This window comes from Colossoma macropomum, unplaced genomic scaffold (genome assembly GCF_904425465.1).
Source record: "Colossoma macropomum unplaced genomic scaffold, Colossoma_macropomum, whole genome shotgun sequence".
Classification (NCBI taxonomy): domain Eukaryota; kingdom Metazoa; phylum Chordata; class Actinopteri; order Characiformes; family Serrasalmidae; genus Colossoma; species Colossoma macropomum.
This window is the reverse complement of record NW_023494787.1, coordinates 32,066,879-32,138,967: the sequence shown is the minus strand read 5'-3', so window position 1 is coordinate 32,138,967 and position 72,089 is coordinate 32,066,879. Positions and strand designations below refer to the sequence as shown.

Below are 72,089 nucleotides of genomic sequence, written 5' to 3'. Positions count from 1 at the left end.
ATTTAAATGTTATAACATGTAGAAAGGTCTAATGACAATATATGAGACACCCTGCACTCTGTCATCAGTAACATCATTTTTTAACATGTTTGTCTTATCATGTTTGTCGTATTCATTTATTGTATTAACAGGATAAATTACCCCTTTAAGGAAGAAAATGTTGTCAGATATTTGCTGTCTATTAACAGTCCATCTTTTACTGAACTAAACCTTGATTAGCATCTGTGTAGCATTTTCATTTGTTAACCTACATGGCTGTAATCAAACTTTCACAATCTTATGAGCTGATGATCTGGAGGATGCGTGTTCAGGGAGTCCCTGAAAGTCCAGCTATATTATTAGCCACTGTAGTGGTAGCCATGCAACAGTCCAGATGACGGTGCTGTAGCTTGTGTTGCTCAATTAAAAATAATAATAATTCAAAAGAGAAGATGGAATGCTATATTGTTTATTCATAACATCAGTCACAAGCAGCTTTTTTGTTTGATAAGGACAATATGATCTTCTCAGCAGTGTGCTTGGGCTTGTTTTCTTCCTGTAGAATGAATTTCTTATCAAACATTTTCCGTAGAAGATTGCAGGATGTATTAAAATTTGTTTATACAGCATTCACGATACCTTCAATAAAAACGCATCACCAGCTCCAGATGCTGTTATACACTCCTAAACTTGTGCTGATTATCTATCATGCTAGACTGATGGTCGTAGAAATGCCTTGAAGGGTCTTTCATTCAATAACGAATATACTGCGTTTTGTTACTTCCAAATATGTCAAATGTAGACAGATCAGTTCATAAAACCTTTCTCCACATCTCAGAGGTCTAGGTTCTGTGTTCCAGTGCAATTTTTGTCTATGTTTCTTAGTAAGGGCTTCTTGACAGCTACACATCCTTTCAGCCCCATAGCGCTGAGTTGTGTTCTCACAGTGGATGAACAGAAAAACCTGTGATCTGAAGCAAAGAGTGGAGATTTTCTTCTCGACTCCGCTTAATTTTAACCAAGAAAGCGCCAGAACCGGTAATAAAGGGATACAGTAGAGATTAAACCATCATAAACATATTTGAGTAGCTAATAAAGTAGCTTAAAGTGATATAATAAAAAATATTTCATTACATAATAAGGGGCGAGGGGAAACTCAGGGTGATGTGCAGAGGAAATCGTTTCTGTAGTCAGAAGGCTTTAAAAAAGAACCAGCCGGATTTTATATTGTTCCTCTTTTCACGAGGCTAAAGTTGGCTTCGTATATTTTCCGGTCCACCTTAAATGGTGCGCCCGGCGCCAGTATGTAACAGCGCCATTTAAGGTGGAACGGAAATTTGAATAAGAAGGTGTTAAATATAAGCAAATACCAGCTTCATCTTCTTTTCCACAACGTTCTGTGAAAAATGTTTGGTTTTGGTTTTCGTTTCCGTTCCGTGTACCGATTCTGATCAGTGTTTATTTAACCCTAATCGTGAAGAAAAGGAAGAGTTGCCGCGCAGGACGAATCGAAAACGTTTTTGAACGCTGTAAGCACAACAACGACTTATTCAACGCTGGTAATTAAGCAAACTCATGCTACTTAAACCCTGACTCTTTCTTGCATCACACATCAAAATTTCCCTCGGGCCGAAAAAGACAGAGTCGAAGAGTCGACTCCAAGCATTTCGACTCTTAGAGTCACTGGCCAAGAGTCGACCCCGACTCCCAGACATGTTGAAGTCGAAGAATTGATTCTTGTGGAATCGACTCCCCATCATTATCATGGAGAGCGTTTTGCGATGGAAGTTTGAAAAGTCAGATGTCCTCCGGGTGCATTTTTACCTCTGTGTTTTTTACAGTTCAACGACATCTTAGACAGTTAATGGTAAATACTAACCTTAACTGAATTGTAATACATTTCAGACTGTTCTGTAACGTCAGCTTGTTAGGTTATATAGCGTTAGGTAGCCTCACTGAAAGTAGACGGGCTAATTTGTTTACCTGGTTGGGTTTAATGTTAGACTAGCTAATGTTAGCCTTTGTTTAACGTATTCTAGAAAAGCCCAAAAGACTTTAACGTGATTATTAATGATTTTACCCATAACGTGCCTACACACTGACGTTAATGTAGCTACCGTTGTAACACAAGCTCATTAATTCTGTACACTAGATGGTCATGTTAGCTAGATTAACCTATTGGCTGAAGTATTTTTAATCACAGGGTAATTACGCATACAGTTAATTATTTGTTAGATTACGCTATTGCCATTTTTCTTAGTTTGAACTAGCAAATCATTTTTTATAGTCTATTATGAAGATGCTTTGGAATCTTGAGAACAGGCTGTGTAACCATGTGACCATGTAAAATGGGCCATAGGTTTAGTCCCTGATGTTGGTATAGTCTAGTCACTCCCCATATCATGTTACAACGCATTGTCTTTTGGGTGAGCTGATATTGTAGCCAGGTTAGTGGCTCTGAATAGTTGAACGAGTCTTCATTTCCTGCTTACCGGCTTTCCTTGATTTTGGCTGATCCTGAAGCCCATGGACACACTGAATACATTTGCAGAGCTATCTAGCATATGAATACATGACTGTCAGATCAAAGATCAAAACAAATTCAAGGAAAGCTGATAGAAAAGGAATTTTGATTCACCTATGGTGGACACAGCTCTAAACAGCACATAGGAAACATTGCATTGGGATAAATCATTTTATACTCTAATCACATAGATTTAATGGAATGAAACTTGCAGTACCATGCAGTGTTTTTGTTATTGTTTGGAATTAGTTAACTTGCTCTTCACAAACGCCTCACGGGTGCCGGAATGTAAGTGCTATATCATTTACGGTGGACTGGAAAGCTGGAATAAGAAGCAAATCTCAGTGAAGCTGAGTAAAGCTGTTAGTGTTTGCTGATGTCATGAATGCACATAATGATACTCTCAGGTGGCCTCAGGCACCACATGAATGCCCTCCGAAGTCGGATGGTGAAGTCGGGTATATCAAAATTTTTGATACAGCACAAATTGGCTGAGTTGTGACCTTTTATCATGGTGAAAGACAGAAGAGAACAGTCAAACAACAGAAAGCAGCTGGATAAACTGTACAAATATAATAAATGGTAAATTATAAATAAACTACAATATTTTACAATAAAGTGTAAAGTAAATTTTAAACATGTACAATTAACCCATTTCTTTTTCTTATGAGTTAAAAACACCATAAGAAAAGGCCAAAACCAAAAATGCTAGCTAGCTTATAAACTACAAAATGCATTTCATAACTTAACAGTGTTCTGTTTATCTTTAAACCACATAAACACTTGTTGGGTGAACGAGTTCCTCCTCTGAGAAAGATACCACCCCACTTGTACTTGGAAGCATGGCAAGACGCTGTTAAAAAGTCCTAGCACTACAAAAAAGTATAAAAAGATTAAACAGTTACATATTGGGCATCTATCGAAGCTCTCTTACTGTTTGTGTGTATTTTTAACATGTAAACAAAGAAGAAACCCCGCCAGAATGGCAAAATACATTGGTGTGGAATAATGACTTATTTCGGTTTTGGTCAAAGTTGTTATTAAAGGAAGAGGAACCTCATGGTAGGCTAAATTCTCTAGGACAACAAAATCTGTTTTTCGACAAATAGTTGTTTGAAGACATTACTGTTTTGAGCTATCATGCAAATCCCTATGTTATATTTGGTAGCACTATTAAAGGCTAGAGAACAGAAAAGGTAATACAGTACAAGTAATCCAATAGAAATGACTAATTAATTGTCTCAAACTGTAATGAGATTGCTTATTACTTCTTGACTACTCATTACTTTTGCACAGTTCTGTAAAGTTACTCTCTAAAACCCATATAAAACTAACAACGTTCTGCTCTGAACAAGACATACCCAGCTACAGTTTTTTTGTGAAAATTTGGATGATCCTGGTCAAATTACACATTTTGTTGATTGTCTGAGTGAAAAGAACACCACCTCCATATATATCAAACTTTAATATACTTCAATAAACTTTAATAACAACTATAACCTGTTTCTGCAAATTTTATGCATTTTTCTTGGGGTTGTGTGGAAACCAGTGGCCAGGTTATGTTGTGGAGACAGAGAACAGATCTCAAAGATGTGACAAAAATAGAAATGTGTAACTGGGGTAACACAATTCTTATTAGTAACTGTAATATTACACCACTTTGTTATAGGAAAAATATTTACAATAACGTAATGCATTGTGTATGGTTTATGCACTGTAAAAATGGCTCGTCAGTTCAACCTAAAAATAAAATTACTTAATGTGGTGACAAGTAAATTAACTAATTGTATACAACCCCAATAAATTCTTTAAATGAACGATTCTTTCAATCAAAGTAATTGTTTGAGTTGAATAAAACTAGTTAAGTTGTTGTTGTTACTACATGAAGTAATGAAAATAATTCAGTTCTGTATTTGTTGTTTACTCCAGCATCATTTGGAGTCTCTTTCAGCCTGTGCTCAAGTGTGCTCTCAATCTCATAAGTGTGAGTGTTTGGCGATATGACTGGTGCGGAATTGTGTACAATTATGGTGTAACCACTGTTCAATAGATTGTTGCTGGAGGAGCATGGTGGGAGCACACATTACGTTGGAGTGCATGCTAGGGATTTCAGTGCAACGCATTGTGAAATGGGCTGATATTAATATAAAATCATAATAATTCCGTGGGCTGGATAGGTTTGTGCTCCAGGCTTGATCTGGCCCATGGGCCTTGTGTTTGACATATGGGGATTAAATTAAAAAAAAAAAAAAGAAAAACTAGTTGTTACGCCATCCAGTTTTTGATTTCAGCAATGAAATGGGTTTGGAATGGAAGATACGTGGATTTTAACGGCTGCTTTGATTGGAAATTTTAAAAAACGATGGGTGATCTCTGGCATTTGCTAGAGTTCCTCCAGTCTTGAGAACTTATCTTTAGTTTGCTGATCACAAGCCAAAGGAATGGTATTTTCACTGTGGTGTTGCTTTATTTATTCTCTCGAAAGAAATGTTCTGCTTTCCATCTCTATTTAACTGCACCAAGAGTTACCATCATTTACAGGTTTACGTCATATACAGTGCTTGAAAGTAGTCTAAACAAACTCTATCTGTTTAAAGTCAGCTGTTTCTTAACAGTGTCAGGGTTTGGATTTTTATCAGAGTTAACAACAGGCACAGGGTGAGGGTTAGGTTTAGGTTTATTTATTTATTTATTTTTTCAACTTAATTTTTATTTACCAGTGTGATTCTTATTTTGAATGCACATTTAATGCACATTAAAAGAAAATAAAAAGAAAAAAAAAAAGAGAGGAAAAAATACACATTATGAACAATAACAAGAACAAAATAACAATAATTACGATAGAAAATAATAAAAAATAATAAAAATGCTTAAATAAAGTAAAATCGTAACAGAATTAACATGGGCTGAAGATTTCATTGTGTTATTGAATTTGTACCAGTACAATCTTTTAGTGGGTTAAATTTAAGGTTAGGATTAGGGTAAACTCCAGGTTTATGGTTAGGGTAAGTGAAGGTGAATTTAGTACATATGATGGCTCAACAATATTCAAGTTTTCTAGAGCAATATATTTCAGAATGTTGAAAATTTGATTGATGTGTATTAGATGGTGGCTTTCCAGGAGTAGCTCTGGAGATCTCTTAACATGTACATCTCGATTCATGTCCCAGCATTTGTTTCAAAGGAACGTAGGTACAAGTTGAATGTTTTCTAGTTTGCTATTGTACCCAAAGTATTGATTATTAAGTTTTAATATAGTTGAAATTATGTACTTTTGAATACAGTAAATCACAACGTCCATAGTACATTAACAAATTAAATCATTCAAAAAAAAAACTATATGAAAAAATACTGAAAGAGGTATGCCAAGACTTTATTTCAACACTGTATATTCTGTTTAAACTAGGTCAGCTTTGAGAAAACAAACTGTGTTGTGTATTTAGATATACACAACACAATTTTTTTCTCAAAGCTGACCTAGTTTACACAGAACATTTGTAAACATTTTAGTACTGAAAGTCCAATATAGTTAAAATCAGACTTCAGTTGATATTCCTGTCACTTCAGTACAAATGAAAGATTCTACATTTGCTTCTTTTTGTCCTAACATCTGAACTTATAATGATAAGTTAATGCCTCCTGCTGGTGGAAAAATGCTTCATACAATGTTGTCATAGACATTGTCCACTATGGAGAATTGAGGGACAATGTGTAACATGATGACAGTAGGGCAGTAGGACAGTAGGAAAAATGAGAAAACAATTCTATCTTTAGTGGTTGGTGTAGTGTAGTGGGTAACATCTCTGTCTTCTGTGCAGTAGACTGGGATTAAATCCCCTGCCTGGGCAAACACCCTACACTATACCAATAAGAGTTCTTGGGCAAGACTCCTAACACTACCTTGGCTTGCCTGTGTAAAATGATCAAAAATTGTAAGCCACTCTGGATAAAAGCGTCTGCCGTAAATGTTTAGTTTTGTGCTTTCAGTGCACAAATGAAGACATAAAATCAGATGTTTTTAAATTACGGATGTGCCCTAAATCTACATTTTAAGGGATAGTGGAAAAACCTAAAAAATTGCTTGTTGTTTGTTTATACCAAAGACAACAGAAATAAGACTTTAGCCTGAATTCTCCTTGTCTCCTTCATGTCTACAAAACTAATATATGATTGATTCTTTTGATTGGTAAGTGTGGATAGGGCTGAAGCGCTAACTGCACACCTTTGTTCAAGATGTGTGATCATGTGTTTTACTGCAAACCTGTTCAGTTAAAATAAGAGTCCCCCACTATTAAACATGCTCGAGCTGCCTTTCTTTGGCAGGCAGGTTAACATTGCCTGGCAACAACAGAAGAATTTGTCCAAGGAATGAAGATTGATAATAAAACAACTAGGCTATAATATATGTAGTGATGGTTGTGATCATGTGAAGTTATTGATGGGCATAAGTAGGCTAAATAAAAGAAGTAATCAAGAATGGTATTTTATTAGCCTAAATTGGTCCTTGAATCTTCTGACTCTGAGTCTTGTTAAGGGTATCTGAACACACCTGATTTAGCTAAATCAAAGGCTAAGATAACGATGTAATGAGTTTAAACTGGTGTGATAAGGAAGGGTGAGCATGAGAGACGATGTTGACTCTGTATATGAAAGAAAGAAATGTTTCGTCAAGTTCTTGTTTCATATTATGACTGAACCCTTTTGTGAAACCTAGTTTTAATGGCATGTTCAGAAGCTTGGGCCACACATTATCACTGGTTTAGATCAGATTCCTGTCGTAGAGGGCCATACACAGCCCTGCAGAATTTATCACACCAACTCATTTAACACACCTGATTCAGTTCATGTGATTCTGCATTTCCTAAAAGCCTCCTAACACTAAGAATGTTTGTTAATTAGCAAGTGTTTCCCAGAGTAATAAGCTAAATACATACAAAATCATTGTTTATCAGGCACATTGTGTTGGGAAGTGACTGTCCCAAAAACATAACCCTTAAATTTACACTTATGAAATAATACTTACATTTTTACATTTCTTTTGAGTTTGAGAGAAAGATGTAGATTTATTTATCTTTATAAAACTATCCTAACCTAAACACTCACTATTGAAAGGTTTAGTGAAGTTTGGGTAGTGTTCTGATTATTCAGTCATTTATTTTAATGAAATAAACATAATTAAAGTATAGGTTCATTCAGAACAAAATATTTTAGTCTAAAGTCCAGGCCAGTTAAAGACTGAAATGTGTTTTCAACTCTGACTTTGAACCAATTCAGTAGAATGATCCATATAACCTGCATTAAATCCCTCAGGAAGTTTTCACAATACACAATATGTCACAAAATTAATGTTTTTCTCAAGTGATATGTTGGAACAGACAAAGATGTGCCACATTTTAAAAAAACTATCAATCCAATGATTTGTATGCAACATTTCACATACTGTGCTGCACTAAATCTAATTAAACAGAACTAATTATACTCTCTTTGTTGTCCAACATAGTTGAGAATTAAAAAAAAACTGACAATATTTACGAAAGCAAATGTAGATATACTGTTGCGTAATGTATCACGATAATGATAGATATTGCCATATGTACTAGCCCTACTTTGTGTCTATACAGGGTAATGGGTGATGGCACTGCCTTCAGTGTGGCAGGCTTATAGGAGTAAGAGTCCTTGGACAAGAGTCCTAACCCTACATTCACCTCTTGTAACTCACCAATTGTAAGTTGCTCTTGAAAAGACAATCTGCAAAATGCCATGAATTTAAAAAAGGAAGATTGTTACAGATGAAAGAATTTTGACTAGTTGTGCTCCTTACAAAAATTCTTATATTCAATTAAATATTTTCAATAAATATTTTACTGTTATTATTTCATAACTATTTACGGTTGAGTAGACAGGAAAAAGGTAGTGGATGCTTGTACTAAGATATTTGTTTTGTTGTGCAAGCTCACAATTTGTTACAGTGTACATCTTATATGTCCACTATACCAACGATATAGGTGCACAAATACAGACTGTAGCCTGTCTGTCATACTATAGTATAGATCATTCCTCACTTGTCAAAGGAGGTTGTATTGACCTTTTGGTCATATTGTTCTTGCAGATTTTCTGCAGATTTTCTAGTGTATTACCAGTGAATAAGCTTGAAACCCCAGAAAGGAAGCCTTGACATCTGACACTTCCTCTTAAACAGAAAAATCTTGCTGACAACAACATATACTACAGACAGAGAAGTTTCACATTTTTGTTTGAAAGAAATGCGCTGCTATGTTGTCAAATAACATATTGCAATAACAATGTTTCACTGATTTGCTAATGAGATGCTGTCATGATCAAGTATCAGTTCTCTTTAGGGATAATCTGTTTTTTCCCCCCACCACATTGACATCAGAAACAACGTCATGTTGGATTTGTTCATTCCAAACAGAGACTAACATGACCTTTTTTTTCTAGAGTTCACAAGTTGATTTCCTTTTTTGGTTTTGGAAGTCACTTTGTTTTATGTTTGTGTTATAAATAAAACTCATAATTCATAGCTGATAAAACAACCCAAAATCTCCAAAACGATAAAGTTATAGGAGAAGGAAAAAGACTTTCTTAACTTGTCATGGAAGTTGATTTAACAAGACTTTTTAAAAGTATTTTAGATAATTTTAGTTGGTTTGTTCATCATAAAATTTTAGCACAATGTAAAAGCTAACAGGATTTTTCAAATTATGCAAAAAAAGCAAAAAGCTAAACTGTATGTCAGACACAGACAAATGGAAGTACTACAGAACAAACATGCAATGTCAACAACAAGGACAAATTCACTTAAAACATCAGTCTTTAAACAGCCCATATTGTGGAAACTGATTTTTTCTCATTTTTTAAATATAGTATGTACACTCTAAAAAAGTTTCAAAACATACCATTCATGCCCCAGTCCATACAGTCCATATAAAGAACTAAGCTGCAAAAACAGCCTCTTTTTGACTCAAAAGGTTCAACCTGTTTGAACCTGTTTTTATGATGTCACAAAAACCAACACATTTACATATATCCAGCTATTCAGCTTACAGCCCCACTCAATTCACAAATTATAAAGAGTGTTTCAGCCCATATACCAGTCTTGAAGAAAGATTTGGGCCCTGTAAAAGCAAGTTTAGTTTGCTTACGGTGAAGTTATTACATATAACAACAGTAATAAGTTGCTGTAATCTGTATTATAAGACCAGGTTTTATAGGTTTTATATAAGGTACAGTTTTATAGCAAGCTGTAAGTAGCAGTTAAAGGGGAATTTCACCAATTTTACATCTTATTTGCATAATTAAAACTCATTTAGAGTGGTTTGATGTGAAATAATCACATTATAAAGTATTCCATAATAGAAAAAAAATAGTGTCGGAATTATTCACAGTGGTGGTGAAAGGAAACCAGACATCTGAATGCCCCTAAAAACTCCTTCACAGACAGTTATTACATGAAATGGTTATATGTTGCCAGATGCTTGAGATATTCTTTTATGATTTTTTGAGGTGAGCTTTTGGTCTAAAATGTATTTTTAAAACTCATTCATGGTGGGAAGGCACATTCAGGGAATTGTAAGGCAAAGATAATAATTTTTTATTAACATTACATGGAAAAAGTCAGAAGACGTGTAGGTTGACTGGTCATTTTGGAAAGTATCGGAAATGGCAATATTTGTGCTGTAGGTATTGTGAGCTCTGGTTCCTGACACCACTACTGTAAATAAATCTGAGTTGGTACATTTCTCTACAATACACCATTTCACACAAAGCCACTGTGTCTTTCTTTAACATCTAAGAAGAGTCATTGCTACAGCTGAACAGTGCCTAATGAAACCTCACGTAACATCTCCATCTGCTGGTTGTACCAAAATATTGCAGGGATGGTTATTTCAGGCATCTGTGAACTGGCTGCTTCTCAAATTTCCAGTTGAATGGGTGATAAAGCAAAAATATAACATCATGATATTTTAAGACATTTTCACAAAACAAAGTTTCAAAGTGTTTAATTTTATTTTGTTTTTTAGTTTCGTATTTCATTTCAGTTTAGTTTCAGGTAGTTTTAAGAGTGCATTAACAGTTTAGTTTTGTCAGGTTCATTTTTAGTTTTTAGTATAATGGTAGTTTTTGTTTATATTGAAATGGATTTTTTCACTTTTATTGAATTACTGAAGTTAATGAGCACATTTTTTTGCTGGACTACCCAGTGGGCCAGCATGTTGAGAAACGTGTGTTCAGGTGTTACCTGAGACAAATAGTTGGTAATGGTATGCACCTAGATGAACTAGATGAAATGACTTTGCTGCCTGCATACTTAGGACTCAAAGGTAGAGCTAACATACAAATAATGAAAGAAAGCAGAGACATTCATTGAAACAAATCATAGGGCTAACAGAAACAACATAAACTAATCTATCTAATAATGGGTTCAGTAACACGTTGGTGAGTACTGTGTGTTTGTGTGAGCTTGGGCTGTGTCTGACTTCAATTGAAAATTCTCACCTTGCAGTAAATGCAGTTTTATTTAGCAGTGTTTCACTCTATTAGGTGAGGATAAAGTCATCAAACTCTAGTATATGATCAGTAATTTCACCAAAATTTGAACTGGAAAAGTATTTTAGTATGTCGATTGCTATTACAATTTAAATCCAACACACATTTTGTCAAATTGAGCGAATATCTCCTCACGGTACACTGACTGTCCGTTTTGTTGCATGCTGGACTGTGACTGTGTGTTCGTAGACAGCCTGGGCTCTGTAAAAGGGAAACCAACACAGTGGTTCAGGCCGAGTTACACAACTCTATTCCAGTCAATCGGCAACAAGGACCATTCGGCTTGTCCACAGGATGTGGGGGAAGGGAAGGGGCTGTGTGCTAAACACTGTCAAGAAGAAGAGATGGCAGAGAAACAGCCAAAGAGGAGAAGATCTGAAGAACAAATAATGAGAAAGAAGTTTTTAGCTTCACAGCAGCAATTGTAGCAAAAGTTTGCTAACCCACAACCGAGCTAACATTAGTTACATTCCTTGCTGTGTCGCTGTTCGCTCTAATGTAATGTTATGTTATTTGTCTATACAACGTTTGCAAAAGGGTTTTAGATCTGCCATGAAGATCTGCAAAACAAGTTTGCTAGCCCAGTGACTTCTGCTTTGGCAATGGGCTTTCCTGGATTTGGGGGGCGGAGCTTCTGAAGGAGCACTGAAGGGAGGGGTGTATTTAATTTGCTTTTGAGTTCAAATATCAACAATCTTTCTCCAGAATCGTATCCTCCACATTTGTTTCCTATAGAAGATGTGTTAACTTATTTTCACTTAGAAAATCAACGAAATGTCATTTGACTGGGGCTGTTTAAATGTGTATGTCACCATACCACTGTTGTCACCAGGTGCACAGATAGGCCCCAAGGAGGGTTTGAGGCCCTGCCCTTTTTTGACACTTGTTTGGCATGTTTAATAATTGCGTTTTATATTGCTTCCACCATTTCCCGTTCTGGAAGAAATTTCAGCATTTTAGGTAGAGACATGAGATTTCTGGGCTGATTTCAATCTCTCTCTCTCTCTCTCTCTCTCTCTCTCTCTCTCTCTCTCTCTCTCTCTTTCTATCTCTGTTTAAATGTATATATGTATTTATTAAATGTAGAAATTGGGAATTAATCCACCTAGATTAACAGTACAGAGAATTATAATGTTTATTTGTAGAGCATTACAACTGTAGAGGATGTAGTAAAATGAGTAAAATGCAGACTTTTTAGCACAGTATCCAGTGTTACCTAAACATTTTGCTGTTCTGGAATACAGTAAATGTGTATTGAAATATTGGTCACATCTATTTATCTATCCGGTCCCGCTAAAAAGTTTAACAATTATCTAGCAATAGTGATATTAGCTGTCTATGTCTGTCTTGGGTAAGACTCCTAATATTACATTTGTTTTCTGAAGCATGATTAGATTATATCTCTGGGTAAGAGCATCTGCCATATGCTGTGAATTTTTTTTTTTTAGTTTACCTTTTTTTGTGGAACCTCTGCCCTTGAAATTGTCTGTGCCCGGGCCTGAATGTCACCTTTGTATAGTTGCATGTAAAAGTTTGAACACACCCAGTCGAATTCTGCTTTGCTGATTTTTTTTAAGAGAAAGTATGTTAATACTTCCTACACAGAAAACACGTTAGCCAATTTTAGTGCACAATTTCTGTTGTTTATATGTTGGGAAAAAATAAAACATGAAATATAAAATGTGCCATAACTTTTGCACAGGCCACGTTTTATGTTTTCTTATTCTAATTTGTTAAATTCAGCAAATAAACAGTGATTGTGTATTAAAATGTACAGAAGTGGGTTCTCTGTAGAGGATGTGTTAACTTTTTCACTTAACTACTCTAACATGTGATGATAGGACAGTTTAAAAGAGAAAAGCTCTAAACCTCTTACCAAAGATCTTTTGCTAATATATGTTTCTGTCCCCATTTATGCACAAAGACAAGCTTTACACATTTAGTTTTATTTACATTTTTGTTATTATTTTTATTTACTGATTTGTTTTTATTATTATTGTTGTTGTTACTTGTTATTGGGACACATTAAACTTTCCGTGGTGCTGAAAGCTGCACAGGCTAAAAAACGTTTGCTAAATATATGTTCACATAGACTGCTAATCTCACAGCAGATTACAAGCACGCAAGTATAGATGCAAATACATGCAGCGAGTAAGAAAATTAATGAAACAGGCACACACATTTTGCAGGGACATGTTGTGTGTTGGTAGTCTTAGTCTTAGTCAATGTATTTTTTACTCTTTAAAGCTTTGTCTTCCTCTTGTATTGTTTCAAGCATGTAGTCATAGTCTTCTGTCCTGTAAAAGATAGTAGACAAAGCAGTTAGTTTTCACAAAAGTTTAAAAAACAAACCATTGTAAATTTTTTTTAATTCTGAAAGAGTTTTTACCACTTTTATACTGATGAACAAAACTGTTCAGTTTAAAACTAGGTCCTTACTTCATCTATACTTTATACTTACTCTATCTCTACACTGAGTGGTCCATGTGAGTGGCATAATAGTCCATTCACAGCACAGTGGTGTTTAATGACTTGGTGCATTAATACAGAATTAAATTGTTGTGAGGCGTTCATACAGTGGTGTGCGAAAGTTTGGGTGCCCTTGGTCAAATTACGTGTTTATTGATGTCCTAAGTGAAAATAAGTTAACACCTCCACAACAGAGAACACACTTCTGCACATTAAACTGCACATTTAATGCACAATTACTGTTTATTTACTAACTTTAAAATGTTGAAAAAAAACAACAACATATTTTAAAGTTTTTTTTTCCAGAATATGTTAATCTGTGCACTAAAATGTGCAGAAAATGCAATATTTAAGTTTGTTCCCTGTAGAGGGTGTGTTAACTTATTTTCACTTCAAATTTTAACAGAACATCTGACCGGGGCAAACAAACTTTTGCATATGATTGTAGGTGTGCGTTTATCCAGTTATTTACAACGTATTGACTATTTTCGAACTCAGCTCGGTCAATCAAATATAAGAACAGAACTGCCCATTTTATGCAGACAAATTCACTTTCTATATATCTATATATTTTATATATAGTGTATGGCCTACTGTACAGACTTGAATTTTTGCATGGTCTGTGGTGCATAAAAATCATCTATCCTGTGTTGCCTCACTTACTGCCAAGTTCCAAACTGCCTTTGGAATCAACATCAGCACTAGAACTATGTGTTGGGAACTTCATGAAATGGGTTTCAATGGCCAAGCAGCTGTACATAAGCCTAAGATCACTATATGCAATGCTAAGTGTTAGTAGTGTAAAGCACACCACCACTGGATGGTGGAGCAGTGGAAATGTATTGTTCGGAGTCATGGATCACGCTTGAATGGGCACAAATTCCCATAGACACATTCCAAAATCTTGTGGAAAGCCTTCCCATTACAGGGACTCTTAAGAGAGAGGGTTAAACCCTTAAATGTTAGGCTTTAGGAACTTCTGTGAAACGAATATATAAGGTATTTAGTTATGAGACTGAGGAACGAAAGTCTGGACCCACTGGTAGGTCTGTAGAGATGAAAAGGCAACTAATGTAGCATTTTTAATATCACTTTTCCACATTGCTACCAAGTACATCAGATTTCAAACCCTAAACCTATTCCCCTACCTGTCTCTAGGAAAAGGTGATTCAAGGGTGCGTGTGAATATGGCCAGCGCACGAAAAGGGTCCTCAACAAATATGTTCCGTCGCCCGAACCTCTGCGGTAATGTGGCAGAGGGTGGAGACTCAGCCCTCCGGCACTCGGTGCACAGCTGCGCGGAGGTCAGGTCACCCTCCTGAGAGCGGCCAAACCTCTGTGGAAGGTTGATGGAGGATTTGGGCGTTCGCTCGATGTATGCTTCCCGGCCGAAGCGGAGTGGCAGGTTGGCGTGCAGGTGCGATGGTTTGGCTGATATTGGGTGCAGTCGCAGAATGGTGGGTGAACTTGCTCTGCCGCTGGTTGGGACCACATTGAAAGCAAACTCCTCCATTTCTAAACTCCGTGGAATATCTTGAGTGTTCTGTAAACATTGGATAAAGATGATTAATAATGGATATAGACACTGTAAAATGAAGTCCATTTTCTCTGCATCATTTGCTTGCCCCCTTTACCCCATTCATAATGGTCAGTGACCACACTGAGCAGATATTACATGATAGTGACACGAACATGATAGTGACATATCAGTGTGTTTGTGTGTTCTGCACAGAGTAGATCAGTCACAGCAGTGCTGCTGAAGTTTTTAAAGACAAGTGTCCAGTCAAACAGCATCCTGTGGGCAGTGTCCTGTGATCACTGATGAAAAACCAGAGGATGACTAAAACAAACTAAGCAGCATTAGATGAACTGTTATCAATATCTGAACCAACAAGATAAGTGTGTCTAATAGAGTGGACAGTGAGTGGAGACAGTGTTTAAAAACTCCAGCAGCACTGCTGTGTCTGATCCACTTGTACCAGCGCAACACACACTAACACTCCACCACCACAAATGATCCACCACTGAAATAATACCTGCTCTGTGGGGGTCCATTTCCGAACATGCTGAATTTGGCAAATATAAATTTTGCACTAAAATTAGCAGAAAAATGACACCTGTAAGTTTCTTTCCTGTAGAAGATGAACTGATTTTTACTAAGAAAATCAACAAAACTATATGTAATTTTTCTGGGAAAAATAAAATACAAAAAATATCACAAATAAATAAAATAAAAAAATAATCACAAAACCATTGTAATACAATATCTTAAGCATCAGTGTATTCGTAATCATTCAATAAAACCACTCTGGATGACCTTGTTTACATTTTGACTTTGTAATTATGCAGAAATTTTTTTAAAAATCTGTGAAATTCCTCTTTATGAGTAAAAATCTAGTCCTTAGGGTTAAGCATATAGCAGGATGCACTGTAATACATTAAAAATTCCAGAAACAAACAAACAAAGAGTAATACATCTGTCAGTGTTTTTCTGAGAAGCAGAGTTGGACTCACCTCTGAAAATATTCCGTTTGTGATTCTGTTGGAGTCGTTGTCGCCAGTGAGTGGCAGCCTGACAGCACTAACATCCTGGAACAGCAAACTACTCAGGATGCCTAGTGTTAGAGAGAGCGTAGAGCAAGGCATCTTCTAATCTTCATGTCCACAGAGACATTTTACACCGTATTTATACATAAACACACACGTCCCCCCACGCACACAGATTCCTCACAGAACAGTCAGTGAACCACACATGCTTAATACAGGAGCTCTATATGCAGCTCCTTTTTCTCCAGTCACTAATTGCATTCTTTGGTGAGTCGTAGCAACAAGGGACAGGAGACAGAATCTCTTATTGCATTTTCAAGATATAAATTTGATGAGGTCCTGTGATGTGGACCTGTATTGTTTTTAAAGTGGAATTCCACCAATTTTTCTAAATGCATAATTTAATGGTTGAAATTTACAAACCCAGTTCCAAAAAGTTGAGACAGTACGTAAAATACAAATAAAAACAGAACACTGTGATTTTCAAATCTACTTAGATCTCTATTTGAATGAAGACAATACAAAGAGAAAATATGTTGTATCTTGTCAACTTTATTGTTTTTTGTAAATATATGCTCATTCTGAAATTGATGCTTCCAACACTTTCAAAAAATGTGGGATAGGGCAAACTTAAGACTAGGAACATTGTGAAATTTCAAATAGGTGATGCAATCATGCTTGGATATAAAAGGAACAGCCAGGGAAGTCTATGAGCAAGAATGGGTTGCAAAAATGCATCAGCAAAAAATGACATTCAGCATTCAAGGATTTTAGGCATTTCACCCTCTGTGGTGCATATCATCATCAGCTGATTCAGGGAACCCAGAGAAATCTCTACCCTGAATCTCTGTGCATAAAGGAAAAGGCTGAAAACCACAAATGAATGTCCATGACCTTCGACCTTTCAGACAGCATTGCATTAAAAACCAGCATGCTTCTCTGATGGATATCGTGACATGGGCTCAGGAATACTTTGGCAAACCGTTGTCCATAAACACTGTCTATTGCTGCATCCACAAATGCAAGTTAAGACTGCACTATGCACAGTGTAAGTCATATACCAACAACATCCAGAAACACTGCTGACTAGACTCTGGACTTGAGCTCATCTGAAATGGATTGATGCAAAGTGGAAATATGTATTGTGGTCTGATGAGTCAGCCTTTCAGATTGTTTGTGGAAATAGTGGATGTTATGTTCTTTGGGCCTAAGGAGAAAAGGACCTTCAAGATTGTTACCAGCATAAAGTTTAAAAGCCAGCATCTGTCATGGTACAGGACAGTGTTAGCTGGTAACTTGCACTATTAAAACTGAACACATTTCGGAGAACAAATGGTGCCTTTTCGGTACCATCTTTTTCAGGGAGTTCTATGTTTGTTTCAACATGACAACTCCAAGAAACATTCTGGAAGTGTTACAACAGCATGGCTGCATAATCAGAAAGTGCAGGGGCTAGACTGGACGTGTACTGAAGAATGGCACTGGATCAATCGGCAAATATGCTCCCAACTTTTTTGGAATGTGTCGCATGCATCAAATTTGGAATGAGCATATAAAATATACATGAGCATATATAAAAACAATGAAGTTCATATGGTAACACAAAATATTATGTTTTTGTACTGTTTTTTACAGTTTTTTGTACTGTTTTGTACTGCTTTCAATTTTATATTTCAGTTAATTCAATTTAAAACAGTTTTTAAAAGCATTAACCTCTTAAGATTTAGGAGCATTTTACATCAGACCACTCTGAATTACTTTGTATAGATCTTAACCATTTAGTTAGGATTTGATTGGTGGATTGCTATGTAACTGAGAGATAAGGACACTCTGCTTTCTCAAGGATTTTTTTGCTTCTTTGTGTAAATCACACAATCGCACGATACGATACAGTGTGCAAACTCTACAACATAGCCATGAATTGTTAGTGCACAATGCATCGATGCATTGTGAACCATTCATCGTAAAGGGAGATTCCACCAGTGTTTCAACAGTTCTGCATAATTGAAGCATTAAAAATGTAAATAAAGTCATTCAGAGGGTTGATGTGAAATGTGCCTTTCTAGAGAAACCTAGAAACAGAATTTCTCACAGTGGTGGTGATAGGAACCAGACATCTGAAGTGTTTTACTTCAGAAAATTATGACACTAAACGATTATAGATAAGCTGCCTGATGCCTGAGACATTATTTTATGATAGTTTTGAGATGAGATAAGGCAAAAAAGTACACAAAGAAAACTCAGTTTTTCAGATTTATCACTATTTTAACATTAACATATAAAACTGTAGCTTTGCTAGCCATTTTGGATGGCTCCTCTTACCACCACCATAAAGGAAATCTGAATTTCTCTACAATTAACCATCCTACATTAAACCACTCTGAATGACTTTGTTTCCATCTCAACCACAAAAATTGGTGGAATTCCCCTTTAAGGTGGTAAATCAGCTGCTTCGATTATGGATGCAGTTATAATTGATTATACTATGCATTCATTTATTTATTAACATTTAAAAATCTAAGAAAAAAAATTGTATTGTTAATACTGTAAGAATTATTGTTTAGTATTGTGTAAACAGTTCCGCACTCATATACGTTGTACTGGAAAACTAATTATCATACAACAATAACTGAATCAAAACCATGGTAAAATTTAAAATTTCATGATTCACTGCATCATTTCCTAAAGATTCATAATTGAAATTAATCATTGTAAGATCTGAATTTAACACCCCTAATTGATAGAACTGTTAGAACATTTGCTTTTCCTATACCTACTTGCATTTAATTTTGTACCTTAAAGAAGAGAATATTTGACAAAAGCAAGAAAGGCTGTGAAAGACTGCCTAAAAGTGCCTAGAATTCAGCACAAAGCAGCACTAGAGGAGACAAAGGTAGCAATGGAGTAGCAGTCGGTGAGAGAAGATGGCAGCTATTTGAAAGTGGAAAGTAAATGGATGAGAAGTAAAAAGAGGAGGGGGTGTAAGGCTGAATATGACAGACTGCTACCCACTCTCTCTTTCATGCATGCACACATAGAATAAGCAATCAGTTTTTAATTAGGGTAGATGACGTTTGATCATCGGCTGAAATTCGCTGAAAGAGAAAGGCATTCACACCATCAGTCCAATTAACCTGGCAGCATTCAGTCTGGAACAGATGAATATGTTTCTTTCAAGTAATGAAGTCCCTGCTTGGGGCAGCAGAGTTCACTGAGTCAGCCCTCTCACACAGACTGGTATTTTGATCCTCCACCAGTTATTTTTTAATTGCAATTTGTGTCAAATAAATATCAGTCCTTGCATTCTGTAGAGATAGTTTGAGTCTGTAGACAGTGCTGCTTGCCCATGATTCACTCGCCTGTTCCTTTATTCAGTACAGCAGAGTCATAATACAGATTTGTGAATGCTTATTACAAATGATTAGAAATGTAAATAGTAGACCTGTGAGTCAATGTTTTGGATTTTTCAAAGTGAATGTCTTAATTAACTAGCAGGCCTAAATTTTTCAGCAGTAATTTTTAGATGCGAAGCAACTAATGTAGTTCACTGATGTTAAAATATGCTATTATAGGTGACAAATCACATTAAAATAATTGTAATGACCTAGCGTATTGCACCTATCTTCTAAAACAAAGGAAGTGTCAATTGCACGATTGCTGTCTGCTATGTTTTTGTTTCGGAAAGAGGAAGGAAAAACAAGGACACATTAGCTGCGTGTTCCATTCGAATGATACGAAATATTATTTTATGCTTCAAAAAGTCTGTCAGTATAAGCTACGAAAGCAGAAACTGTTGCTAATTATGTATGAAGTCAGTTTCCTTTAAAAAGAATGTCATCACTTTTCAGCACTTATGAAGAGAGATGTCCAGAAAAAACTATGGCTCGCCAAAATACAAAGCACTCAAACTACTCTGCAGGTAGTATTTGCAAAACCTGGAAAAAGTGTCCCACGGCCATATTGTTGACATTCCATCAGCATAATGTTATTATAAGGTCAGTTTGATCAGAGGTGTTGATCTGTACCAAATCACTTATCACTTAAAGTTATATTTGAGTCCTGTTTATTGCCCATGATAACATATCTAGGCATCTATAATTATCAAATTACCTTGTAAATTGTCACTGTCCAAAGAAAAACATACATCTTCAAAAGGGTAACTTTATAGGAGAAGGCAAAAATGTTCTTTACTTTTAAAGTAAAGCCAATTTTTGAATTTTTGAAAAGTGATTTTTGAACATTCGCACTGGTCTAATCATCAGGAAAAATTACAACACATTTAAAGGAGAGTTGCCATGTTCAAATGATGTAGAAAAATAAAAATAGAATTAATGAAAATTATTGTATGCATTTTCGTTTTGTCACTTGCAGTTAGTGCAGAAAGAAGAAAGAGGGAAAAATAACTACATTGTTATTTATTTGAAGCAATGCTCTATGATGCATCAAAAGCTATTTGACTGCTAATGGCGACCTTTAGCCTGCTAAATGTGAATGAGTTACAAGGCATTTCAATGTACTACTAATCACCATTTCTTTTTACATTTACAGCATTTGGCAAATGCTCTTATCCAGAGCGACTTACAATTTGATCAATTTGCACAGGCAGTGTTAGGAGTCTAGCCCAGGGACTCTTACTGGTATAGTATAGGGTGCTTGCCCAGGCAGGGGATTAAACCCCAATCTACAGCATAGAAAGCAGAGGTGTTACCCACTACACTATACCAACCTATTTCTGTTAGCTAAAATGAATATATTTTCAATATATTTTAAAACATTTCTATAACGTCTTTACTCAGGGAGACTATTTTTTGTCTCTGACAAACCCTGTTCTCCCCTAATATGTTTATTATCATAGTACAAAGGGTTTGACTAAACTTCTGCAGCAATTGTGTGTACAAAGGATACTTTTCTTGATTTATTGCAGATGTAATCACATCAACCTGATTCTCCTATATGATTCTCCAGAAGGTGTGATGAATAAGTTGTGCTAAATTAGGATTATAAAGAAAGTAAAAGTGATCAGTGTAAGGGACTCTTAAAGAGTGGAAAGTCTTCATGTTCTCTGGAGTTTGAATCATGCTTCACTATCTGGCAGTCTGACGGATGAATCTGGGTTTGGCAGATATCAGGAGAATGTGACCTACCGGAATGCATAGTGCCAGCAGTAAAGTTTGGTGGAGGAGGCATAATAGTCTGCTGTTTTCAGGGTTTGGGCTCAGCCCCTTAGTTCTAGTGAAGGGTAATGTTAATGCTGCAGCATACCAAGACATTTTAGACAATCATATGCTTCTAACTTTGTGGCAGTGGTTTGGGGAAGGCCCTTTGCTGTTCCAGCATGACTGTGTCCATGTGCACAAAGTGAACTCTATAAAGACATGGTTTGATGAGTTTGGTGTAGAGGAACTCCAGTGACCTGCCCTGATCTTTACTTCTCTAAACACCCTATACATTACAAGGTAGTTATGACCAAATACCTCTGATTGTGATAGTGGAGGCTGAGTGAATGTTTCTTAGAGTGGCTTTACACAGTGAAACTTTCTTGCAGCTTCAGTTACTTGAAACCTACATGAAACTAAACTGCACTTGAGTTGCGTAATGTAAAGCATCCTGCAAGAACGGCAAGCATCTCAACTTTGTGGAACTAGTTTCTTGAAACAGCCCATTCAAATGGCAATAACGTATCATGTGATCACCTTGAGACACATACTTTCAAACCATTGATTTCACTGAATCAGTAGACAGGAAAATAAAACAGAAAATGGTTTATTGGACAGGTAAAAAGGAGACCTCCCTGACTGACTTAAGGTTAACATGCCATACGTAGCTAGATTCTTGTATTGCATACAACATTGTTTTTGCAATGTTTTTTTTCTTCATGTCAAGGTGGAAAGAAATTATGTTGCAGCCAACTCATAGCATGCCACTAGTCGCAATCAAACCTGTCCATCCTTCCACTTTGAGAAGAGAGCTCAACACTATGGGTCTGAAAGGATGTGTAGCTGCCAAGAAGCCGTTACTGAGAAGAAAAACAGCAAATTAAATAAGCTGCTCAAAACAATGGACTCAAGATCAGATATTTGTGAGTACTTGGAAGGTAAGAAGCAGAAATACAGCCAGCTGAACTTTTAAGGTGCGGAAAAATACCTGCCGACATCTGCTGGCATGTTTGCCAAAAAAGAATGGAAGCTGTATAATAAAAGCAGAGGGTAGGCACACTAAATGCTGAAAAAAATATACGTAGATAAATAAATGTTTATGCTTTTTTCCTGATGCTGTGAACAAATTAATAACTTCATTCAGCCATTCCAACTAGTAATTAAACAAATGAAGAGTGGTCTTTTGACTGTTGCATCATGCTGTTTGTGTGTTTGTATTTGTTTATGCGTGATGATTTTTGATGATCAAGTACTTTTGCACTTGGATTTCTCTTATGATTAAATGTCACTTCTGATATAACAATTCATGTAGTTTATGTTGTACCATATCTGCTTGTCCACCAGGTGGCAGTGCAATGTCGATATCCGAAACAGAAAAGCTTTTCTTGCCAGATGGACACATTACAAACCTGTCTTTGTGAAGCCCAGCTTTGCCCTGTACAAAAACCAGAAAACATAAACAAGATGTTCTGTATATGGAATCTTTTTCCAACTCCCAGTACGCCTTAAAATTTACCTCAGTGTAAACTGAAAACACCTGATAACAAAAATTTACCTTTAATAAAACACAGAGTAGTTGTTGAAACTCAAACTGTAGTCTTTTTTGATTGAAACAAAATGACCAAGCAATTGCTTCTTGGAATGACTGTCTGGATTTATTAGTCCAATGAGGCAGTATACTTTTGTCCGATCCCTATACTGATCTCCAGTACTTTAAAAACAGCTGTGTGGGATGCAATATTATGTGAGGGAAAAAGTACTGCTTGCCATTTTGTACCTGACTATAACAAAAATAGTCATTTGCAACAAAGAAAATCTTGCCAGTAGTTATCCACAAGAGAAGTAATACTGAATTATATTAGATAACTTATAGTACCATAAAATATAAAATAAGAAATAATATCTTATAGCTTCCATAACATGTAATCTTATTAAAAATAGTATTACATTCTAGATTAGCTTGTATTAACTTGTTTTTTATATTTAAACATTTCCAGTATATCTTATATAAAGTACTATGCACTATGCAAAAGACTTAGGCACCTATCAAAAGTTATTTATTTTGGCAATGTGGGTTTTTGCTGGTACGAACCATGAATGTCATCAGAATAGGTGGAAATAAACATAAATACAGTAAAAAGTAACAAGAATTTCTTATTTTTAAAAAAGTCGTTGGTATCTTGTGAGCTAGCCTGAAGAATTTTTGGTTCCAGGTGTCTCCTCAGTACCCCTGAGAGCAATTGCATAGATTTGTTAAATTCCATCATCAGCACACTTGATTTAACACAAAGCTTGATTTAACTTAATGTAACCTGAGTCACTGATTAGCCAAACCAGGCCTTGGATGATGACTGCAAGTAATACAGGGCTTCGTCAAGGAGAGGTTTGGAAAGGGTTAAAAGAGCGCGTTGACATACATAAAAACACTGCTTATTGTATCAGTATTATTTGTACTTATTTCAGAGCAAATAAACACTTTCCCAGATAAACAGCTTTTTATTTTTAATTTTCTCAGGTGACTAAAATTTGCAGTTCTGTATAATAGTACCACTATCTGGTACTATCAGTAGTATCAGTAACACTATGATATAAGGCTATGTAAGATGTACTACTAATGGAAATAATTTAAATCTTGTATCAGTATTACACTAAACTAAATACATTTTAATATAAACATAATGCATTTGCTCATTTACAGGTCTCTATTTCATTTTTTCTACAAATACTTCCAGTACATTGTGATGTATAAGTGAATAAGATTGAAGTTTTTACAATGGCGTACTCTATATTTTCATGTGCGGTGCTTCTAAAAGCCACTTCTCAGCATTTTATTAAGTGTTTAATGTAAGATGGGCTCAGAGTTATGACTCTGAAGGGAGACTGATTGTCTTTTATCCAAACGCTGAGTGACACTGCACCCAAAAACCTTAAGCACATGTTATTTACGGCTAACCCCAATCTTCCTTCCAAGCCTCAGCGAACCCAACTCCATTTCGGCAACCGTTTTTCACCCTGTCCTCTCGGTGGATCAAAGACCAGAGCAAACAGCTAGTCCCTCTCAGACAGTGGGGTGGGGCGTATTGTTTAGATACCCTCGCTGCCAGCCAATGAGCTGACTCCTGAGCTTGGCGTGTTTCCGCCAATCGGGAGCAAACAGGAAGGGGCTGATGAAGGAGCAGGAAGCTAAGAAAATTGCCCGTAATGACAGAGGGGTGTGTTCATGTACGTTGGGTCAGCTTGTTACTATTTGTGCGCTGAGCATGCTACGCATGTTTACACTTATCTGCGTGCGTTATCTGCGCCTTTGAACTTCTTGACTGGCATTGTAATCTTCTATAGGAGTACAAATGTACAGTGATATGGGGGGAAAGCACAAGAGAGAAAAAGAGAGAGAGGCTCTGCCCTGCAGTTTCTTTTGAACCTTAACCTTAAAGATCTCCCTCAGATTTCCGTGGCGTAGCCTCAGGGGTCAAAGTTGAGTGCACGGGGCATTTTGGGTGGGGTAAGTGTGGGAGGACTGAGTGACCTTTGACTTCTCTCAGGAGATGAACTATTACCGCTGCATTCAGCCTGGAGGAGGCCTACTGGAGCAAACACCCCCCACACTTAATAAAACCAGACGAATAAAACACCTTTTCCTCTCTCTTTCTCTCTCTCTCTCTCTCTCTCTCTCTCACACACACACACACAGTCTGTGCCTCTGTTGACCTCCCATTTCTCTCTCTAGATATACCCACATAATTTCATCTCTTGATCTGAAAATGGTTTTTAGTGTTTTCACTTTTCTTCATAAAGGCACACACAGCCCTGCTCTCAGTTGTCTAAGGCCCCATCTACACGTGTCCAGATGTTTATCGGACATAGATTTTTAAAAGTTTTCAAAAAAATATTTGTCCAAACGCTTTGACAGCGTTCTGTGAAAATCTCCACATCCATATGACATCGTAAAAACCACATGCAAAACACTCACATAAGCATGCTAGCCCTGTAGGGGCTTTTAATACACCATAAAATGTGATGTAAAGTGACTCTAGAAGAACATTGTGAGCATGCACACTGCACAAAATATAGAGTGCACCACAGAGATTTGAGAGCGTGTTACAAATACATTATATTTTAGGCCATCAGACCTCCCTAATTCAACATTTCTAACAGATTCATAGTCTGATTGTTGCTAGAAAATAAAAGCTTAGAAAAGCAAAAAAAAATCTACTGCTTGCTTGCGCTGCCATGGCTATGCCACCTTCTCTGAAACGCTCACACAATCCTGATTAGGCAGAGAAGCTGAGTTTCTCTAGCGCGTTACCCCATTTGATTTACGGAATTAGGATTAATTATGTTCTGTCTTTGGTTAATGATCAAGGTGACACCCCATTTACAAGAACTTAGCTCAGTACAATCTGATGCTTCCACACTAGGGTTTCATGAAAAAGTTACACTAAATTGAATTATAAACAAGTTATCCAATCCCAAATCACCCTCAAATTGCTTTTATATTAATAAATTAATACAGCTACAGACATGTGCAAGCTGACAGCATGAAGTCAGCATTTTCAAAAAGCAGCGTTTTGCTGGGATAGGCTCCAGCCCCCCAAGAAGGGTAAGCGGCTTAGAAAACGTGTGTGTGTGTGTTTTGTCCGTCCACATGAAGACATGAAAGTCATTTTTTTATAAATCTCCACACTGGAGCGCGTTTTCAAAAATCCTTTGAACAGGAGGCCAAAATGCAGAGAAGAAACTATGTTTTCAATAATATTGAGCCATAATGATCTTAATGAGGAAGCAAACATAGACACACGGCTGTTCATTTTACGAGTTGACTAGTCATTCAAAAAAATAGTCGTCTACTCGTCATTACAATACTAAAAACAAAAAATAGGGACTGTTTTACCTATTTTCATCGGATTTCTGCAGTTATCTGATTAATTAAATGGTCATGTAAACAGCATACTCTGATTTCTTAGGTCTAGAAATCTGATAAAGGGAGCTGGATTTTAGCTCAGTAATTAGATTTCTCAGTGCATGTGTACTTTTACTCTGATTTCTTTCAGATTTCTCAGTCTGCACATGTGCGAAAACAGACAGCGGTACCGGAAATAAGTAAGCAGCATTGCTGTGAGATGGCAGCAAAACACTTTTGGAGCAATGCTGAAACCAAGTACATGTTTGATGAAATGAAGGATTTAAATTTTCTTCATATTATAATGTTCATATGTTCATATTTTCAGGTGCCGTGATGTTAAAAAAAATGAATTTTGAGTTCTATGTTTACGTCACATCTTCTTCTTTGAGTTTATTGGCTGGTTGCAAAGCAGAAATCCGATTATTGCCTCACTCTTGTAGACCCAGAGGTTTCTATTATCTGATTACCCAAGTGCATGCAAATGCGTTGATCGGATTACTGACAAAATCTGATTTTCTGCAGTTATCGGATTATTTAGTGCATGTAAACACGTTTACTGCAGGCGATGATAGTGACAGTGATATAATATGAACAGTGATAGAATATGAACTGAAACTTCATTTTTGTGAAACAAAATAAAAGTGCAGTGCAGTAGAAGTTGTGATTATAGTATATTGTCATCTTTAAATTGGGCACAAAACTGTAATTAATCTAGTAAGACAGAATGGAGTTGCAAGTGTTACATGAACTTTACTGTCTGAGGATGCTTAGCTTAGCCTGGTGCCTTCTTCTCTGAAGTTGAGGCTGTTTGAAACAGCTCGTTTTGCCTGATAAACGAGAGCTGAGACATCAGTTTCCTCACGTGTATTCTTCAAGATCTGAAGCTCTTTTGTCTGGTGTCTGAAATCTGACACTGTGTTCCTAAAATGAACATTTTACCGTAGAGGCGGCTTTTTGTACAGGCATAAAATGCATGCAGCACCAAGCGCATTCAACTGATGTACACACATTCTCTAACCCACACAGACACAGAGATACAGACACACACACAATGATGTAAACACACTCTCAATCACTGATGTGCACACACACACTCATATACACACTCACATTCTCTCATACACACGGTACTGTAAACACACTCTTGAACACACTGTGATGTGTACACCCACACACTCAAACACTGATGTATATCTATTCTCTCATACACACAGGTTACATACATGCACACACACTGTTGCACACACTCATACTCCTACACACTGGTGTACACACACAGCCTGATAGTTTGATCAGTGTGGATTGGTGCTGACAGCTGTGGGGTTGTGTGTGTATGACATCATGCTTGTTTGGCCACCTCTGTGTGATTCTAGCCTGCTGTCTGCAACTGAGAATACACACTCCAGCCAGACGGGTTCCGGGAATCAAGCATAACTCTGACTGCGGTCACACACGCACACACTTAGACACAGAAAAACACAAACACAGATAATACACAACACTCCCACACGCTCATATGCACAGTTGTGATTTAATACAAGTGAAATCAGCAGAGGGACAGAATCTTTGGTCTTGGATTCCTTCTGCTTATGTAACAGCAAAGAGTGCTACTCAGGTAAACTCTGAGAGAGGACAGAGTTAGGGGCTACGCAAGGATTCTCCGTTGCTTGGATGCAGGCAACACAGTCAAACGCACACTTTGGGGCTTTGAACACACACTGCAGGACTTTCCACAATGAAAACATCTTCAGCATACCTATCACGACTTTCCTGCCAGTAAAAATAGGGGATGTGTGTGTATTCTTGTGTGTTAGAAGCCGACAGAGCGTAACGTACAGAGAAACAGAGTCTTGTCGACTGAGATGCAAACTAACCATATCACCATAAGCTTCCACGTACAGTCACTAGAGGAAGATCACATGTCTAATCTGGACCAAAAGCTTTGCACATTCTGACTCTGGAAAGCAGAGGTGAAGATAGAAAGCATACAAAATAACTCAATAGAAAGAGGAAGGAGAGAATTCTGTTCAGTTCATTTCAACTTTACTAGTGATATTCCAGAACAGCAAAATGAAAATATTGGACAGTTTGATCTAGTACAAACAGTACAATACTGCACAATGTACAGCAGCTCACCCAGTGTAAAACTGGACACTGTGTGTGGATGTACATTTAATTTTTTTTCACCTAAAACTGTTCAGATGCCCTGTTAGCCTAAAAAAACATTTTTTAAAAAATGTTTAATAAGCAAAAAACAGAAATTGTGTGCTACCATTTGCAGAATAATGCTTAAGTTGATTAATTGTGCTTAAAGTTTGTTCCATGTCGAGGATGTGTTAACTTATTTTTACTTAGAAAATTAGAGTTAATTATATATATAAAGGAAATTATATACATAAAGAAAAGATAACATAATAAACAGTCACGTTTATTAAATGTGCAATAGTGAGAGAAGACGCTGCTTTCTGCCAGACATCTCAAGAATTTAGTGTGAAAAAAGTGAGCGTTGAATTTACTTGATTCAAATGTGAGCAACATTTCTACATTTATAAAACTAATTTAAAAATGTATTATTTTAACATGATTTTGTCTTTCAATTTACTGTTGGTAATAATAGTTAATATATTTTATTCCTGTAGAAACGATGTACACATTTGAATCAAATAAGTTCAGTGATTTACTTTTTTTGTGCACAACACACTCGAAAGGAAAGTCCCCTCATGGACTTTCCTAGTTTACTAATCTTCTCTACAGTGCAAAATCCTTGCGATTGTAGTACAGTGTTTAGCGCTTTTTGTGACTAGGCCTTTAAAGCAAATACCAAGGCTTTATGAAAGTGTAGGAGTGTCTGTGTATGTTTTGTATGTTTGGGCTGTGCATTCAACCGAAGTTCTGCTTGGCATTTTCCACACCTGTGTGTGTACGTCTGTGCGTATGTGTAGGCGTTTGTGTGTGGGGAAAGACGGAGAGTGCAGGAATAACACACACTGCCATGTGTTAAGGTGCTGAAAAGCCAAGTCACAACTCTTGGCACCTGTCAAATGCTCCAATGAAAACAGTTCTGCTCTCTCTGTTGAAACAGGGGTGGGGTCCAACAAGCGGGACCAATAAAGAGCACACTGGGAAAAAACCCTGGTGCTGATTGACATCTGAAGGCCACTTAAAATGCGCAAATAAATCATAGACCATAAGCTTGGTGAATATTCAAAGAAAATAAAACCAATCTGGCAATCATGAAACCTTTTGAAGTAAGAAAAGGACAGAACAACAGGACAGAACAACGGTAACATTTCATTATATTCTTGACACCCTCAAAGGTGTCAAGAATATAATGAAATGTTACCGTTGTTCTGTCCTGTTCTTCTTCAGACTGTAAGCAGGTTATTCTAATCTTAGTTAAGTGCTTTAGAAAGACAGAAAAGTGTAATTGCCTGACTTTTTAACATAATGCTTTAGAAAAAGTATTATAAAACCAAGTGTACACAATTTTCCCCTCACCGTAGTCAATAAGCTGGTGTCTGGAATTTGCTTCTTTTGTTTTACACTGGAGTTATGGTACTAATGTAGCTTAGTATCAAAAGCAAAATTACAGTTAACATGGCTAAATAATCACACTGTTGCCTCAAAATGTGTAAAGTTGTTAAGTAATCTCAAACAGACTTGCTTTTGTGGTTTCAGACACTGTATGACATGCAGTTATCTATAAAAATGAACAGAATTATAGGCAAAATTCCAGCTTTGTGATGGCCGCAACTGTTTTACCCATGCCATGTACTTTTGTCCAGGGGTGTGTCGGAATTTTTGGATAATTGAATAGTCATAAATTTAGCATAGAAACAATACTGCAGCCAGCTAAATGCTTCCACACACTAAGAGAGAAGCTCCGCACAGCACCATTCTGAAAGAGGGTCTCTGACGACTGGTAGCAGATAAACTGCCACAGAACAGCACTGATGAACAAGAAGTTTAGAAGTTTGGAGGTTTATTTTACTCTCTACTTACACAGATTTAAAAAAATACTTTTGTTGTCATTTAGTCAGTTTATTGCTTTTGTACAATGGCTGACAAGACCCAGAAGACTGTAAGAGGGGTTGGAAAATCTGTGATGGAAAATCCGATAAGCTGATAAGACCATAAATTTATATTCCAGAAAGTTCATGGTTAACATGGCTGGCTAGTTAGCTTTCTGACGTGTCATAGCTTTACTACGATAGTTCTCTATCATACTGTATGTGGTATTGCTATTTTGAAAATTTACAGTTGCACTCTGCAGCTAATCATGATACAGTGATATTTGTTCAAATAAAAGTTAACTTACTTTTACTGGTGAATGTTTATGCTACACAGAATTTAAAAGGTTTAATGGCTCTATCCCCTTTAAGCGTCTGGAAACACTTCCTTTGTGTTGTGACTGACTTGGCAGCGTTCCTGTCTGAAGCTGCATGTGTTTTTGTCAGCAATTCCCTACCTGGCCACCAGAGGTCTCTTTCCCTTGGGTACTAGCCCCATTTCCAAGTCAGCCTCTGTGTTTTTTTCACCTCTCTGGGTTTTTCTTTTTGTATTTTGAACCTTTACTGACTTTTTGGACTCCCTTTTGTCTTTGTTCGTTTGCCCTTTGGTACTGCTGCCTGTGTTTTTTGGACTGTTTCACTGTTATGACCCCTTTGCTTTTCCTTTTTGACTATGTGTTCTGGATTGCCTTTCTTTTAATAAACCTGCAAATGGATCCATCTCTGTCACAGTTTTCTGTATTTGCAGCGCATTTGTAAAATGTAGCACTGGTGCAGTCATTTTAATGAAATTGTTTCCTAAGTTTCCAAAATGTTTTTGAGTTTGCAGCATGTTTTAATGTTTTGAAGGAGCTGTTGTCATTTTAATGAAAGTGTTTTCTGCGTTTACAGCTTTTCTTGTCGGCCACTGTACTTTTGGTATCAACAGCCTTGTCACAGATGTGTTATTTGTAGGTATTATCTGGATATTTTTCTAATAAAGTCTTACAAATTTGAATAACAAATTTGACTGGGATACTCATCCCTAAACAGTATGTCATACAGTACCAGAAACCACAAAAGCCAAACTATCTGAGATCATCAAACAAGTTGATGCAGTTTAAGCCAAATGTTTTAAGTTGTAGACATGCAGTTTGCACAATGCTAACTCTAATGTCTTTCATTATTTACCTACATTAGCCTTGTATTTCCAGTGCAAAGGAAGAAGACTTTGAAGACCAAACATATCTTGACTGATCACCAGCAGCTAGGTTACTGGGGAAATCATGTAAAGTTTATTTTTGGCCAAACGATTCCTTAAAGTAGCAAACCAGTGGATTTCTGAAAATATTGTACAAGAAAGATTCTAAAGTGAACATTGTCCACTCATGCTCTGGTTTCATGAAAGTGTGTGAGTCTTTGCTTCAAAGTTAACCCCGAAACTTCTGTCTGTTGTCACCATGACAACATGACCACGTTTCTTGTCCATCATCTCGACTGTGTCTCTTCAGTCAGATCCGTGCAGAAAGACATGCTGAAAGCTGAGATGAGTATATGATAGAGAGGTTAAACAATGCTGAAGTCCACTGTTTTGTCAGTCGCACTGTCCAGGTAGCTGCATCAGAGAAGTGGACATTTTCACAGATAATTACAATGAGCGTTAATAAGAACTGCTACACATGCAAAATAAATCTTGAAATGTAATCACTTTCTTTATTGAATAACACAGAATAACAAATATCATGTATCATTTACATTTGGAGTCTCAAGATTCTGTTCATTTATTTGACCTATATTAATGTTTATTAATAGAATACATAGGTGAATAGATTCTATTTATGTGGATGGCACATCAGGTTAGATCAAAATTGTTAATCGTGTAAATAATAGTAGTTTAAAAGTTTAAAGTGAGATGAAAGTGACATTAATGGATCCACAATGACACCTTGTTCTTGTTCCCAAATATACAGTACTGTGCAGCAGTCTTAACACATTTAACACATTAAACACAATAACCTTGTTTTTTTTCCCCAAGGTTAAATAACTTTGAACTGGTTAGAAGAACAAAGTTTATTTCCAGATGTCTCCTGGACATCTCCAGCCATCACAAAGATTTGTTAAATTCCATCAACATACTTGATTTAATATAATAAACTACTGATTTACTAAATCAGATATTGATACGAATATGAATGATACTGGGCATCCTCATGGAGAAGGTTACGAAATAAACAAATAGCAAAAAAGCCATTATATATTCAGTTTGATTCAATGTAAGTTTATATAAACAACACTTCTTACAACTGACGTTGTCACAAAGCAGCTTTGCGGGAAACTAACAAGTGAATGGTGACAGTAACAGGAAAAACTCTCTAGGAACATAAGAAAGAAGCAAAAAAGAGCCAAAACTCAAAAACAGAACACAAACTCCTGTGGGCTGCGTCGGATAACAGAATTATAATAATAGTAATGCAAGTGAGATTAAACAGAGACACTCGAATCAGACAGACAGGAAGGATCCATAAAATAAGCCAGTGACTCATGTTAGATATCTATCAATGACTGACAAAAATAGTTTGGATGGATTAGAAAGTGTTAGATATAAGAACACTGTAAGGGGCTCAGTATACTGACATACTTGCAAAATGTGTTTTACAACACTGATACATTTAAGTTCTCTTTCTCTCTCTCTCTCTCTCTCTCTCTCTCTCTCTCTCTCTGTATAGCTTCCTCCCACGCTGTCTGTCCTCAGGAATGAAAACAACCTCCCAGAGTTTCACCATAGTGCCTGAACTGCCTCTTTGGCCTTTTTGGGCTTGATCTGAAGCACTGGCATCTTTACTGGCCTTCCCCTGAGCTCTGACCCACCCATCTCTCTCCATATAGTCCCTGAAAGACTCTTCTTTTAAACGGTTTGTGACCTAGGACCAGACTTTGTCAAAAACAATATGTACTGTTGTCAATTAGAAGAGGGCTATAGAATTTGAATATCATTCTAAGCTAAACATACAAAATTTAACATGTAGTTATGAATAGTTACACAGTCATATAAGAATAGTAATCACACACAATCATACAGGCACATAAAACACAAGAGATGAAAAGTTAGGAGTTCTTGTCTCATAATTTTAACTTCATAATATAAAACATTCTAAATATATTTCTGTTATGGAATATTCTACACATGTACAGTTTGAGAACACACTTCATTTCACTTAGTTCATTTCCAGTCAAAGTGGATTAAGTACAAGGTATTCATTGATAAGCATTGGTAAAAAAGCAGAGCAGAAACAGAACGGAACAGAAAATTACTGAAACTCAACACCTCAGACTCAACAACTAAATAAAATTTACATTTTTTCAGTGAGATTTTTCCACACCCCCAAAGTTCAGTCTTAGAAGTTGTTTGCATTTTCTGCTTCTCACAATGCAAGTAATCCCAAACACATTTAATGATGTGAGGTCTGGACTCTGGGGTGGTCAGACCTCATGAAAATCTTGTACTTAGTGGCCATTTTAACTGTAAATTAAGTAAAAGAATGGTGGTCTCTGACTTCTGCACAGTAGTATTGTATATGCCACAATATGAAACAGCTCATATGCCACAGTGAGCTAAGAGCCTAAATTGAGACAACTGTGTGTGTGTCTGTGTGTGAGCAAGCAGAGAAAGGGATTCAGTGGCTGACAGCTATGACTGATGATGTGTTGGGTCTACAGGCTGAAACAGTAGATGCTATCGGGAAAAGCCAAGATTAGATCAACTCTCTCTCTCTCTCTCTCTCTCTCTCTCTCTCTCTCTCTCTCTTTTACAACCTCTCTCCCTCCATTCACCCTTTTGGTGGCCTTAGTTCTCAATAATGATATCCAGTCTTGCTGTGTCTTTTTGAATTTGAGTAAATTTGAGTGTTGATTTGGATTGTGTTGGCTGATTAGGTCTTGTATTAGAATCTTTCCTGATAAATATGAATTACACCGTACATTAGGATCCCCTAATTAACATTTATTTTGCATTAGTTAACAATAGCAAACCATAAACCATAAGTAATGTATATAATTGACTTGGCGGTATTAATTTATGTTTGTTTAAATGTTAGATGGTAAATAACGGAGACATACGTTAACTAATGTTTATTCTATTCATCACAAAAAAATAAAGGTAACACTTTCTTTTCATGGTCCATTATAGATGCTTTGCAGGTGCACACTGTGCCTTTTTTGACCCAATATTTATGAAATAATGAACTTTACACATTACACTGAGATCTTACACATCTCCTCTTTTATACTCATGTTACGGCATATTGTAAAGTATTTCAGAGGTGTCCCGGGCATAGTTACAGTTGCTAGGCTGTGAAGGACCAACTGGGTAAACCAGTTTGGTACAGCACCACCCTGAGACAGACCAACACTGCATCTCGAGTTAGTCAAGAATACCAAAGACAGAAGCTCGCCATGAGTAAAACAGCTAAACAATGACAGCATAATGTAATAATAAGTTTATTTTCAGGGACTCCCAATAATTTGATTTTGAGACATTCAGAGAGTCCAAAGGACCCATGTCATACATCATTTTGTCAATTTTTAGCTGACATGGCAAATCCTTCTGACCCAGATGTTGAAAAAGAATCCATGGAGTGAACACACACACACACACAAACACACACACACACACACACATATGCACATACTTCCCAGAAGACTTGTTAGCACACACAGGCCACCTGGTTTGGACTTGCAGCTAATTGGCCACTTGGAATACTGATGTCATCGTCCAAAAGAACAGAGACGAATGTTTCTGATTGAATTCAGCACACATTGTGTTCTTCTTTATTGCTGCCTACTGCTGAGTTCACTGCTGATATCCTGCTGATGCCGATCTATTCATTAGGATAACGTCACTATCGTAACAGAAGAGAAAAAAGGCTGTAATCTTTAATGTAGTTTGATATGATGGTGGACCATTTGTATTGGTCCATTCATCATGCAATGCTCAAGCATTTTTAAATAGAGCAAAAATAATTTTTAAAAATGCAGCATTAAATTGAGTTGAAGTTTTAATATGAGAATGAAGGTGGACAGACGATGATCTTAGATCTCAGTGTTTTCAGCTCTAGTATTAGTGTTAGAAATGTGCTTAAAATAAATCTGGCCTCTCTCTCTTGTGTGAGGGTGTATTGCACCCTGGTACACACACACACACACACACACACACTGAGGGGATGGATCCCTGATGTTACTGACTGATGATGTTATTTAGTTGTATTTACCACACAACACTTTCTAATCACTGATCCCTGTTTCTTTTTGTTAAATAGCCAGAATTATGGTTGAATGAAGAGCTTTTAAAAGTCCCTCCTCTCTCTCTCTCTCTCTCTCTCTCTCTCTCTCTCTCTCTCTCTCTCTCTCTCTCTCTCTCTCTTTCTCTCAAAGCTGTCAGTCAGAACTTTAGTCAGTGAGAGTAGTCTGGGTCCAAGAATGGCAATAGTGAGAGAGAGAGAGAAAAGTAGAGAGAGGTAGACAGAGAGAGAGTCCCGAGAGTAGGAGAGGGCCCCTCACCTACACTGCAGAAATAAAACTGTGTGTGTGTGTGTGTGTGTGTGTATATGTGATTCTGTAAGTACTCTAAAACACACTGCGCACGGATTTCTTCACCTGCGGCGCATGAATGTGTGATGAGAGACAGACGGACGTGAATGAAAAGGAGCAAACAGCTTTCCTTCCTTTCAGCAAGTCTTCTGTCAGAGCTGTCTGCTAAAGAAACACACAGACACACTCCACTCCACACAAACACACACAAACACTCTTACACACGTGCACACAAGAATACATTCATCAAAGTTGCGTTTAAAAAATAGCGCAGGTTTGACTGCCTTTAATGACGTCTCAACGTTTTGATTCACAAAACTTTCATATGATGTGGAAGCAAGAGGAGATTTGAGAGCAAATGATAAATCAGCTTCTGTGCATGAAATCAAGCACCAGCCTACTAATACCTTAGTTACATATTATTTACATGAAGCACTCCCTAATTCAGGCAGGTATTTCAGTAGGGAGCCAAAGAAACGACAGCATTTAGCAGCTCGTGAGCCAATGGCTGTGCTTGTGGCCAGGGTTTGAGGTTGAGCTGTGAGTGCACTGCTCTCCCTACTGAGCAAAGTGTTAAAATTATGATGACTGGAAAGAATAAAATGTGAAATACACAAATTTTCTTTTTTTTAACAGTAGGATTATTGCGTAGAGTGCTTTCTTTTCCTAAAATAACATTTAAAAGCTGTATTTTTGCAGTGTATGAGAAGCTTCTGCACTAGCTGTGTTTTGTGTTGTTTAGTCTTTGGCTGAAGCCAGCAGTACAAAACAAAAGCACAGTGTAATATATAATAGTTTTTAAATAGAATATGTAATAGTTGCAGTATTTGTTATATGACTGTAATGTAATCAAGTACATTCACTTTTGTTTTGATTGCTATGTGCACAAATTATTAGTAATGTATAGTTATTTTTATTGTTTATTCTTACTCTGTTTTTACTCTTATTATTGGTATGATAGATGATACTGATAGTAGTTTTGGTTTACACACACTACCAGAGTTTGATCATACAGACATGCTAAAGGTAAAACTGATGAATAACAAAACTGTCTTTGAAATGTGTGTACACTCATTTTACGATCAGTTTTGACCGTACGCAACTTTAATGTATAAAGCCCAGTGGGAGTGTGTGCTATTTCAGGCTAGATTTGTTACAGAGTTGGATCGGATTCATCCGTTTTTCCCTCTGATATCTGATCCAGCATTTTCTGCTGATATGGACACCTGGCATCGGGTCGGTACCACCTCTAGCTTATGCACATTTCAGTTTAGTCATCAAAAATTGTATGTGCAGGACACATGCTCTTTGTACAATCAGTTTTCTGCAGTGTGTGTGTGTGTGTGTGTGTGTGTGTGTGTGTGATGGGTATGATTTAGATGTTTAGATTCTCTTTGTGATTATGGCCTGTTTGATCTCTCTTTCTCTTTTGATCTCCTGTCCTTCCTGCTTTTCATCTCTTTGCCCTTTCCATCCTCTCCACCTTCATCTCCCCAGGACTTATGGGTAGTCACTTACAGAAAAGAAGAGAAAGAAAAAGTTAAAAAGTGACAAGGCTCAGCAAGACATCAATACCATTCAGTGTCATCATCATGAGCCCTCTCTCTCTCTCTCTCTCTCTCTCTCTCTCTCTCTCTCTCTCTCTCTCTCTCTCTCTCTCTCTCTCTCTCCCTCTCTCTCTTTGTCTCTCTATATATTTTTGTATTTAGCACTTTGTGAAGACCAGATGTCCTCATGATGATATGAAAACATAAAAAAGTGGCACATGTGAGAATGAGTGTGTGTATCACAATGTGCCACAATCCTGTACACCCCATGGTCTTACTTTTAACCCAAACTAGCTGACATGGACCAGCTTGTGTGTGTCTGCTCATTTCCTGCCCGTGTGTGTGTGTGTCAGATCTTGCTCTGAAACATGGCAGTACTGGTGTTGGGAGGGAAGTGAAATCAATCGGACTTGTTGCTGATTGAGCCCCCTCTGTGTGTGCACGAACACACACACACACACACACACACACACCTCTCGAAATACAAAACAGGCTTCAGCTGGGAACCATCAAGCCAAAGAGAGGGACTCACTGTGTAATGGCTTCCAGACGCTCTGTGTGTGTGTGAAGTGTAATTGAAGGGGACAGGATCGCTCTTATTCTGTCAGCCATTTCTCTGGCAGCCCCTCTGAAAGACCCCAGTTGCCATTCAGCCCTCCGTGCCAATAAAAATGTAATTTGAAACAAATCCCTCCTTTTCTCCGACATGCAAAGAAACAGAGAGCAGGGTGTGGTTTACCGTGAGTGTGCGGTAGGGTACACATTTATTTATACATTTACATATATATTTACAAAAATGTTTATTTATATACAGTAATAAACTTCATCTAGTTTTTAGTAGTTTTATTCAGTGTTTCAGATATTTCAGGAAAAACAAGTAAATAAATGATACATAGTGTATTATAATTTTCTATTTACGATATGTGATTGTTAAGCTATCTGCCTCGATATTTGATCACTACTTTCGAAGCACGAGGCATTGTGGGTGTTCATTTTATTAGAATTTCATTATTAATGTTATACAGCCTTTTAGAATCATCTACTGCTCTGTTCATCTTTCTGGACACATCTGAAATAATCTTAGCCAAGATGGTTCTATATAGTACCAAAAAAAGTTCTTGGACTTCTAATAATAGATCTGTTTTTGGTGCTATATAGAATTGTATTTAGCAGGTTTTCCATCATGATAAAGAACCATTTAACCATGCAAAGAACCTTTTATACATTCTAATGGTTCTTTGAAAGTTCACAGTTCTATATCGCCGCTGTCGGAGCAAAACCTTGTATCTCTGAAATGATAACTTTACAGGAGAAGAAAAAACATGCTTTACTTTTAATGTAAGTCAATGGAACCAGACTTTTTCCCAAGTAATTTGGGGCTGTTTCTTTTGGTCCAGTCATCATGAGATTTACACCCAATATAAAGGACAACATGCATTTTCAAATTATATCAAAAACTGAAAAATGAGGAAGGCCTGATCCCATATCTAATGAATAGATATGTACACTGTTGTTCAAAAGTTTGAGATCACTTGTCAGTATGGATGTGGAATAATTACAAAATCATATTGGCATCAGCAGATAATTGCTTACAAAGCATGGAAAAAATGTTTAGATTTGACTAATATTTCTGATAATGTATCTATTGTATTCTGGATGAGCAGAATGTTTAGGTGATGCTGAGCTATTGTGCTAAAATATCTTTGCATTTGTAACTCTGTAGAACTAAAGGTTATTTTTATTTGTAATGCTAATCTGGGTAGATTTGGTCCTGATTTCTATATTTTATAAATGTTTATGTATCAGCATTTGCAGATATGTACAATAATAATAGAAATATTGTATAGCTACACTGATATGTGTTACAGTATGTTTTTTATATATGTTAATATATATATATGTATATATATATGTTTTTACAGTAAGTTTATATTACTGTAAACAATGATGCAAACCTTTAATTAGTGTAATGACTGCTCGATTAACTTACAGGCACATATTCTGTTCTTCATATTTGAGCACACTTCAACTGGATCTTTTTCAGTGTTTGGAACGTTACAGTATTCTGAAATGACGTATTTAAAAAAAGGGGATGGAGAAAGAAAGGAAAGACGAGACAGGAGTGTTCTGCTTCTTCTCAGTGTTCAAGGCTTTGGGCACATGCTGTAGGAAAGTAAGAGTTTTTCTGTAATTTTGTATAATTTGCTGTGATTTTGGTGAAATAAGAGCAATTTAGATTAACGATTAATCCAGCCCAGCCTTGCCACTCTGCATTTATGATTAAGGCAAGAGGAGAATCACAGGTGCAAATGAAAGAAAAAAAACATCATGGTCAGCAGAACTGAAGAATGTGTGTGGTGAACTGACTTTGTTTCACAGTTACTGTGACTGGCCGCTCGCTTTCCACCAGTGCAAGAAAAACCGGCCAAATATCGGTCTGTGCTAAAATGTCTGCATTTTATTCATTTTGCTGCATTTGTAACTCTACAGAAATAAATGCTACATTTCTAATGCTAATCCAGGTAGATATAGTCCATATTTTCTATATTTCAAAAATGTTTTTGTATTGGCTTCAGCAGGTATCACATATTGCTTAATTATTTCATTCACTGATAACTTCTGTAATGTACATTGAAGTATTACAAACTACACAACAAATTGTGTTTTAGATATTTTTTAAATAATTAATAGTTAAATGACAAATAACAGACATTTCTTGTCAAGTTATCTGACTCAATCACCACTTTTCAAACACATGCTTAAAAATAGAAGTTGGTATTGATCCATTTCATTATATGGACATCCTTTAAACTTCAAAAAAGTTCTTTGTATGCACCAGTGACGAACCATAGCTATTAGAGCTAAACCCTCAGTTTAGGCCAAAATACAAGGGAAAAAAAAAAACGTGGTGAGCAGTCTTTGGCCATTCTATAATAAACACAAACATCTGCAGCTTGTCAAAAAGATTCCATGTTTTACTTGTAAACATATATAACACATATTAACATATATTTTATCTTATAGTTTTATAGTGACTCAGTAAAGAGGCCCGGCAGAGAGCGACCACCGCTGTTTTCTGTTTTTGGCATCTGACAGAAATGTATGGGTCAGGCTCCCACTCGTACTTGCAATCAGTGACATATCTAGGGGATCCAGAAGGCCTAAAGTGATGTTTTATCTTACCAAGTAGGTCCCAATGATTGGAAGTCAAAACGTGATTTGTTGATTCCACTATGAATTCCTAATTATGTTACTGGCTAATATGACATTGAAATTCAGTTCAGCTCCTGAAGTGCTAACCGATGGGAGAGCTCACTTGGCTGTGTCTATGTGGATACCATAGGAAAAAAACTTGATAAAAAAGGATCATTTTCTGTTGGGCATTTTTTAATATCTTAACCCTTAACCAACCAAAATCTCCACATATATATATATATATATATATATATATATATATATATATATACATATATGTTTTGTTTTTTAGTTTGTTTGTTTGTTTTTTTCATTTGAAGTCATTATAAATTCTTTTGGTACTTATTTTTGTATTGTGGTATTCTGGATATTAGTTTTATTATAACTTCATTCCTGATGCTAAACATTTTTTTTTACAGAATATTATAAACCTATGAAGTTGTACGTTTGCATTTTGCATTTTATGTGTTCATCTGCAGCAAAATGTGTTTCATGTCACTAAAAACAGTGACTGAGAACTTTTAAACAGTGATTCCAAACCTTTGATCGGTAGAGATTGTTAGTGTGTGTGTCTTTGGGGCAAAGAGAATTTGATCGTTAGATGTGTGTGTGTGTGTGTGTGTGTTCGGGGGGAGCTGAAGACAATTACATCTCTCTTATTGCAGCGGTGAGTGCTTGGCACTGCAGTGTAGTATTTGTGGACATGGTAAACGTGGCTTTCTATTGCTGGCAGAGTGACATAATGGGCAGATTCTGCCAGCTGGGTGACGGTAATCCATCATGAGGGTTCAGTGCAGGGAAAGCATGGAGAAATCTGGGGAATCAAAGGTTTAAGAGGTTTCTGGCTTTAAGTGTGTGTGTGTGTGGTTTTCCTGAGCTTGTGCAGATCTGGTGACCTTTGCTTAAACGTTCCTGATGGTTAAACATAGCCGCTTTGTGTTTGGGTTTTGTGGGCTCTGAAATCAGAGCATCTGATGTGGACGCTGTGTCTGTGTGAGTGTGTGTGTGTGTGTTCCTGTTTCTGATTGCTGTTTGTTTATATCAGCCGCTGTTCTTTAATCATACACGAGGCCCCTGCAGTCAGCGGAAGGAAACCCCCTCTCGCAGACCAGCCCATTCTGCTGAACAATAACAAAACCTTTTCTACAGCATCTGCGCCTGTGTGTATGTGTGCTTATGTGTGTATGTGTGTGCCTGTGTGTATTTCTGCAGCATCTGTGCCTGTGTGTGTGTATGCCTCTGTATGTGTGTGTGAGTGTGCGTCTGTGTATGTGAGTATTTGTGTGTGTGCATGTATGTATGTGTGTTTGTGTGTGTGTGTGTGTGGTGTGTGTATTTGTGAGTCTGTGTGTGGATTTGTGCATGTGTATGTGTATCTGTGCGTTTGTGGGTGTGTATGTGTGTGTTTGCGTGTGTATTTTTGCGTGTGTGTATGTGTGTGTTTGTATGTTTTTGAACATTTCAGGACAAAAATACTCTGATTTTGTAGTCAAATCAGAGACAAACAGACTTGCAGCATCAGGGAAAACAAAATAGTCCTGACTTTGTAAAGCTTGTTTTATAAAAGCTACATTTTGTTTGTTTTGTACCTCTCATTTCATCTAATAACATTCTACGATGTAGCTTTTAGTGGCATTAAATGCTTCAGACGCCTGGTTCTTATCACCACCACTGTGAATAGTTCTGACTTTGTCATTTTCTCTTTAATGGCGCATTTCACATCAAACCGCTTTATTTACATTTGACAGCTTAATTATGCAGAAATTTTGAAAAGTGATGGGATTCCTCTTTAAGGTTAGGCTTCGTTTTAGGATTACGCCTACATTCTTATTATAGATAGACATACAGTTGTGTGCGCGTGTGTGAAACCTGAGCATTGTCCAGATATGCTGAAATGTGTCCAATTTGCATGAAAGCATGTTGCAGTCCAACATCACCAGATATTTTCTGCAGTAGTTAAAACAAACTGAATCATGCTCATCAGTAAGAACCATGAGAACCAACTGCAGCCAAGTTCTATGGGAACTGAGTGTAAGCGACACTATTTGGCTCAGTGTATGAGCGAGAAGTTGATGTATGTTTGGCAACTGCTCAATCCACTTTGCTCCATCAGAAGTTCGGTAATTCTGGCTAATGGCTCCCATCTGTGAGTGGACAGGGAGGAAAATGGAGGATAGTGGCGTCTCTCTGTTCCCGTCAGATCAAATTCAATCGACTTCTCTGTAAAACCTCACCCTCTTTCCCTAACCGTGTTATAATCAAGAGTGACTGGATAACTTTGTTTCACAGATTGTGGCAGAGAAAGCAGATGTGTTTGTGTGAGAAGCAGTTTGTGTGTGGTTGGATTCCATGCCCATAACGCAAGAAGCACATCACACTCTTTTTGTTCATCTAGAGTTAGACTGGCTTCACATGGTGAAACTGAAATGCAACTGGCTGCAGGTTACAAGTTATGTGAACTATATGAAGCAATAGCTATACAAAGCAATTAAAAATAATTAAAGTCACACGTAACACATTTAATCATTATGCTAGTTAGCAATATTAGTAGCTAGTATTTTTTCTACATCATGTCATTCTGGCCAAATTGAATCATCCATGATGTACTGTTTAGCCTACATTTGCATCTTTGTATAATTTTTATGTCAACAGAACAGACAACTAAATGGTTCATATCATGGAAAACCAAATTTACTCACTTATTTTGAAAAAAAGAGTTTGACGTGGTATGAAAATTCTAAAACCTAACCCTCACTTGCCCATCTATAAAGTCCATATATGGAAACTAAGCTGCAAACCCAGCCTGTTGAGTTTAGTTTTTAAATGAAAAAATACTGTCCCATGTTTTCATGTCACTACTGAAACACAAACAGTGTTAGTCCGTAGGTGGAACCTTATTTTAGCCACACCCCTGCATTTTAGAGCAGGAAGTGAGACTGCATCTCTGTCCCTCATGGCCACATGGTGGGCAGTTAGATCTCACTGTTTTGAAGTAAATGTTTCCCAAAGTCTGAAAATCAGTGTAACATTAATAATTGTCATATTTTCTGCAGTTAAGTAAACTTTTTGTTTTTCAATAAAACATTATGATTTTATGTGTGTACAACTTATGTGTGTTTAAACTGTTTACTAGTTATACACTGGCTAGCATTATGTTATGCTCAAAATTAGCTACAATTGTCACTACCAAAACAGTCATTACTGAAAAAAAGTTTTAGTAGTGTTATTGTTGTTTTGACATTTGGCATGACAAAATTTAATGTTCAACCATTTACTTTATTTATCAATCATTTATTTTCATTTACTTTATTAAGTTTAATAAGTTGCTTTAAATTATCCTATAAGTAGCGTGTAGGAACATTTAAAGCAAAACAATTTTGGTCTAAAATCCAAATCTGTTAGAAGTCCAAAATGTGTGCTCTAACTTTGAACCAGGTAAGCAGGATGCACTATTTCAGATTTTGAAAACAGCCAGTCTTTTTCCCAGTCTCCTACTGATGTTCTGCAAAACAGTCTTGTGTGTGTGTGTATGTGTGTGTGCATGTAAAAGCATGTGCTGGGTCACTGACAGGGTGTGGAGCTGTCTAGCCACCAGGGAGCTGTGGTTGGCGATAAGTCTTAAAGATTACAGCTCCTGCACAAATTAAGCCCAATTCAACGCAATGAAGGTTAATTAAACTCCATTAGTGCAGTTTAGTGAGCTGAGGTCCAGCAAGTGAGCCAACTGTGCGCCACTCACAGAAGAGACACTTCTGACACTCTTTCTTTTTCCTCCTGTCTTCATTCACACCTCATTTTCTACGGCAGATTGTCAAATATATAGGCTCCATAGTTTGAGCACAAATCATTGGAGAGAAATGTAGACTGACATAGTGATGTGGTACTCAGGTCTGATCTCAGTCTGTAGACCATAAATTAACAATTTCAGTCTTGATTTGGTCTCGGGATAAGGTGGACTCGTAAATTGAGCCCTTGCAACAAAAAACATATGTGACATTTTTTGTAAACATTATATAGTCATTGTTTGATGTCCTGTATTTGAAATAAAGAGGTTACTAAAACTTAAATAAAGCATAGTTTGTTGTACAAAACAAAATAGAAACCAAAATAACCGCTAATCCAAAAAAAGAGTGGAATGGTTGATATCTGTTTTTTCATTTGAGGGGCTCAGTTGTTCTCAAGACCAGCTGAGTGCACTGCCTCCATCTGAGATAATCATAAACTATGATTATTGAATATCAACAAAACTTTCAAATAGAATAAAGCAGTCCTTTCTCAGCATGTTAAAAAAATCAGTTTGATACCATTTGAGGTTTGAAATGAACCTTTCCATAATGGATTCTCTAAGGACAAATCAGAATGTTATTATTACTATGTTCTCATTTACTAACACAAAATTTATTTTACAAAATCTATGATAAAATATAATATTATTTCTTAATATCATATTTCTTATATTCATTAATTCTTAATGGATGTACAATGAATTACGAATGTATTTCAGTTTTTTCTCCTTTCTTTTTTAATTTTTCTGTTCTGAAAAAATCTTAGTCTGGTCTTAGTCTTGTCTCGGTCTTTTCACTCTTGGTCTTGGTCTTTAATTGGACTCGAATACTACAAAGTTTTAGTCTTGACTACTTTGATGTTAAAAAATGTTTTTTAGATATTTACAATAGCACTGTCAGAGCTGCTTTCTGTTTAAATGTTGCTCTTTTGCTCTGCTCTTTTTGAAGAAGCAGATCAACCTTTAAAAATGATTGTAAATGGATTTAAAGAACCAGAAGATCCAAATATGGCCAAATGGTCAAAAGCTGAAAGATCCACAATATGGCTAAATGGATAAAACCTGTAATAAGCATGTGTGTGTAAATAGTGGGTAATAAGAGATATTAGAGTGATGCATGATGGTTTATAGACCTTAAATCAGAGTTCTTGTAAGAAAGTCTGTTCACTGGGTGACTGGGCAGTTATTTCAAATCATACAAGAGCAGCCTTGTGTCTCTTTGAATGGGTAGAACACTATACACCCTAAATGCAAAGCCACATCAACGTTTTAAATTTGAAATCACTGGTAAAATCTACTAAACTTCTACCAACCATGTAATCTGTGATACAGTTGCCATGATGATCATTAGAAGCAATCCCATTCATTTTTCAACTTGTGGACTACCTCCATCTGCTTTATAATATAATTTCTGTGCGCTCTGCACTTTTTTGAATAGCTTTAAACTAAAAGCAAAAGTTTAGCGAAACATCTAATTCTTCTTACCCAAAATGCAGCAAAGATGTGTTTAATGCCCAGAATGTTCAAAGTACGTCTTTAGTTTTGCACACGAACCATGAGGCTAATGTGTCAAGGAATAGAAAATTGTAACTACGGAATTGCGTTGTGCACACTTTCAAACCACATTGAGCTGTTAAAGCTGCACAGAAGACTTGTAAGATCTGGGGATTTGGAGACCTCTCTGGTTGCAAATGTGTACCTGCACATAACGCGGAAAAACATTCTGTGTTTCGGACTCTTCATACCGATGAATCTGATCAGAATCTGATCATTGCGAGCGTGCGGAATGAGCATTCAAAGAGAACCTGGTCAAAACTTGGTGAACATGTCTTTTGAGAATGTAAGTGAATGATCTCATGGCAGTGCATGCACACTGTACATTACCATGTTTCTCCTGACTCAGTAATGCTACTTCTTTAAATTTTAACAAAAAATCTTATATAGTGCAGCTTTAAGTAATCTTAAATAGGCTTGCAGTGACATTGTGGTGGCTGCTACAATTGGTTTTAGCTATGCTTTGTACTTTTGTCCATTTTTTAACCCTTGGGTGGTGTTGGGGTCTGTGAGACCCATTTTCTGTGTTTACCAAAAGAAAAAATTATGCAATTTCCATCTTAGATTCCTTGGCCTTTGCTCATTTTCTGTGAAGAACATATAAAATAACACATTTTCAATGACTTTACACTGTTCACCCCCTACACATTTATATTACACATGTGGTGTTGGGGTAAACCTGTGGGGAATAAAAGTGTGGGGGTGCTGTGTCCCTTCACTCTGTTTTCCTCCTACATGGCCTGCTGTTAGTGTGTGTGTATGTGTTTGTATATGTGTGTGTGTGTGTGTGTGTGAGTGTGTGTATGTGTGTGTATGTGTGGGTGGACAACACGGACAGGCTGCTGACTGGCTACAGCTGCTAAAGGAGAACCCTATGCTTGCCACTTGTGATATTTTAAACATCTGGTATTTTTACATAAATTGTTATGGTTCTGATTAAAAGAACAATAATGCGGTGGGTCCACCAGACCACTGAGTAACAACAATATGAACACCACACAAAGGATAAACCACATAAGCGAGCCTATTCAAGATTAGTTAACAACTCAGTGAGGCTTAAGGCAAGTATGAGGCAAGATGATTCAAGCACACGGTTTACATGAGGCTAATTGCTGGTGAATAAGCTTTCTTATTTGTTAGCTACATTAGCTGGTAGCACTAGTGTAAAATTGAGGAAGTCAAACAAGTGCTGACTGACTGACTGCATTTGGTATAAGAAGTAAGCAAGTTAGATTTTTCACCCAGCTATTAGATCGCTTTAACCAATTCATCAGCTAATTTCAGGCTCTTCATGAGCTTTGGTGAGTAACATGAGTGTGGTCCAGCTTCTGAAATGTGCAGTGCATAGGAGTTCCCATGACCGGGGCCGGGAAACACTGACCCAGTATGTCATTTTCTAGTCTGACGGTCGAAACGTAGAAATGTACAGAAATTATATGTGATTTCTACATGCCAGAATAAATCTGGATTCGCTCAGACGTGTGGGCCCTTTTCAAAGATGTCCCCACTTAACATTTTAAAACTGATTTTAATCCAAACAGACATCCTACACTACACCTTCTGTCTATGTTGGAACAGTTGATGTTATTCTGTCCAATCGCCACGCTGTCCGCTGAGCTCTCGACCAGGGCAGCCAGTCAAACGCCCCCTTTTTACTTTCGCTGTTATTTCGCAGATCCGTCACAGTCTGCACCATCAAAGTGACAATTACGTTTTGTAGAATATCTCTGTCATCGGCAGAAATTACCAGTGTTTTTTCTTCCTGTATCAAGCAATCAATCTCCTCTCAGTGTTCTGTGTCGGAGTGTTCATGGACTGAGTCGGAGTTAGCTGGCCATGAATGTTTCTGCCAAGATAAAGAGGGTATTTGGCTTTTCTCTATTATTTTGATTGAAATAATTATGTCTTAAAAAAACAAGACCCCCAAATAAAACACGTTTCCCCACGTTTTGTTCCCAATCAGGTCAAAATCGGAGAAAAAATCAAAACGCGTGGCCCGACGGCTCGGACGTGGAGCTTTCCAAGAAAAACTGCTGAGTGTTTTTGCAAAGTGAGGTAAGGCCACAAAACTCAAAATTACATTTTCTTTTTTTCTTTCTTTTTTTCCCTCAGACCGGCATGTGACCTCTGTGGAAACTTGGTGACTCAAACATTTTCTCAGCAAATAGCTTCTGATGAATTTAAATTTAAGTGCACTTTTTGTGTGTGTTTGAGCCAACTTAACAGTGCTAACGGCATGACACACACACACTCACACATATAAAGCACACAGGGCCTCTTTTCTGAAATGTAAACAGTGGGTGAGGAGCAAGCGGGAAGCTGGGCTCTCTTCTGCTGATTGGTGGTTTAGATTACAGGGGGCTTGGACAGCACAAAAGTTATTTGTGTTCGTTACACAGATGCATATCGCATGCTTGTATACACACATGCTCTCTCTCTGTCTCACACACACACACACACACGTACACACACACACACACACACACACACACATGCACACGTACATACTGGAGGAATGTATTCCTGATGTTACTGACTGATGACATTATTTATTTGTGTTTACCACACAATACTTTGTGCTGGCCTGCTGTCTGACAGGACTGCCCTCTCACTCTTCCACTCTCTTCTCTCCCTTTGTCTTTTTCTCTCATTTGCGGTATTCTCTTTCAAAGCTGTCAGTCATCATGGCTGCCAAGAAGATTAGTCTGAGCCCAAGGAAACTGATCACAGACACTGTGAGAGAGAGACTGAGGAAGGGAGAGAGAGAAAGAGAGAGAGAGATGAGTGGTTCCAGGAAGTGGACATCTAAAAACATTTTAGTGCTTTGGACCCTCAGTAGAAATCCTAAACCAAATATGTGGGCAGACAGCACACACACTTAGGCCACACAGTCTTACTAAACGCAGTCAGGCTGCTTGAGCATCGATGAGTGTTCCACACTATATTGTGAACATACACCTCTTGCCAAAAGTTTGGGGACGCCTTATCCTCATTGCCGCTGTCAATTTTCCATTAAATAAGAAAAATATCATGGGGTTTTGCTAACACAAACAGCTGTTAACTAATACTTTGAGTATATGTTGTAACTACAGCTTCGTGTTCATTAGAGCGTCTACTTTGGTATGAAGAGCAGATTTTGTCTAGTTTATGTCTCTTATCCTGTTAGTTCTTGTCCTTGGTCATTTTAAGAACAATCCACTGTGTCACATAATCCTCTCAAATCCTCAAGAATAAAATCATGTCTCACCCTCGATTATTTCCCACCCAAGTATCCTGTTTCACTCAGAAATGCATCACGTTAAGGAAGAAAAATGAAATGAAATGAACCTTTTAGCCAACTGTGTCTGAACACATTGGAATTAGACCTCCGCATTTAACCCATCCATGCAGTGAAACACCACATATACACTAGTGAACACACACACACTAGGGGGCAGTGAGCACACTTGCCTGGAGTGGTGGGCAGCCCTGTCCACAGCGCCCGGGGAGCAGTTGGAGGTTAGGTGCCGTGCTCAAGGGCACTTCAGTCACGTACTGTCAGCCAGGGGGATCGAACTGGCGACCTGAACCCCGAACCGGTCACAAGGGTGGTTCCCTAACCTCCAGCCCACGACTGCCCCCTATCAGAAAAATGCATTCTGATTTCCGATACACATTAATTTTAAGCACAATTCATCAAAGAATATCATTTAAAGAAAAAATATATTTTCCTGTAATCTTCCACAAAAAGGTAGTGACTTTTTCCCACCTCTAAAACCTCACCCAGTCAGTCACATATATGCAACTAGAAATATACAAAAATATGCAATAAGATCTATCCTGAGATAACAAAGGCAGTGCAATAATTATTGTACAGGAAGGTGCAGGTAACAGCATATAATGACAACACTGTCTGTCTACATGACAGTACTGGGTAATATGTTACCTTACAACACCCTGTATGCACCTCTCCATCTGAATGGCTTTTAAAACATGCATTTTAGGCCAAAAGCTAATCTCAAAACTATTGTAAAACAATGTCTCAGGCATCAGGCAGCATATTTATAACCGTTTCATGTAGCAACTTTCTGTGAGGGAGTTATTAGAGTGATTAAACTCTTCAGATGTCTGGTTCCCTTCACCACCACTGTGAAAAATTCTGAATCAGCAAGTTTCTCTAGAATGGAGCATTCCAGTCTGAATGATGCTGTTTACATCTTAACAACAAAATATGCAAAAGCTGTTAAAAAATTTGTGAATTCCCACCAACAGCTTTAACAGCTTCCTACAAATTCCTTGAAACTTATGAAGCTTTACAGTATTAACATCATCATAGCATTATTATGCATGTATCTACATCAAAATTGGTTTTATATTAATTAAAACAGTTGAATTTTTAAATGGTAATTCCAAACCTGAATCTGTGAATGGTAGTGCATTTACACGTGTGATAATTTTTTCTTCATAATGAACTTGGTAAATTTTTAATATGCTAAGTTGTTGCAACCTGGCATTGAAGACACACGTCATGTGTATTAAAAACCTTTAAAAACGGTTAAAAGGCTAAGTTTCCCTAAGTGTTGAAGGCAGTATAGTACTGAAATTTCAAACTTGAGCATTTTGGTGACATATACCGCAGACACGAGTGTAGTGAGGGAAATCAAGCCAAACTGAGAAAGAAAAGAGAAACAGAGGGAGAGAAAGGCACTGAGTGAAAGCAGTAAAAGGGTTGAGAAAAGCAGAAAGTCTATATTAAAATGAGACTGAGAACGTAGATGATTAAACAGGAGGTGATTAAAGGAGAGTATTTGTCAGTCAGCAGTGCTCTCGGCTGTGAAGGACTGAAAGACTGCTTTCAATGAACTCCACACAGAAAGAATGTCAAAAGGAGAGGGTGAGAGAGAGAGTGGACTGAGATGTTGAGTTCTGTAGGTAACGTGGGTTTGTTTTTTTTGTTTTTTTTTTTTACATTTGCAGGACAAAAATGTCCGCTGTGTTGGAAATCTAGAGTACAGTGCTAACCGTGTGAGGAGCAACAAATGACTTAGTGAAGTGCTTTTTAAAAGGTTACATGTTCCAATTGAAAGAGTTACAGCATTTCTTTTTGACGTTAAAGTCAGAGTCAGGTTTAAGGCTTAGGACATTCTTAAGGCTTAGAAAACTGAGAAAGAAAAGAGAAACAGAGAGAGAAAGGCACTGAGTGAAAGCAGTAAAAGGGTAGAGAAAAGCAGAAAGTATATTAAAATGAGACTGAGAACGTAGATGATTGAACAGGAGGTGATTAAAGGAGAGTATTTGTCAGTCAGCAGTGCTCTCAGAAGGGGAGGTTGGCCTCCTCTTATTGGCTGTCACTCGGACATCAATCAAAATGACAGCCAACCACCGGCTGCTGTGTCACCGGGTGGAAATCTGTCTGTCAAACACGCAGCAGCTGCCATGACATCAGCGCTGGAGCTGAACACACCACCCATCTGCCCAGACACACACACACACACACACACACACACACAGACATCAGTTAGACACACACACACACACACAAACACACAAGACACACACACACCAACATCAAACACACATACAAACATCAGTCAGACACACACACACACACAGATATCAGTCACACACACACACACATAAACATTAGACACAAACATGAATCAGACACACACATAGACAGACATCAGTCAGACACACATACAAACATCAGTCAGACACACATACAAACATCAGTCAGACACACAGAAACAGAAACATACAGACATCAGTCAGACACACACAAATACACAGACATCAGTCAGACACACGCGTCAGTCAGACATACACAAAGTCAGACACACAGACGCCAATCAGACACTGACGTCAGTCAGACACAGATATCAGTCAGACACACAGACGTCAGTCGCACACACACGTCAGTCAGACATACACAAAGTCTGAGATTTCACAGAAGGGCATTCCGGCCTAAAACTCATTTAATATGTTATTTGTTGTGTTATACAGTATTCTGTAGTACTGCATTATATTCCTTGACAGAACATAAGATTTTATATTATTTTCATGTTTTCATTCATCAATGTTCTCTCACTACAGTACCAGCATACATTACACAAATAAATCATACAACCACTGGGAGTCCCTGCAGTGGTCAGCTAATCTTGACTGCAAAACCGCTGACCTACAATCTAATAAATACAACCAAGCTAGCGTAGGTATGAACAGAATCGTAAACAGAATCGTATGAACAGTGATTATTTCTTTATTCGGCACAAAACGAATTCCAGAGATTCCAGAGTTTTTACCATTTTAGCCAGAGAAAGAAGCTAAACTGAGGTAAAGTAGCCAGTTCTCTACTTTGCTAACGTTAGCTTTTAGCTAACCTCCTGAGCTGCTGAGCTGACAAGTCATTTCAATCATTTCTTTCCGTTCTCTCCATTGTAATGATCAATTGAAGACACCATTATATGACCACAATGAAATATACAGTTTCCTAGCAGTAATTTCAGTTATCTACCATCCTTCTGTATTGACCAGCTAAAAAAAATTTCAGTCCATCTCCAAAAATTCCTGCATTGTTTGGAGGGACTGAGCACTTATGGGATTAGTCCGAGTGGCATTTTTGATCCAGAATTAGGCGTTCAACATCTGATGTCATAACGTTCTTGTAGCTGAATTCCATCAAATCCTCATAGCAATGTTCCAACACCCGAGTAAAACAAACTCCCATTTTGATTTCAGAAGAAACTGTCAAACCCCCCAGCAGCTGAAGAACCCTAAAAGAAATGATTTTATCTTCGTATGCTTGTAAGTGTAGCAAACAGACCTTCAATTTTCATTTATTTACTCTATTTTCATCTATTTCACGTCTCAGCACACACACATATATGAACGCTCACAGAAAAAAAAAAACAGTGGGTGTGAAAAACACAGAATCGTATGAGCGAGAAATGAAAGGCACTGATCCATATCAGTATGACAACAGAGATGACAGATGGCTGATCATCTGACAGCAGTCTGACCTCACTCTATAAACTGTACTCAACTGTGTATATGTGTGATGGCTGTGTGCACAGCATGTGCGTATGTGTAGTGTGTGTATCAGGGGGCTGTTGCTTGTGAAGAGCGAGCGCTAAGCTCATGAGCGTTTGAAACGCGACAAAGGAGAGAGCAAGAGGAGGAGAGTGAGAAAGAAAGAGAGCGTGCTGAGGGAGCCTATAGGTGAAAATGAATCATGGCTTTAGCTCAAAGCAAGTTTGGCTGCCTGTTGATCCTCGCCAACGCGTGTGTGTGTGTAGGCCGAAGAGCAGCAGGAGTGGGAACGGGAGGCCCTCGTCTCCAGCTGCTGTCCGCACTCCTCTTTTCTCCCTTTCTTCTCTTTCTTTTGTGCTCTTGCCCTTCTTTTCAGCCTTCTCCCACTGTTTTCACAAGCTGCTCGGCTGTGAAAGACTGAAAGACTGCTCTCAATGATCTCCACACAGAAAGAATGTCAAAAGGAGAGGGAGAGAGAGAGAGTGGAGTGAGATGTTGAGTTCTGTAGGTAACGTGTGTTTGTTTTTTTTGTTTTCTACATTCACAGGACAAAAATGTCCACTGTGTTGTGTGTGTGTGAGGAACAACAACATGACTTAGTGAAGTGCTTTTTAAAAGGTTACAAGTTCCAATTGAAAGAGTTACAGAATTTCTTTTTCAGGTTAAAGTCAGAGTCAGGTTTAAGGCTTAGGACATTCTTAAGGCTTAGAAAATTCTCAATATAGTGGTCAAACAGTTAGACACTGCAATTTAAATGTTTGGAATCATATAAATTATTGTCATTCAATAATAACTTATACAGTGTAGGCTGACATAAGTAAGATGTTATATATTGCTATACACTAAAAGAAAGTACACAGTTTATTCACAATTTCATGGATTTTGGGTGGGTAGCATAGCCCCTCCTTCTTAGCACAAAGTCAGGGTAAATAGCTTTTTGATCATTGAGATCTGGTCACTTTTTTGCTTTTTGAATATGAGGCATCTTGGATATGAATTTTATAGTAAATTCACTCTTGGTGTTATCCTGTTTTAGAATCATGTCCAGATGCACTTATTATGGTAAAGTTCTTCCTTTTTTATTTAAGCCTATAGAATGGTAGCATTCATATATACAAACAGTTATTGTATTAAAATGGAGACAATGGAGATAAACAGCAACGATATGTTAGATGAACCATTCACATCATGTAAAGAAAAAGCTAGCTTTTTAAATGGTATAAAAAATTTAAACAGGAACAAATAGAATTACGTATGTATGACTCCATGTCCTAACGCTCTATAAAAACAGTGAATATGTGTATAGGTGGGTGGGTGTGGACTGAGTGACTCAGCTATGTTGATGAGGTAGTTGGCTGGTTGGCTGTCTTACACAAAGAAACCCAAATGCACAATAGCAGGCATTCAGCACCTTTAATTCACAATCATTACTTGCGCATTATGAAAACCGCATGAAAATATTATTTCAGACCTTTCCCAGTATCACCTTAATCGACCACAAGAGCAGTTTAATCCTTCTACATCCATTTCTATGAACCTTAATAATCTCAGCGACTGAGATTGCATGTAAAGATTAGGCCGGTGTACTTTGGCACGCTTTTTTCGCAGCTAGGCTCGCAGCTGAGTGGCAAATTTAAAGTGATGATTTGAAGGTGTTTGAAAAGGAAGCCAGGGGTTTCCTTCTCCTTTTTTTCCCCTCCAATTTTCCATGGAGTCATGGCCAAGTTTAACGTTTTTGCTGGAGCTGGCCTGCGCTCTCTTTCTTTATCTGGACATTTGAATGCAGGGACAGAACCCTGCGTGTTACTTCATGACAGAGTGTTTACGTGTTGGATGAAGAGTGAATAAACTGCAGGACTTTTATCAAACGTGTGTTTGGAGTAGGGCTGCAGAGTAGGAGAGAAGGCTGTTGATGTGTGTGGGGACACACACGGTGGACACGGTGGACTGAAAACCAAATCCACACAGCGGCCTATCAGAATGTTTAAAAAATAACAGGACTAACACGATCAGAACTGGTCTGAATGACATTTGAGAATGCAGCAATCCAATGTGTGTGTGTTTGTGTGATAGACAGAGTGGTACTTTGGCTGTGTTTTATGTGTAAACCACTTACTCTTGAGATTTCCCATGAAGGGTTCTACCAAAACAGACCCCACCCCCAGTCCAAAAAACATCTGTCAGTCATTACTGACCCCTCCCCCTGTCCCTCAGGCCAGGACTCCAGAAACAGCTCTTGACCTCTGACCCAAAACAAAGGCCTCCACTTTACGCTTTCCACATGTTTTTGTGTGAGAAGCGTACTACGACTTGTCCTACGACTGAGCTTTAAATACTGTTTTGTTGCAGATGCATGTATAAAATTATCCTAATATGATGCTAATACCCTACAAATTTGAAACAATTTGTAAGAAGCTGAAAAAAAAAACATTTTTGATGGTGAATGGGGCTGTAGATGAAAGTTGTGTAGCAGAAAACGAAATTATGATAAAATAATTTATTATATATATAGTGATAACATACATAAATAAAGTATTTTCTTGTCATCCATTAGCAAAAATGATTATTTAAAGAAACCATTTATTAGATTGTTTAGACCTACAGAAGTGGTTCTATGGCATTGCTCCATAAAACCCTTGTAAGTTCTGTTTTGCACTTTTATTTATAAGAGTTAGCTTTATGTGACTTCTTTAGATTGAGCATTCTTTGAAAGGCTAAACAGGTTTACAGGTTTACAGAGAACTGCTGGAGCTTCTCCTGTAAAATGTTGTTTAATATATGGCCAGGTCCAGAAAAGCCTCATATAATGGGAATTTTGTGAAATCTGTATTCTAATGAAACGACTTAAATATATGTTTATTTTCTACTCTTTATTAAATGCAGTTTGAATTAAACAAGTCATCCTGCTTTGTCCAAAAAAGTTCAGTTTTTCTTCAATTCAGTTTACTGACTGCTGTACATTGTTTTGTTTGCCTTGTGTTATTGTAAGATGTAACCAGGGACAGAGGCTGCAAAGTAACTTCAGCTAGAAAATGCAAGACATATCAGTGTTGTATTATGATTAAGACCATCTTTATTAAACAAAGACAAATGTGTTTTCCAGTATATGTCAGATGTTATTCTTCTCAAAAATATGTTATATCCAAAATTGTTATAAATGAATATACAGCATTTTGAAATGAAACTCTTCATATAGAACCATGAACACTCAAAGAACCGTTTGAATGAATAAATGGTTCGTTGCATGGTTAAATTATTCTTCTCTATGATTTTTTAAGTCATAAAACCTCTTTGGTACTATATAGAGCACTTTTTGCTAAGAGTATAGATACACTTCCTGTGCTGTATGTTATGTAACAGTATTTATCTGTTTGTCAAATAAATACATATATACATACATAGTAAAACAGTAAAAAACATGTGTCTTAGCTTTAGCCTCTATAGCTTCGCCAGTATACAATCCCAAGGTTGTTAGGTTATGGCTTGCCTCTTTTCAACACGTTATGTCTCCTACACCTCTCCTTTCTGTGGCTGCTTTCTTTGTTTTTCACTCAAGATTTTTTCTGGTTACCTCCTACTCAGTCCACAGTATTCTTTCATCTGTACTTCTCCTGATTGCCCTTCACTGCTTTTAGGTTCTTTGAGGTTCTCTGACTCTCTCTCTGGTCTCATGTCTTCTTCTTCCCCTTTGCCTGATCAATAGCAGACACATTAGCACTCAGTAAAGGATGTGGTGATCCTGTATCGATTAGTAACCCAAGACAAGGCCACACAGTTTCACAACACATATCCTTTGTCTCTTAGTTACACATAAACACACACTGTTCCCCTTTCTCAGTCACTTCTCTCTCTCTCTTTCTCTCTCTCTCTTTCTCTCTCACAAACACACACACACACACGGTTGGGCGGTTGGAGGCACTTCAGGGACCCATCTTTCATTCTAAAAACCTGCTTTCACAGAGCTCCTGATTGAGGAGATGAAAATGATAGACAGCAATAAAAGGCGGCCATAAAAATCATGCACCATCATCATATATAGGATTGGGAAAGGGATGAAATGGGCTCTGAGCCCATGGAAAACTTAAACTTTCCATTTCATACAGTTCTAAAATTTACAGTTGAGATACCTTCATTGAACCCAGCATTTGGTACCGAGGGCCGTTTTCCTCCTGTTTTCGCAAAGCCTCCTCTGTTTTCTTTTACACAGAGGGGCCTGCCAGTCTGAGCTGGCAGGCCTGCTTATCAAGCTGGTCATCAGAACAGGCCCACATCAAAACCCCCAAGCCTAAATCCAAGCTGAAAAAACTCCTGTCATCACCTCTGTCAGGGTTGAGAGAGAGAGAGAGAGAGAGAGAGAGAGAGAGAGAGAGAGAGAGAGAGAGAGAGAGATGCACATAGGCCGTAATGGCAGTGTATATGTTACATTACAGTATGTTTTTTATGTGATGATACAGCACGCTAAAGAAATTCTTTGACATTTATTTAGTATATATATATATATATATATATATATATATATATATATATATATATATATATATATAAACCTTACAGAAACCATATACCACATGCAGTATTAACTGCAGCAGCTCCCTTGACTAAAGTGAGATAGAGGCAGAATGTTGGATTGCAGCGACATCTACTGGCAGCTTAAACGGAACACATAGAAAACGATAATAGGTTTACAAATACAGATTCAGCAGCTTCTTAATGACGTATTGTTCATGTGCTCCTTTCTGACGGTAATAAATTCATAAATCACATAGTCGGCATGAGTTTAATTTTCCTCAGTGAATGAAATTGTATTTGTGCACTCGGTGAGCGAGTGTTGGAACCAGCTCTCATTATCATTAAATCTAATATTTCTCACGGGGAGCAAACATGTAAAAATCAGCTCCCTAAAGGCCGCGGCGGCGCGTTAACGTGAACAGAGCTGCTTCTTCCATTAGAGTAAAACAAAGAGTCTTTCCGAATGAATGAATGAGAGAGAGCGAGAGAGAGAGAGAGAGAGAGAGAGAGAGAGAGAGAGAGAGAGAGAGAGAGAGAGAGTATATAATAAACCAACCTGAACTGTTTGTTCTCCGTTTCCTCGTGTACTTCCCTCTGGCGCCACAGAGCGGCGCGCGCGTCACGCGGAAGGATTGTCCGTGTCGCTATTGGCTCCTTCCTTGATGATGTCATCGATGTCGAGCGAATGAAAGGCCACCTGTTAAGAGAGCTGTTCTGATTGGATCAGATCGACCTGTCAATCAAGGCCGTGAAGGCGCAGCTCAGCGGTCTCGGCTCAGTTTGGGGAAAGAAGCTTTGCAGGAAAGAGCTCCGCTCAACTGATACACTCACACATTTATACAGCAGCTACACTGTACTGACTTCATCATTAACACTAACAACATATTATCAATAAATAATTCTTATCGTTATGCAATAATGATTATATTGAACAATATACTACTAAGAATATTAAGAACAATAATACCAATATTGGTATTTGTATTGTTGTATTTAGAATAACAACGCGTATACACACACACGTACATATATATATATATATATATATATATATATATATATATATATATATATATATATATATTTTATATATGTACTTATATACACATGATACTAATTATTGTTTTTACTAAACATGCAGCCTTCGTTATTATATTATACTTTATATTTTATTATTATTGTTATTATATCTTTATTTTGAGAAATTACACCCTTTGAAATTATGTTTAATCTTTATCTATAATCTTAAATACTTAGATGTATATTTATTCCGCTAATGTTATTTAAATTATTTTTCTTTTTATTATACGTTTATTTTGTAAAATGTTTAATCTTTCCAACACTTTAGAATGTATCCCGGGCTAATTATTATTATTTATTATTTTAATTTTTATTAGGCTTGTACCTGTATTTGGGGGAAAAAAGGTATGGCCTTCTCTGTACTGTGTTTAATCGTTCCAATACTATAGACTATACCCTGGACTAAAGGTGGAGGTACTCTCTGATTTACACCACTCTTTATTATATTTCCTCTCAGGAGTCTATCTCACTGAGCTCTTATTCCTCCTCGCAGCTATAACTCCTCTACCGGCACTGGCACATTTGCGTCCTGTGGTATTTTATTTACGAGCCTCAGACTCGGGGAACCGGATCGTGTGCTTCCGAGGTCAAATGGCCGGCGCGCGCTGCAGAGCTGATGGCGTCATTTCGCCTGTGAGGCCTGTGGTCTTTATCAGAGCAGCTGAGTCTGAGTTTGATTTTCGGTCGGGTCTGAGTGTGAATCCGCGCCGTTATAGCAGCTCCGTTCACACCGTGTGGGCTGTGGAGAATTGTGCACTCACAAACACACTCCTGCCTCTCAGAGCGGCAAAGCCAGGCGCCATGTTCGCATTCAATGTGCCGCTTCACGTCATCAGTGTCTGACCAATCAAAACAAGGGGGCGTTTCTCTCTTTCTTTCTCTCTCTCTCTCTCTCTCTCTCTCTCTCTCTCTCTCTCTCTAAAAATGCGGTTATAAAGGTTTCACAGATCAGCTGCTCAGTTATTATATAAGGAGCTGCTTTCTCTGTGATGACTAACAAACTTTTAACTAACAGAAATTTTAAATGGCAAGATAATAGTTAATTTCGTCACCACAGGTTTTTTGTAAGTTTGAAGGAGGATATGAAGGAAGCGAATGTGTAGGAATAGGTGTGCAGTGCACTTTCATTTACTGTTAAAATGGGCTGCTGGGATCTTCAGGGGCGACAGTTTCATTAGGCTAGAAGGAGAAACGCACTTCAGTCAAGACGCTGTTGGAACCACAAACTGAGGAAAAGTGTTCGACTTCAAGAGGAGGACAGAGCTTTTAGCAGAAATGCTGAAAACCTCTGTTTGATGCTTAAGTGTAATCCCTTTAGGTAGCTAAACTGTTCTTGACGCAGGGAATCTTTTCGGTCAGTGCACGTAAACCCCAACTGACTGTTCAGAATAAAGATAAACATAGTATAAAAGGTTTAAAGGATAAATGTAGTCGAGGCCTACCCAGTAGGCGTATTGAAGTGGGCTAGAATGCTTTGTTTGTTGTCTAATTCACGTTTCTTATGCTACCACAATGTGGCATCATTGTGGATGGATATTTAGTTCTTGGTAGTGTTTCTGATTTGGCAGAGATGGTATGCTAATTTAATAAATGAGCATGTATATTTCCCTAAACACGTTTACGGCTGATTTATTTGATGATTTCAGTAATAAACTGCACTGCTTGGTGTTAGAGTGGAGAAAATAACATCATCCTGAAAGTGTAAATATCTGTAGACCCCTGATCTGACTGAATAATGTAATACAGCCACAGATGTTGCTTCACCGGCAGGTGGCAGAGATGAACCGTTTATTCGGCTGGCGACATTTCACTCCACATTAATGATTCGGAGTGGCACTTTGGGGAGAGTTAGCTCCATTAAAAGACTTTACAGCCGGGTGTTACTGGGATGAAATGCTCACAGAACTAATATGGGTGAGCAATTTTGATAGCTGTACTAAATTAGTATTACGCACTACATTAGTTTACTAGTTAACACGAATTCACGTCATGTTCACATTCAGAGTGCTCTGACACTTCATAATTGTAAGTGCTTCCCAACATATTGAAAAACACGATTAGGAATAATTTATAGATGTAACGAATTATTTGATGTTTTTTTCTCAAATAGATGGAGAATGTGTTGTATGTGGTTCTATATAGTACCTCTTTGAAAATGGTTCTGTATAGCACCAAAAAGGCTTCTGCTGTTTTTACAATGTCAAGATTGTAACAACAGAAGAACCCTTTTTGGTGTTATATGGAATCCTTTTCAGAAAGGTTCTATATAGAACCACATACATCATATTCTCCATAATTCTGATAAACTATTTTCTTTACTAAACAACCCTTAAAGAACCATCTTTTTTAAGTGTGTAGAATAAGGAAGAAGGTGGAGAAAATCATAGCTGACCCTTATTTTTAGTATATTTTTTTATATTTATTTAATTGAATGTAATTGTATGTACACATGCACCAAGATACATTCCTTGTACATTTGGTACTTGGCGAACAAAGATTCTGATTCTGAAATATGGGCTGATCAAACTCATTCCCCCTTTGACTGTAATGACAAACTACGTCCAACAGATGTCGCTGCAGCCACAACAACAGAAAACCGAGAAACCTGTTGGCTTCAAAGAAGTAAGCCCAGCCTCTATAAAAGTAATCATAGACATGAACAAGAACGCATCTACGTTAGTGATATATGTAGGATTTATAAATTGTTATTATCTGGAGGCACAGCCCCCCACTGTTCAACCACAACCCATTAGAATCTGTCCACAAGTCTTCCTTATATGGTTAAATAACCTTGCCGGAGGGTTTCCGGTGAAGCGGTGAGAGGGATGATAACTGAAGATGGTATTTATTCTCTTTGAGCTGATAGAACTATATCAGTAGGCCTTGGCCTGGAATAAGCAACAAGCCAAGTAGGCAAGTGAGAATATTTGATTAATTACTGACTGATTTGCAACAGAGTGATCTAAAAGTCTGTAACAGTAAAAACAGTAGGATGAGAATTAGGAAATTAATGCTTGATCATGTGTACTTTGGTATATCAAAATATTACATTTCTACGTCAAAGAAATGTCCATTAAAGTAATTTTCTAGGTTATTGGCAACTGTTCTGTTTTTTTTTAAAAGCAGTACATTCAAAAGTATCTGGTGAATTTAGCTACTTTAAGTTGTACCCATAGCTGACACAGGAGTTTAAATGTGCACACACAGCTTGTATAATCTTGTATAATATATAGCTTGTACAATAGTATTTTTATTAGAATGAGATGCTCTGAAACAGCCGTGCATGAGCCTAAGGTGGCTAGAAGGGTATAAAGCCCCACCCGTGCTGGTCTGGAGTGATGGAGCTCCATCCAATACATTTCCAGATCTGATCATGCAACATCAGAACCTAACCTCACTAATCCTCTTGTGGCTGAATGCAATAAAATCATCACAGTAATGTCCCAACATCTGTGTGATCTTATGAGTGATCCATTTTATTACATATTATAAAAACCAACAAATGTCTCTTCGACCAGGTGGCACAGTGGCGCAGGGGGTAGTGCTGTCACCTCATAGCAAGAAGTGCCTGGGTTCGATTCCTGGCTGGGCGACCAGGGTCCTTTCTGTGTGGAGTTTGCATGTTCTCCCTGTGTCTGTGTCGGTTTCCTCCCACAGTCCAAAGACATGCAGTCAGGCCAACTGGACATGCTTAATTGCCCTTGGGTGTGAATGTATATGTCTGTCTATCTGCCCTGTGATGGACTGGTGACCTGTATCCTTCCTGTATGTCTTCCACCTAATGAAAGCTGGGTTGGGCTCCTGTGACCCAGAAAGATAAGCGGTTTAGAAGGTGTATGTTCTTTGACCAGGGACGCCCAAACTTTTGCATATGACTATATAGTAAAGTATAAAATCAGCAGTCTCAGGATTCGGAACCTACTGAGGTTCATCTTTTTTCTTGCATTTTGGTCAAATGCATTGTATTTTCCTTTCTAGGAAATGACCATCCAAATTTTATCCTCTGCTGTGGCATTACTCTTTCACCACTTATAATAAACACAATTATGATAAAAATAATTATAAATTGTTGTTATTTTATCAGGGATGTTGTTGCTGCTTATTAGTCAGTCAGTATTTAAATATTTATTTAATTTATAGAAATCTTAACATCCATGAAATCATTTGTTGTATGTGACTTTTAGAAACTAAAACAGAAGAGCTTGCACCACAACAGGACATTGAGTCACATGAAAGGACAACAAAGCTTAACTGAATGCCTGTGACCTCTGACCCTTCTGACGGCATGGCATTAAAAAACGGCATGCTTCTGTGATGGAGATCACCTGGACTTGGGAATACTTTGACAAATGACTGTCAATAAACACAGTTTGTTGCTGTATCCACAAATGCAGGTTAAGACTGTACCATGCAAGGTGGAAGTCATATTTCAACAGCATTCAGAAACGCTGCCGACTTCTCTTGGCTCAAGCTCTTCTGAGTCAAGCCAAAGGTTATTTATATAGCACTTTTTACAAGTGTTATCACAAAGCAGCTTTACAGTAAAATCCAGGTCCAAGCCTCCGTGAGCAAGCCAATGGCAACAGTGGCAAGGAAATACTCCCTAAGAGCAAGAGGAAGAAACCTTAAGAGGAACCAAGACTCAAAAGGGGAAACCATCCTCGTCTGGTCAACACTGAGTAGCAAAACAATAACACAAGAGTAATATTAATAGAGAATGAAGTATACCATTAGTATAAAACATTAAAATACAAAAAAAGGAGAAAAGCAGGTGAAACAATGGCTCTGATTGAAATGGTCCAGAAGGTGGGCGAGCAGTGGGCGCCCAGTTCAGCTTGGCAAAGAAACACACAGAGAGTTAGTTCTGTTAAGAGAGACTGATTTCAGTACACAGTTTAACAGAGTGCAGCAGAGTCTCAGGCAGGTCTAGCTGTTACAGCTTAACCAAAAGGGAGAGCCAGAAGGTAACAAATACATGAGGGCTCCCTAAGATGCCCCTCTGCTCCACTGTCAATAAACTTTAGTGAATGCGTGAGAGCAGCGGGACGACAGCACCAACACTCCCAGAAGGTGATTAGAGGGTAGCTTGCACATCTGTGAAGGCAGCATTAATTCAACAACATATGCTGCCATCTAGACACATCTTTTTCAGGGATGTCTATGCTTATTCCAACATGGCAATGCCAAGCTACATTCATGTGTTAACAAAGGCATGGCTGCTTAATCAGAGTGTGGGTGCTAGACTGGCCTGCCTAGAACTGTCTCCCACTGAAAACGTGACTTTTTAAGACTTTTATTTATTTTTTCCACAATTTTCTTCCCAATTTAGACATATCCAGTTCCACCCACTAGTTAGGACTCCCCAAATCACGCGATACCACCAGCACTAGGAGGGTGAAAGCTAGCACAGGCTTCCTCCAAGATCTGTGAGGCAAGCCACCACATCTTTTCAAACTGCCACTAATGCAACGTCATTGCACATTGGACTCCCGGCCATGTATGGCTGTAGCATCTCCAGGGATCGAACTCGTGATCTCCTGATGATAGGGCCAACACTTAAACTATGAAGCTCAGAATATGACCACAAAGAACATGTACTGTTGCACAGCTGAAGACTGGTATAGCTGAAGAATTGCCAAAAAAATTCTACTTTCAAAATTGGACTTATTGGTGTCTTCAGTCCCCAAATGATTATTAATTGTTGTTAAAAAAGTGATGTAACACAGTGGTGAACATGCTCCTGTCAAAGCTTTTTTTGGAATGTGTTGCAGGCATCAAAATTAGAATGAGCATAAATAAAAAATAATGAAGTTCATAAGGCAAAACATCAAACAATGTGTTTTTGTACTGTTTTCATTTTAATATAGGTCAAACAGAATTTACTAATCACTGCTTTCCCTTTTTGGAGATGGGTTTGTATGAACATGGCCATTGACTCATCTTATGACCTGATCCAGCAAACATTTCTGAATGAATCTACATGCGTGAGAGGAGTGATAACTCAAATGTAGTCCTGCAGTGCTTTTAATGCTTTCCTTGCTGATTAGCTAAGTAAACCTTCTTGACTGGAAACAAGCTCTGCAGTGTTCAGACCAGCCACCCCATGGGCAAAGAATGTAATACAGTTTTAAATGCAATCAGAAAGTAAGATTTAAAATTACTTCTTCATTTTGATACACACTCCAAGGCACATTTTAGACCGCCTACATTAATTGCTTAATTTTTTGGTACAATTAAAAAAATGCTGGCTGTATTTATTGTCATTAACTTATTGCTGATAGAGAAGTCTATCTAGGAGATATATAACAATAATATCAAAGCTACTAAATTTTCCCTTTACCCTTTAATGTAGTTGATAAGCCAAGAAATGTTTGCTGTTTGGAGTCATTAGTTTTACCTTGGAGCGTTGAGTCAACAAATACCAGAAGCTCATATCCTACCAATTAGCACAATATAATGTGTATGCTTAAATCATCCAATATTTCAAATCACAAATGAGTTAGTAAATATTCTTGAATAGATTTACTTATGTGGTGTCTGGCACTGTATGACATACTGTTATCTATTTTTAAAAATATGTTACATAAATACAGTAATAGCAGCAATCTTAAAACTTTGATTTTGTCTGTACTTTTGTCCATTTTCAAATGTTTGCTTAAATTAATTTTTTACTCAGCTATTCCTTTAAAGAGACTTGATAGAATTCAGCCTTTATGAACATCACTTTTGCACTTGCCGTCACAACAGCTGTGTAGACCACCATGGTTTCAACTGCTGGTTCAAGGGCATTCAAGTCTGTTCAACAACTGTGTTGGAGACCAGTCCTCCAAGACTGGAGCTGAAGACTCCTGCACTAGACCACATAATGTTCCATTTCTTTGAGACTAATCAAGCACAGTTTACAGTGAGCCCATTTTAATTCATGATGAGTGGTTCATGAGACATATGGCCTAGCAGTCAAGCTAGAACTGTGAGGTACGTAGTGATACATACAAAAGTAGAACTTTTGATCTTATGTATAGGGAAAAATATTTGTGAAGAAACTAATCTGCTTCTTTTACTCATTCATCTTCATCATTCACATTTTGTCACTAAATCCTTTTTTCTGTTTAACTTCTTTCTCTTCTGTTGATGACTGCTTTGCTGTTTGTCACACCTCTCTCTTTAGAAAGTGAAAACAGAAAACAGAAAAATAGTGCCTAACAAACTTTGCTTCCTGTGCTGAATGATGCTGGATGTACATTAAAAATTTCTACTGCAGTTTTATAGACAATGTTATGGGGGAATTCCATCATTTTTTCAAAGTTTCTGAATTAAATTGTTAAAATCAACAAAGTCAATGAGATTGATTTGATGTGAAACATGCCATTCTACAGAAACTTGCCAAATCACATATGTTCACAGTGCTGATAGGAACTAGACTCCTGAAGTGTTTATTACAGTTATTACATGAAATGCCTACAAATACAAAACCTCCACAAATATTAATAAATATCAACAAAAACCTTTATTAGAAGAGTAATGACTGAAAGAAAAAAATGCATCCTGTAATGATTTTTTTTAAACCTATTTGTGCCTTCATTGTTTGCACCCCTAGAAATTCTTATGAGTGAAATCTAATTTAGGTATATTCCCATTCATATTTTATGTTTTAAAGTTCACCTGAGCGATTAGGAACATTTTAAATGGTCAGCCATGACTTCCTGTTTCAATGGGGTATAAATAAGAGGTGAGACACAGGCCAAATACCCTTAGTCATCCATCACTATAAGAAAGACCTGAGAATACAGCAATTATATGCAAGACAAGACTGTTAAGCTGCACAAATTAGGAAAGAAGAAATTAGCTAAACAGTTGAAAATGCTCATTTCCACTGTCAGATCAACAATTAAGAAGTATAAAGCAACTGGAGATGTTTAGAATTTGCCAAGAGAAGGACATATGTCTACAGTACAGTACATACAGTGAGGAGGATGATTTGAGTGGCCAAAGAATCTCCAAGGATCACAGCTGGGGAATTGCAGACATTAGTTAGGTCTTAGGGTCAGAACATTTCCCTAACTACACTCTCAGAAAAGGTACTAAACTGTCACTGGAGTTAGGGAACATAATTTAACCACATTATATTGAAATTGTATTTATTATGTTGTATTGACTCCACATACCCTGTCTTAACTCCAGGCTTTTTATTTTATTGTTTTGCTTTGAAACATTAGGTTATCAAAAGGTACAAATATGTAACTTTAACCTAGGATTAAAATTATTTAAGGTTCACAATTGGACCTTGAACCACTGTTGTACATTTATTGTCTGGACCTTGATGAATGAAAAATGTACCTGCACAGTACCTTTTTTCTGACAGTGTACAATCAATCGCCACCTAAATAACCTCAAGCTGTTTGGGAGGAAATATTTTGAGAAAAATATTCATGATAAGATTTTTTTTTCTTTCAGTCGTTGTACCTCAAATAGATTTTTGTTCATATTCTGAATGAAAGATCACATGGGTGAGCCATAAAAAATGTTCTTCACAGACCGTTTTGGTCATGTTTACCAGGGGTGCCAATATTTGTGGAGGGCACTGCATGCAATAATTAGAAATATAGTGAGAGAGAGATAGTGAGCTAATGTTTTGACCTAAAACATATTTTTTAAATACAGACATACAGAAATGTATATGTAGGTGGCAAACCACTTTTTTGGGTCAGGCGTTATCACTATTTACTACTACTATTTACTACTTAAAGCTCATGTACGTTCACTGGTAAATAAAACGGCCATATTTGCTTTGTAGACAGTAGACTGTAAAGCAATCTGAGTCAGTATGTTCTTCACAGTACATCATTTCACACGAAACCACTCTTAATAACTGTCTTTAAATGAATGGTTGGTGCAAAAATCTTTTTTTTTTTTAATTTGGCAGAATTCTTCTTTAGTTTTATACTAAACACTTTTAGGAGACTACTTTTACTTAACCTGAGTCATTATTTTACCGCAACACCTTTTCTAATCGTGGATTTCAGGCTGCTCTAAACTTCTGCTCTTTAATCTCAGAACCGGTTTAAAGGCTAGAAACACACTCATAGCTGCATTAGCTACAGCTAATGCTACAAAGCCTGAGCACTGCCCCCTCGCTGGTCTACTGAGAAGAGAACCGGGTTAGTAGGTCAAAGTACTGAGGGAGTGTCCGGATGTTACATCAGAAGTGTTTGCATCATGTCTAGTCTCTTCAGGTATTTGAATGAGATTCAAGCAGCTGCCTCGAATATCTATCGCTGTATATTTCCACATAAGACAGCCTCCAAAGCTGTCAGCTTCTGCTTCTTTTCCGGAAAATCCAACTAGAGCCGTTAACAGTCGAACCAAGAGCTGTCAACACGCTGCCTTGTGATTGGCTCTAAAATGACGGATTCTGCAAACGGACCAATCGGAGCTTGTTGCGATGGGAGTCCTGCGCGAGCCCACGGCGATTATGCAAATTGACATTTGTCTCCTCCTCGCGGTCCGATGAGGGGACTTGAGGTTTGAGACTTTAAGGAAATTAGTAGTAGAATTTCAAAGCAAAAGTAGCCCACGGAGGGACGCGAACAAGCGCGGGACGTTTACAGTTGAAATGGTTCGCTCTGCTTTCGCGAGTCCTGCCTGAGGTCCAGCGCTGGTTGGGATGTCATGTCAGGAAGTTGCCAGAAGCCGGTGGTAGCGTGTTAGTGCGAACATTTTCGCCGGCCTGGGCTGTTCCCTTTGTCTGACAGGAGAGGCAACGGCGTGCTCTTTTGTTTGGGGTCTTTCTTTGTTTAACGGCAAAAAGAGGACCGTGTCTATTTTTGTGGAGGCTGTCCCGAGGTTGACTTGATTTTGAAACATGCAATACATGAAGAAATATTTCACAGAAGGTTTGATTCAGTTTACGATCCTACTTAGTTTGATAGGAGTTCGCGTGGACGTCGATTCCTACTTGAACGGATACTTCTCGCCGTTGATCATAGAGACTGACGGAGGGCCGAGCTCAGCGTTCATACAGACTCCGCTTCACCATTACCGGGACACGGCGGACGGTTATCAAGTGCACCCCAAATGCCCTGAGTTCGACTACCACTTGGTGAGCCGAAGGCTGCTGAATGAAGTCCGCGCTCTCGGCTCTCCGGCCCGCTTCCCCACTCGCCTCAGCGCGTGGCTGGTGCATCTGGTACCCGGTGGCCAGGAGCGGGACGAACCACAAGAGAACAGCGGGAACCAGGACGCAGGAGAGCTCAACGGCCAAAACTCTTCTGGAAACGAAGCTGACGATAATAATGCCGTGAGTTGACTACGAAGTTTCCTAAGCAGTAGCTAAGATGGCTAACTGACCTAGCAGGCTGACCAGGTAGCATGCATCACTTTGTTCGCCAGTTTGGTCACCTGTGACATAATTTAAATAAATTGGGCTTGACTTGGTTCACCAGAACTGCTCTGCGCACGAACGACTCTCTGAATTAACGTTAGGTCATAGCACGCTTTTTTTGTGCGCAGGAGAAGCAAAGCCGAAAGTGAAACGACGGTTGGCACGTTAACTTGCTAGCTAACAACTAACGTTGGCTAGTTAGCTAGCGAATCAATTAAACAAGATAAAGACCAGTATCTACAGAGTTACCTGTGTTTAATGGCTTGCTATTCGTTAGTTAGCTAGAAAGCTATGGACTACGAATACGCACTGTAATTCTCGGCTGAGTTTTTGGTTTTGGTCCTCAACAGAGAACAATGCCTGACATTGTGTGCAGTTTACGCTAACGCTAACTGGGCAGCCCACCTGTTATTTCAGCAGTCACTATGACAACAAAGTCAGGACAAAGTCGGACAACAGTTTTGCTGCTGTAGAGATGGATTGACCACGGCACTGGCTCTAAAACTACCTTTTATAAGATAGTGTGCACAGTTTTAATGTTTTAAACATTTATCTAGAAAACAAAGTTCATGTCAAACTTTTTAAAAAAATTAATAACCAGGTATACATTTTGAATGGTAAATACATGCGTTATTCAGTGGCACTCTTGCTCAAACGTGGATGTACCACAGGCTCTTACATAAGAATTTTTTTCTAAGGTAGGAGTGGTAGGCAGTTCATGTGATGGTGTCTTTTGTGGGGTTCTGGGTGATTAAATCAAGTCCAGGCAGAGGCTGAGCAAAGCCACTGTCTTTGAGTCACTTCTTGTAACTCCCTGAGGCAGATAAAACTCATAATATGCAAATCTTTCCCTTTTACTTTTTCATGTATGAAGCCCCAACCAGGAATTGCTGGGGTGGTACAAGTATCACCCCAAGGATGTCTCTTAAGTTTACTGGAAGAGTGAACCGTTTGTACTTTGTAGATTCCAAATTTAGAGTGTAGTACCAAAACTTGGCTTGTCAGTTGGAGTCACTCTTGACTGGGTCTTTAACAAAGATATATAAACTTTAGGTTCTTGGTTTGCACTTGCAGCATGTGTGAAAGCTTCCATACACTTGTGTGACTGTGCTGCACCTGTCAGGCATCCCTAAGCACCCACACACACACACACACTTGTCATGTGAACATGACCTTCGGAGTCTTGGAGAGGGAACACATGCATGCATCCATATGGATACAGTATGTCGGTGTGTTCTGAGAAAACTGAAACAAAAAGGTTAGGGGTGGCAGGGCTGGCTTCAGTATTCACACTAAAATATTCTTAATTCAATTAATGGCTCAGTTAGAAGTAAACGTACTGGGTATGCACCAGTATGGGAACTGTGGGCTAATGCTGATTAAATGCCTCTCACCTGAATGTTCTGTTTTTCCAGAGTACAATAAATACAGCATCAAATATTGGGTTGAAATACTAGTCAAATCTATACAGCCAGTGGTGGTAATTCCTTTTTTCAAACAATTATCTGCCAGATACCAATATGATTGCATGTGCTTCCATAAGAGGTGCCTACTAACCACCTGAGTAGGAGTGAAAAAGATTTGGTCACAAAACTTGAGTGGAGCTTAGTACATCAGCATAAGAACTAAGCTCTTCTTTTATGAAACATTGAAATAAATGGATTTGAGATAATTTAACTATCATCCTTCTTCTGGTTTGGTGATATCTTGTTATAGACTCCATTGACCTATGCTACAACTTGTACACAAATTTCAAATACAGAATAATGTGTACACAAATTTCTTCATGCACTCTTAAAGATGGTTTCTCAAGGGTCTCAAGGGTAAATACAGTGGTTCTATGTAGAGCCATGAACACTCAAGGAACCATTAACTTGCTTAAATGTTTCTTTGCATGGTGAAATGGTTATTCAGACTGATGGAGAATATGTTGTATATGGTTCTGTCAAGGGTTCTATATAGTACCAAAAAGGGTTATTCTCACAAACGTGACATCATAATAATAGCAGAACCCTTTTTGGTGCTATATAGAACCCTTTTAAAAAAAAAAAACAAAAAAAACAGAACCATATACAGCACATTTTCAATCATCCTGAAGAACCATTTCACCATGCAAAGAACCATTTAAGCATATCAATTGTTCTTTGAGTGTTCTATATAGAACCATTGTCTTTACTAAAGCACTCTTGAAAAACGCCTTTTTTAAAAGTGTACATTTAGCCTTGTAGCTCTGCAAAACTAAAAAAAACAAACATTTTAGACACCAAATGTCTCTCAGCTGATCGATTACATATGGGGTCAGAAGAAAATTGTTAATTAGATTTTTTGGACTATTGCTTTAAGACTTTGGGACCATTGCTTTAAGTTTCAATACTAATGTGGAAAATTCTTTACTTGAGCAGTGCCTTTACATGCTTCAGATCAGTGCCCATGCCAGCTTTGACTGCAGAGCAAGTATACAGTGGTTTTAAAACATTGATCATTCATGCCATTTAAATTAAGTTTAGCACAGTTTATGTTGAAAATACATGTAAATAGGCTATTAAAGTAAAAACATATGGTTTTGTGATATACATCATGCTTTATATGTGTCTGTTTCATACCCAGTACTGCAACAGACTATAAATGTTAATAATGCTGATTTTAATGGGTGCTCTGCTTTGACAGATTGGGTTTAATATGGGAAAGCAGATGATCCATTTCTTGTGCACTCATCCTAAATATGTCGGGCTCTGTCAAGGCTCATTTCAGCCTCAAGAAGATGGAAATCACCTTGTGCCTGTCTGTTAAGTTTTAGCGGGTGTACATATTTTACCACCACTTTTTTCTGAGCAGATACAGAGCAATTGCTCTCATGGTCATATTTCACTGTAGTAGGAAATAAGAATGAAATTAATTACATGATTTTAGCGAAAAAGTAAAGTAATTAACTTCTAATGGAGGTTTTGGGAGAACTTAACATTAGCTAACATTCTTGGAGGCAACAAACAGTCCAGTAATTAGAGAAAGTTTATTTTATCAGTTTTATCATTGCAAATTTACAGATCTCAAAGCTGTACTTGCGGTAAACGTGAGTGTTGTGCTGATCCCTTCTGTTTGCATGTCCGTACCAAGCCTCTTTTGTTGTAAAACAGGGCCCACAAGTACTGTCTTGTTGATCTATTTTCATAGTTTTATAACCTCTTTCTCTTTTTTTTCTACTATTTTAGGGGGCATGCCAAGCAGAGGAGGATGCTGTGAAAGATGAGGATGAAGAGCTCAGCCTTGATCCACTGAGCCAGCTCACTCATAGCCCGACGCTGGAGCAAGA

General features: G+C 37.7%; 2 protein-coding genes across 2 annotated transcripts in view; one reads left to right on the top strand and one right to left on the bottom strand.

Annotated features, from left to right (window-relative positions):
- Positions 1-13,265: 13,265 nt before the first annotated feature.
- On the bottom strand, positions 13,266-48,545 carry npvf (neuropeptide VF precursor). Its single transcript, XM_036565698.1, has 4 exons — positions 48,365-48,545; positions 16,055-16,155; positions 14,689-15,083; positions 13,266-13,368 (listed from the first exon to the last, which is right to left on the bottom strand). Exons 1-4 carry the CDS (start codon positions 48,450-48,452, stop codon positions 13,290-13,292), a joined length of 663 nt encoding a protein of 220 aa, XP_036421591.1. The 5' UTR covers positions 48,453-48,545; the 3' UTR covers positions 13,266-13,289.
- A 19,349-nt stretch (positions 48,546-67,894) lies between these two features.
- Positions 67,895-72,089, top strand: part of nfe2l3 (nuclear factor, erythroid 2-like 3) — an 8,363-nt gene continuing 4,168 nt past the window's right edge. The window contains exons 1-2 of the mRNA XM_036566977.1: positions 67,895-68,695; positions 71,989-72,089. The exon at positions 71,989-72,089 is cut by the window's right edge and continues 1 nt beyond it. Coding sequence (XP_036422870.1) covers positions 68,261-68,695; positions 71,989-72,089 — 536 coding nt within the window. The 5' untranslated portion in view covers positions 67,895-68,260. The remainder of the gene's footprint in view (positions 68,696-71,988) is intronic.

Coding starts and splice junctions, on each gene's coding strand:
- npvf (XM_036565698.1), bottom strand. CDS start 48,452: ATGAGAGAAAAAGACAAAGGGAGAGAAGAGAGTGGAAGAGTGAGAGGG. Junction 16,156..48,364: donor CCAGCACAAAGTATTGTGTG/GTAAACACAAAT, acceptor CTCTAACACTAG/GCATCCTGAGTAGTTTGCTG. Junction 15,084..16,054: donor CAAACGGAATATTTTCAGAG/GTGAGTCCAACT, acceptor CAATGTTTACAG/AACACTCAAGATATTCCACG.